The sequence below is a fragment of the Arachis hypogaea genome, chromosome 17 (assembly GCF_003086295.3).
Source record: "Arachis hypogaea cultivar Tifrunner chromosome 17, arahy.Tifrunner.gnm2.J5K5, whole genome shotgun sequence".
Classification (NCBI taxonomy): Eukaryota; Viridiplantae; Streptophyta; class Magnoliopsida; order Fabales; family Fabaceae; genus Arachis; species Arachis hypogaea.
The window spans coordinates 120,915,051-120,987,139 of record NC_092052.1 but is presented as its reverse complement, the minus strand read 5'-3'; the positions used below and the strand labels follow the sequence as shown (position 1 = coordinate 120,987,139).

The 72,089-nt window shown below is 34.7% G+C and overlaps 3 protein-coding genes, 3 long non-coding RNA genes and 1 pseudogene across 6 annotated transcripts; 3 read left to right on the top strand and 4 right to left on the bottom strand.

Moving 5' to 3' along the window:
* The first annotated feature begins 29,026 nt into the window (after positions 1-29,026).
* Positions 29,027-31,606, top strand: LOC112766723 (pentatricopeptide repeat-containing protein At3g49240, mitochondrial). Its single transcript, XM_025812615.3, has one exon. The coding sequence runs from the start codon at positions 29,325-29,327 to the stop codon at positions 31,230-31,232; it is 1,908 nt and encodes a 635-aa protein (XP_025668400.1). The 5' UTR covers positions 29,027-29,324; the 3' UTR covers positions 31,233-31,606.
* Positions 31,607-31,808: 202 nt separating this feature from the next.
* On the bottom strand, positions 31,809-34,475 carry LOC112766724 (E3 ubiquitin-protein ligase SINAT5). Its single transcript, XM_025812616.3, has 3 exons — positions 33,645-34,475; positions 32,623-33,009; positions 31,809-32,424 (listed from the first exon to the last, which is right to left on the bottom strand). The coding sequence occupies exons 1-3, from the start codon at positions 33,864-33,866 to the stop codon at positions 32,062-32,064; spliced, it is 972 nt and encodes a 323-aa protein (XP_025668401.1). The 5' UTR covers positions 33,867-34,475; the 3' UTR covers positions 31,809-32,061.
* A 2,077-nt stretch (positions 34,476-36,552) lies between these two features.
* Positions 36,553-37,599, top strand: LOC140180722 (uncharacterized). Its single transcript, XM_072222005.1, has 2 exons — positions 36,553-37,190; positions 37,296-37,599. Exons 1-2 carry the CDS (start codon positions 36,553-36,555, stop codon positions 37,597-37,599), a joined length of 942 nt encoding a protein of 313 aa, XP_072078106.1.
* A 2,042-nt stretch (positions 37,600-39,641) lies between these two features.
* On the bottom strand, positions 39,642-42,280 carry LOC112767264 (uncharacterized; annotated as a pseudogene).
* An 8,590-nt stretch (positions 42,281-50,870) lies between these two features.
* Positions 50,871-55,856, bottom strand: LOC112767265 (uncharacterized). Its single transcript, XR_003184820.3, has 4 exons — positions 55,333-55,856; positions 53,129-53,206; positions 51,826-52,697; positions 50,871-51,151 (listed from the first exon to the last, which is right to left on the bottom strand). It is a non-coding gene; the product is annotated as an uncharacterized lncRNA (long non-coding RNA).
* A 2,067-nt stretch (positions 55,857-57,923) lies between these two features.
* On the bottom strand, positions 57,924-59,635 carry LOC140181051 (uncharacterized). The gene is made up of 2 exons (XR_011875623.1): positions 59,354-59,635; positions 57,924-58,030 (listed from the first exon to the last, which is right to left on the bottom strand). It is a non-coding gene; the product is annotated as an uncharacterized lncRNA (long non-coding RNA).
* An 8,543-nt stretch (positions 59,636-68,178) lies between these two features.
* On the top strand, positions 68,179-70,063 carry LOC112765415 (uncharacterized). Its single transcript, XR_003183767.3, has 2 exons — positions 68,179-68,480; positions 69,797-70,063. It is a non-coding gene; the product is annotated as an uncharacterized lncRNA (long non-coding RNA).
* The last annotated feature ends 2,026 nt before the right edge of the window (positions 70,064-72,089 follow it).

Below are 72,089 nucleotides of genomic sequence, written 5' to 3'. Positions count from 1 at the left end.
TTCTAATTTCTTTTTTACATATTTTACAGGATATATATTCAAATTTTTATATAAAATAATCATGAAAAATCAAAGAATTGATGCATTTTTAAGAGGAAGGCTAATATTCAAGAAGGAGAACATATAATTTTTACAATAGGAAAAGTATAGGTAGACAATGAAAATACTAAACAATGTGAACAATGGATAGGTCGGATGTTCATTTCACTAGGTGTGCGGATGATTATTCTAATATTAAGATTTAGGTGGTTAATTTGGAGGTGTAGTGTGTTTTAATTTGATTGGTAGTTGTTCATATTGTTTAAAAAAATTATTGGTTACCTAGCATTACCCTTTACAATATCAACACCTGTGATAGTTTTTCTACTTTAATAAATCACGAAGAAAGTGAGATACAACCTTCAAAAGTTCAAAGATCTGATGAGTTTGACCTTAATTCTTTAGAACGAGACACTGAAAAACGGCTTTAAATTTAGCAATATCACCCAAATTAGAGAGATGAGATTAGGCGAGATTATCTTAAATAGGATCCATATCAAAAATATTTTAACAATTATCTTCTATCTAACCCTCCAAAATTTTATTTCAAGTTCCGTCACTATATACCAAAGCGACCAAAATACTTGTTTGCTTTATTGTTAATAAAAAATATTACCTGCATATCATCAAAAAATAAATACTAAATTAATTATTATATATTTATGTACAAATAAAAATATATATTATATAATTTATTTTTAATATATATTTTATAAGACTAATTGATTTAGTGATTAATTTTTTTTATATATAACTTGATTGATTATTCAAACAATGGCATACAATATTGTTATGAATAATCCAAACCGACATGATAATCGTTAGGTTGGATTACCTCACAAAAATAATAGGAAATATCGCATGAACTATATATTATTAATTATTAGTTAAATATTTTAAGTGTTTGTTTGAATATCATTAAATTGATAAAAAAAATTTAAATTTTTTTTTTATTTTATAATGTATTTAATAAATTTTTAATAGTAAAAATAAAAATACTAAAAAAATAAAAAATATATTTTTTTAAAAAATTATAATTTATATTATTTTTAATTTTTTTATATAAAACATTTAAATATAAAATTATTTTTATTTTTATAATTTTTTTTTTAAAAATTATCATTTAATTTTTTTTTCCGAAAATAATGTCCAAACAAACCCTACATATAAAATAAAAACATAGCAGAATAGGGGGCGGGGCGTAGAGCATTGTCTTATATCTTCGCGTCCTCAAATTTGTTTTGAAGCTATTAATTAATATTTTACATATATTATACTAATATTTTTTAAATATTATACAAAAATATGAAAAATGATTTTGACCCAAAAGATTTATGTCAAAGGCCACTCAAAATCTTACATTTTTTTATATATAATTTATATACGAATAATAATGCGAGTGTAATTAATTAGACATCTATATATCAGCACGACCAATGTCGACCATTATATTTAAGTGTTAAAACTTAAAAAGCAGATTGCATGGCTTATAACACTTATCACATGACAAAAAGCAGAGTCAATGACGAAAATGACCTTTCTGTTTTTTGCTTTAATTTGTGTCCCTCTAGTTTCATTTTGGGATAAAGAATATAGAATATAAGATACTCTTTTAATCAATCAAATATTTTGAATATTTCCCCACCACCATGTGCTCGTGTCAAGGAACTGACAATAAAAAAGCTAAAAATGACTTAACTTTTCAAAAAGAAAAAGCCTTCTATATATGAAATATGAATGGATGATGTGAAAAACCTCTATCATTGCAGTATATATATAGAAGGAGTTAAGACTCCTTTAATCAAGAAACCAAGACTAACATATAATAGAATCAACTTTTACCAACTTATATATCAGTAGTGTATAAATAGTTTTAAGTAACTACCCTTAATAGAGTTAAATAAAAGGAGAAATTATTTTAAAAAATAAAATAAAATATGATTGTTTTGTCGATTTAATTTTTAAGCGAAACCTATTCCTCTTTTGTAGGTACCAATTTTTTATAAATGCATCAAATTAGCTTCTTCGACTAGACTAGGAGTAAAATAACAAGTAAATAAAAGTTTTGTAAAAAGATAAAAAAAAGTTAAAAACAAGCAATTCGAAAGTTAAATTGACTGAAATCGAAAAGATTGCGTTAAAATTAAAGGAAAGCGGTAAAGATACCTTCGACTGGGTCAAAGGACTTTTGACATGAAAATTAAGCTTGAAACATAAATTTGACAAGAAAAGTAAAGTTTACAGAAAATGTAAATGGAATTTAAAGACAATGGAAGGAACCCTACAGAAATTAAAAAGTTCCAACATTTATTCCCTAAAATTTTCTAATATTTATAGTCTACTCGTTGTAACCGATTATTGATTACATGGTGTTGTCTTGAATGTGCACTACTTGGTAACCGTTCCCACTCTTTTGCTAATGAAACGTTACCCATCAATTCCTCACGTGACGAAAACCTCCAACTTCTCCACTCACGTAACTGTTCGATTTGCTATTCGAACCATTATTTGATTTCTCCTTTCGAATACTTATTCGACAGACCCGTTCGATTCGGCAAAGTGTTTGAAATCGAATCCGTGTCAGGTACCTTCAACCAATGCCTGCACGTACATCTTTTCGACAACAACCCACATCTCAATCGACCTTTTCACTACCTCGAACCACCTACCTTAATCAAAAATATTTTTCGATTAACAAATTGCCCCCTTAGATTAATGTGTTTGCCTTCGATAACATTATTGAAAGATGAAACACTTAATCCAAATTCAAATTTCAATATCTTAAATCAGTAATAATTACCATTTAACTTTCCCATTAATACTGATCCACTCGACACGTTTCTCGAGACATACGGTTTCTCTCTCCACTTCTTCGCCTTCTTCGAGAAGTTGCCTCTTTTTGCATTCCTTCTGCAATAACGGGCACAACAACACTTCCTTTAAATTCGACATTTTCACCCTTGTTCAACTTTTCTCGAACCCTTGCTCTCTGAATTCTACTCGCATCAGTCTTTCTTGCGTAACCCTTAACCTTTTAAACTTCCTTTTCTCTGTTCTGCAATGGCCACTTCATCATCTCATATCACCACTCAAGACAAAGGCAAAGGCCCCGCAATTGAACCATTGGCTCCACCAGTACTTCATGTATTGAATCAAGTCAATGATGAAGTCATTGGCGACCCCCAACTTCAAGTTGATGATAACAGAAACCTAATCCCTTTTACAGTGGGTGGAGATGTTCATTATTTCCTTGAGCCTATCGAAACCATGGAAAGGGCTAACAAAAAGCTACCTTTCTTCCCCAATACTCAAGGGGAGGATTTATTGATCAAACAAGCCCTAGACATCTCCTTCTTCATCAATCAAAAACCCTTCAGGAACAATCCAAAAATTAACCATCGAGGAGACGATTTACAGCCTGGCTTCAATGCCTCGCTCCTTCAAAGAATGCTGCTTGGGGAGCTCTGAGGATCCAGGAACTCCTAAGGCTTTCCCACTTCTCACCCTCGACACTCCCCTGGATGATTGGGGCTGTGACTTGTTTTTGGAACAGGACGACCAACAATTTCCATCTCCCCTGTGGAATGATTGGTATGTCTCTTTTAGATGTGGCCGCTATTACAAGGCTTCCCATAAATCCTCCAGATTGCACTCCTGACATGCAACCTAAACGCCACTACAACATTGCCCCTACTAATTCTTATAATGATTTCATTGCTCACCAGATGGGCAAAGAGGGCACTGCCGTCACAGATGACGAGCATGTAGCCTTTCTATTCTATTGGCTAAATGCCATTATTTTCTGTTCTCAAAGTGTCCAGATGTCAAAGTTTTTCCTTCCTTTGGCTGTTCTGCTTCATGAAGGAAATACCCTTAAGTTGGCTAAGCTTCTTTTAGGGCATGTTTTCGAAGAGCTTGAGCAATTTGTATATTGTCTCCGAAACAATTGTCTAATCAGTACCGGTGGCCCCCTCTGGCTTCTTCAACTATGGCTTAATGCCATTTTCGAAAAGTTTATGACAAAGCCTGGAGGTGGCGCTACTGACAAGCAACACATCGAAGGCTTCCGACTGGCTGACTACAAGCCAAACTTCCCAAATATACAATCGGATGAAGACCGATTTTGGGCAATTTTTTCTCTCTTTCATTCTTGTAAAGATTTTTATAATAAAAACCTCAATTTCGCCCCCTTTTTGCGTCGAAATTGTGGTCCTGCATGGCTCAACCACTTGCTTTTTTCACATGATACTGAGAAAAATGAACTGGCTAATCGAAATTGGACAAACTTGCTAGCTGTTCAAGTAATCCCTACAGGGCTACCTCAGAACAAAAAAGAAAAATTCAAGGTGACTCTGTATGCCCCTCACTTCACAGCTAGGCAAGTGGAATTCTCACAGGCCATTCCAACCCCTCTTCCTCAAAACAACAAACTATTTTGCCACATCACTCTGACTTCTCAAAGTGAACTTGATTTCTGTCTCTTAACAAATCAACAACAAAGGGAGCATTTCAATTTTCTTGTTTATGATCGCATCTCATATATCACCAAATCTTGTTTTGAATGGTGGACTGCTTACTACTCAAGGTACAGTCGTACTTTAGAGAAAATTCAGCAATCTGCTATTCGAATAGCCCCTGCTGTTAAAGGTTCTCCCAAAAAATCTAAAAAAAGAAAAGATGACACCACAGCCTCCTCACGACAACCACAACAAAAGAGTCGGAGGACTCCCACCAGGACTTCAAGAAGGGTAACTATTCCTACACATACCCATGCACTTTAGATCGAAATATTCTGAAAATCGCATTTATTTAACGACTCTTAACTTCGATTTTTCTATCAGTTACGATTGCAACCATCAAGTGAGAGCTCTGAGGGAAGCGAGCAGTCCATCCGGAACATCCTTGCTGCTTCTTCTCAATTAGAAGATACAGTTGACTCAGATCCTGATCCTCAATTAATTCGAAAGCCAAGACCCATTCTGGTAACACTATTATTTCTACATATACTTCATTTGAATTAGAATAAATCATAATTTATAACTGTGTACCTTTCATATCAGCCTACCACTGCTGCTTATTCAATTACATCTTCTGTGGCACCTGATCAGCCACTCTTACAACCACATCATGATCCAAGGCATTCCACATCTCATGATTCCATCCAGGCTACAGAGTCTGTTGAACCACTACATGTTGCTTTCCCACCTCCACCTGTAACACAAGTGGTTGATTTAACAAAAGACCATTCACAGCATTCTCCAACACAGACTCAAATCCTCGGACCAACCTCACCAAACAACCAGGCTACACTTTCTACTAAAAACCAAGTAGCCCCAGACTCTGACTCTATCTCTCGAGTTGCTGAAACTGCCAATTCAGATTCGTCTCGATCCAGAGTCTTAGAAACTCCCCAAGGATTCTCCAGTCCCCCTCAACAGACCGAATTCCAAACTCCTCCTGAACAAAGATCTGAGAATTTGGGAGTTTCTACCACACCTTCAAGCACTACATTGGTCAACCTGATCTCTGTTTTAAATCGAGTCATCCAAGAGGACGAAGTACCTGTTTCTGCACCAATACTTCCCGAACCTTCTATATCTAGCCCTCCATTCGAGTTAGATGTTGATACTCGAGAGCAACTTCGGTCACTTCTTAAACTCTTGGATCATCCACCTGCTACATGGATCAAGGATGCCTTTCTCAACTAACTTTTATCTGATCTTTTGAATTCTACCTTTGATTTTCTGGCTTCTACTCCATATTCTTCCATAATCCAACAATTCAGACAGTTTGCCAACAATAGTGTAGCTTTTCAAAATAAACTCCAAGAGATCGAAAACGAAGAAGCTAAGTTCAAAGTTAAAGTAGATAATTGTGCCTCTGCTCTTCAACCGAAAAAAGCTTCCTATAAAAAATTCGATCTGAGAATCTCTCAGGCTATTTCTATTCAAAGATTTTATGACAAGGAAGAGATAAGACTTGAAGCAGAATTGGCCCAGATCAATGAAAAGCTTGCCAAAGTACGCGAAAGACGGGCTGAAATAGCCGCACCTCTAACTACTGCCTAGCAAGAACAACAACAAATCATTCAAGAAATTGTTTCTATTGAGACCAGGCAAGAAGTGTATGGAAAATAACTTGACAAGGTCCAATATGAAAAGTTCAAGCATGCTGAGGCACTTTCAACTTTGGACAACAACAGGGCAAAGCTACGCTCAGACTTGGCAAGACTCCTGGCACCTTATACCTCTTAGATTTCAGTATTTGTAATAAGTTTATTTTCTTTTGAACTTATGCATCCTGACTTCAATTTGGCAAACAAAAATATTGTTTCAAGTATTTCCCATTAATTGAGTCAATTATATTTCCCGATTCGATATCTTTAATCTGATATGCATTTTCCGAATACAATCCTATAACTTGGAAGGGACCTTCCCAAGTATGGGACCATTTGCCAATAAATTTTGACTTCTTTTCTATTGGCAAAATAAATTTTAAAACCAATTCACCTATACTGAAATACTTTTCTCTTATTCGACGATTATAACTTCGAGCAACACTCTCTTTTTGTCGAATCATACTCTCAAGTGCCAGGATTCACTCTGAATCCAATTCATTCAACTCATCCAACATTGCATTCCAGTAATCATCGACTGGCAAATCATTCTGTTTCGATACTCTTAAAGTATTCAAATTAATCTTCAGTGGTAGTACTGCATCATGGCCATAAATAAATTTATAGGGTGAAGTACTTGTTGACCCTCTTGGTGAATTTTGATAAGCCCATAATACTTGGCTTAAAGTTTCATGCCACGTTCGGGGTCTATTCCCGATATGCTTCTTGATCAAATTTATCAAGATTTTATTTGCTGCCTCCACTTGCCCATTAGCCTGTGCATAATAAGGAGTTGAGGTAACCATATTGATATTCCTCGAGGTTGCAAAATTCTTAATTCACTGACCAGTAAACATAGTCCCTTGATCAGTGCTCAATGTTTGGGGAATTCCAAATCGATGGATAATATGTTCCTCAATATAGTCTATTATTTCATTTTGACAAACTTCTATTAGGGGAACTGCTTCAACCTATTTTGTAAAATAATCAATTGCTACTAAGATAAATTTATGCTGTTTTGATGAAGGAGGGTGAATTAAACCAATCAAATCCAAAGCCCAACCTCTAAATGGCCATGGTTTTATGATCGAATGCAACTCAAATGTTGGGATCTGTTGTATCGAACCATGCTTTTGACATTCCTGATATGCCTTTGCATATTCAATACAATCTTTGATCATAGGTGGCCAATACATATGATTGCGATATAACACCCATTTCATCTTTTTTCCAGCCTGATGGGCCCCACATATCCCTTTATGGACTTCGCCCAAAGCAATATTTTGATCATCTTGGCTTAAACATCTCGACAAACTTCCATCAATTCCTTTCTTATACAATTCATCAGCCATTAAGACAAAATTTATCGCCTGTAATTTTATCTTTCTTTCAACCAAAATGCTGGGATCTTTCAAATATTCAGCAATAGGCTTTCTCCAATCACTATCTTTCCATTCATCTATGCACAAAGCCTCTCTTTCATTTGCAGGCACCAATATTTGATGGATACTAGCCAATTTTTTAAGAGTTTTTAGACCGATTCTATATCTCGAAGCAATTTGAGCTAATTCATTAGCAATTTCATTGTGAATCCTTGGGATGTGAATCAAAGAAACTTTTCGAAAGGAGGTTAACAACTCTCAAGCAGTTGTTAAATACTTTTTCAACTTCTCATTATTGCATTTAAACTCCGTTGATAACTGCTTCAAAACCAACTGAGAATCCTCGAATATCTGGACTTCCAAAGCCCCTTTACTAATTAATATTTCGAGACCCAGAATCAAAGTTTCGTACTTCGCCACATTATTCGAGCAAGGATATTTTAATTCAAACAAGAATTCAGATGGAATCTCCTCTGGTGAAATAATAAGAATTCCAACCCCCTGCACCATCTTTATGCTTCGATCCATTAAAATATAACTTCCAACAATCGATTTCAATGTCGATTACATTTGCTCCCTGGTCATTCAGATTATTCAAATTATCGACAAGAAAATCTGCAATGACCTGACCTTTCACAGCTTTGGCCGGGATATATTGTAAATCAAACTCAGTCAAAGCTAGCATCCATTTCCCTAAATGTCCCCGTAACATTGAGAAATTTAACATATATTTGATGATATCAGTTTGTGCTATAACTTTCACCGATTTAGCCATCCTATAACATTTTAATTTCATACAGACATAGTATAAAGACAAGCATAGTATAATTTCATAGGAATATATTTTATCAATTTTTATATGTTAATTTTAATTTTAATTATTAAATATTAATTTTTACTATAAAATTTATTCATAAAATTTATTTAAATATTTAAATTAAACTAATAAACTAATATAAAATAATTTTAGTATATTATTTTCTCTTCAACAAAAAAATTGTATATTCCAAAAAGTGCGAAAAAAGAGAAATAAGTGACATACACTGGTCTAAGTGACATCACATAAATGTAAATAAATACATAAATAAATATAGATCCAAAATTTATCATATTATAACAAACAAATCAAAAAATTGGATAGAACGTTAACCTTGAAAATAAAGAATCCTCAAATATAAGAACAAATCCTCAAAAAGAGAAAAATTTAACCAAATCAGGTAAATGAAAAAGAGGAGATGAAATCGAACAAGAAAAAAAAAAAGGGAAAAAAAACACAAACACAAACAACGTTAACATATTTTAATAGAAACAAATTCAAAATGTAATAAAATCATCACATAAATAAAAATAAATACCGATCCAAAATCTATCACAACTTTAAATTTAAAAATAAAGAATTCTCAAAAACATATGAAAGATCCTCAAAAACAAGAAAAATTTAACAAAATCAAGTAAAAAAATTAATTGAAAGAAGGAGACTCTTCTTTTTTATGTTTAGATGCCTTTTTTATTCTAAAGTCAAAGTAATTTTAGTTCTCAACGTGTATTTACAAGAAGTTAGAAGTTATAATTTCTGCGTCTAAAAAATTCTGTTGTAATTGAATTTATTTTTCTTGTTAATTCTACCATTTATTTTTTTTTTATAGTCTCTTTAGTACTCAAATCTTTTAAATATATAATTATATTATTTTGTAAAATTTTTCTTTTTTGTTTTGTATAAAAAATATTTTTTGTTTGGCTCTGTTAAAATTTATAAATATAATTCTTGTATATTAGTTTATTATTATAATTTTGTTATAATATAAATTATTGATTCCATTAAAAATAAATAAATAAATAAATAATTAATTATAATTAATAATAAAATCATAAATAATTAAAATTTATAGTTTAAAATTATATTAAATATAAAAGTACTGATAGTATTAAAAAATTATAAATAATATAATTTAATAAAGCATATTTTGATATATTATTTATATATTACTTTTATTTTTGATATAAAATATATTTTGTTAATTTTTATATGTTATTTCTAATTTAATAATTAAATATTAATTTTTATTATAAAATTGATTCATAAAATTTATTTAAATATTTAAATTAAATTAATAAAATAATATAAAATAATTATTTAAATTTATATATTTTTAGTAAATTTTTACTTAAAAATAATTTTGAACCATGTGATCCAAACAACATTAACTTTATTACAATTCATTTGATATAAAGATGTAAAATATAAATCATATTTAACATTAATTCATTTTTAACCAAAATCAATTTTAAAAATTAATTTTATATAAATTCTCATTTACAACTTTAATCCAAAACACGCTTAGTTACACAAACTACAACTCTTTTTATACTAGAAGTACTTACCCCTAACAATTTTTTTATCATAATGAATTATTGGCTTATTCTAACTGCATGCAAACACCTTTTATACCAAGATGACATGAATTTATGATCTCTTAGCTTTCCATGAATGCTTGCTATGTTGTTAGTATAATATAATACTCTATAACATTTAGAAATAACATACACATCATGATTCACTATTATTGAAAGTTGAAAAAACTCTACACACGTACTTCACATTATTTATGGAAGTCAATTATTGTATGCTCATCATGCACATTCAACGTCTTCAATTCACACTACTGGATTTGATTGATACTAAAATAAAGTTAATGACATGAATCTCATTTTTGTTATCAGCGTCAAACAAGTTAATCAAAGCAGTATAGTAAACAAAAAAATCTAGAATTCAGTGGTGGATTTATTAGAAGAAAAAATACAACAACAACAACAAAGCCTTGTCCCACTAAGTGGGGTCGGCTACATGAATCAAACGACGCCATTGTGCTCTGTCATGTATCATGACTACAGAGAGACCATTTACATGTAGATCTCGTTTGACCACCTCATGGATGGTCTTCTTAGGTCTTCCTCTGCCTTTCGCCCTTTGTCCATCTTCCATCTCATCCACCCTCCTGACTGGATGTTCTATCGGTCTTCTTCCCACATGTCCAAACCACCTGAGACGCGATTCAACCATCTTTTCCACAATGGGTGCTACTCCAACTCTCTCCCTTATATCTTCATTCCTTATTTTATCCAATCGCGTATGACCACTCATCCATCTCAACATCTTCATCTCTGCCACACTCAACTTATGTTCGTGCTCCCCTTTAGCCGCCCAACACTCCGTACCATACAGCATAGCCGGTCTTATAGCGGTGCGATAGAATTTACCTTTAAGTTTTAAAGGCACTTTTTTGTCGCATATAAAACCAGATGCACTTCGCCATTTTGACCAACCTGCTTGGATCCTATGATTTACATCCTGTTCAATCTCTCCATTATCCTGTATGATGCACCCAAGATACTTAAAACTTTTAACTTTTCGCAGGATGTTTTCTCCAATCTTCACCTCTATATTGGAGTTTTCCCTTCTCAGATTGAACTTACATTCCATATATTCCGTCTTGCTACGGCTTATGCGCAGACCATACACTTCTAGGGCTTCTCTCCATAACTCCAACTTCTTATTTAGGTCTTCCCTTGACTCTCCCATAAGGACGATATCATCGGCAAAAAGCATGCACCATGGCACAGGCTCTTGGATGTGCTCTGTGAGTACTTCCAAGACTAATGTGAAAAGGTATGGACTTAAGGATGATCTCTGGTGTAATCCTATACCAATAGGGAATTCCTCTGTCACACCACCTTGAGTCTTCACACTAGTTGTGGCCCCATCATACATGTCTTTAATTGCCCGAATATATGCGATCCTTACTCTCCTCTTTTCTAAAACCTTCCATAAGACCTCCCTTGGTACCCTATCATACGCTTTTTCCAGATCAATAAACACCATGTGTAGATCCCTTTTATTACTACGATACCTCTCCATCATCCTTCTTAATAGGTATATCGCTTCAGTGGTAGATCTGCCTGGCATAAATCCAAATTGGTTCTCTGTTACTTGTGTCTCTTTTCTCAACCTCCGTTCTATCACCCTTTCCCATAACTTCATAGTATGACTCATAAGCTTAATCCCTCTATAGTTTCCGCAACTTTGTATATCCCCCTTATTCTTGTAGATAGGTACCAATGTGCTCTTTCTCCACTCATCAGGCATCTTCTTTGACCTTAAAATCTCATTAAAAAGCTTGGTTAACCAGTTGATGCCTTTTCCTCCAAGACCCTTCCAAACCTCAATCGGGATATTATCAGGTCCTACTGCCCTGCCATTTTTCATCTGCTTTAGAGCCTCTTTTACCTCGAAGTCTCGAATCCTTCGATAGTAGTTAAAGTTTTGATCTTCTTCCCTTGTGCATAATCGACCAAGGCTCGGAAGAGTCTTCTGTCCCTCATTAAATAACTCGTAGAAGTAGCTCTTCCACCTTTCATTAATCTTCTCCTCTTGAGCCAACACCTCTCCATCCTTATCCTTTATGCACTTAACCTGATCCAAATCTCTCGTTCTTCTTTCCCGACTCTTTGCGATTCTATATATACCTTTTTCTCCTTCTTTCGTGCCCAAAGACTGGTAGAGACCCTCATATGCTCTTGTTCTTGCTTTACTTACAGCCACTTTTGTCTCTTTCTTAGCCGCCTTATATTTTTCCCAGTTATCTGCATTGCGGCATAAAGACCACTCTTTAAAGCATTCCCTTTTTATCTTTATCTTTTCTTGTATACTCGCATTCCACCACCAGGACTCCTTGTCTCTTGGTCCTATTCCTTTAGATTCACCAAAACTTTCTTTTGCTGTTCTTCTAATAACTTCTGCCATCTCCCTCCACATCTCTTCCGCGCTTCCATTCCCATCCCACTTTGCCTCTTCTCCTACCCGTCTTAGGAAGCTTCTTTGTTCCTCCCCTTTCATCCGCCACCACCTCGTCCTTGGGTTCTTCGTATGATGTCTTTTCCTCAACTTTTGCTCAACGCGAAAATCCATGACGAGCACCCTATGTTGTGTTGTCAAACTCTCTCCCGGGATAATTTTACAGTTAATGCAAAATTTTCGGTCGACTCTCCTCAACAAGAAGAAGTCGATTTGAGAGCTTGTCATGCCACTCTTATAGGTTATAAGATGTTCGTCTCTCTTTTTAAAACATGTATTTGCGATGAGAAGATCAAAAGTTGAGGAAAAGTCCAAAATAGTTTTACCCTCGGCATTGATCACCCCGAAACCATGGCCTCCGTGAATACTCCCATATCCAGTCACTTCTCTCCCAACATGGCCATTTAAATCTCCTCCTAAGAAAATCTTATCTCCCAAAGGTATGCCTTGAACCAAACTCTCTAGATCCTCCCAAAACCTTATCTTGTGTTGTTCGTCCGAACCCACTTGCGGTGCATAGGCACTAATCACATGGAAAGCACCTCCCTCCACCACAAGTTTGATAGAGATGATCCGATCTCTCACCCTCTTGACATCCACTACGTCTTTCTTCCACTGCTTATCCACAATTATTCCAACCCCATTCCTATTCTTCACCTTTCCTGTATACCAAAGTTTGAAACCAGAAGTATCCAACTCCCTAGCCTTTGCACCAACCCATTTCGTTTCTTGTAGGCACATAATGTTAATCTTCCTCCTTGTCATGGTGTCCACCACCTCCATAGACTTTCCTGTTAGAGTGCCTATGTTCCATGTCCCAAATCTCAACCTTCTGTCGCTTCGACCTTTACCTTTTCCTTTGTGAACTAGCTTATTTACCCTCGTCCGTTCACGAAAACGCGAGAACCCTTGCTCATTTAACACTACATCCGGGCACCGATGCAGCGGCTCTTGCTTCGACACCGTACTCGAGCCATACGACGCGTTGCTTTCGGGCAACGACCTAACTTTAGCGCAATAATGTCTTTGATTCATGTCATGGGGGTTCGGCTATATTCTTACATTGCCATCGTGCGCTAAATTCAATAACGCATACGTAATCACAGTTTCAAATCTCACAAAGTTGATTCGATCCACTTTTCCAAAAGTAATAACTAATTAACTATTCCATCTAATATCGGTGCATGCATGGAGTTGGATCTATCGTTACTTTATGACACACATAAATACATAACAAAAAATTGGTGTTAACTTCGGTGTGATAATAAATGTATATGTATTCATATAATAAAAATATGAAACAATAAAAATAAGATACATAAATTATATTATCTACGTTAGTATTTAATTTTTTTATTTAAAAATGTACTATATCATTACTGATATTAAAATTAAGTAAAAAAAGGCAAACATATTCTTTTAATTATTTTTTTTAATTTAAGCATATTTTTTTATCTTTCATAAATGGAAATTATTCAGATAAAAATACTTAAAATATCTTTTTTTAAAAATATTTTTTAATAATTAAAATTTAATACATATAATTAATTAAACCGTATAATTTTTATTAAAATTAGATCAGACAAATTGATTTGGCCAAAAAATTGATGAACTATACTTTGAACCAATCTAAATTAATATTTTTTATATAAAATAACTACAATATTTCTATTATAAAAAATAACTAAAATATTATTATTATTATTATTATTATTATTATTATTATTATTATTATTATTATTATTATTATTATTATTATTATTATTATTATTATTATTATTATTATTATTATTATTATTATTATTATTATTATTATAACCCTAAATTCTAATCCTTCTCTTCTCTCAGTGTCGTTATAAGATTTAGAACTTTTAAAATTAAAAAAAGAATATATATAATAAGAGTATTTTAGTCATTTTCTATAATAGGGTTATTGTAGTTATTTTCTATAAAAAAGAATATTAATTTAGACCAGTTTAAGATTTAATTTACCGATTTTTCAACCAAATCAATTTGTCTGATTTAATTTTGACAAAAATAACATAATTTAATTAATTATATGTATTGAATTTGAATTACTAAAAAATATCTTAAAAAAAATATTTTAAGTATTTTTATCTAAATAATTTTCTTTACAAATATTATATACTTTTAAATTCAACAAATATTAAATTAAAATCAAATTAAAATTTTGAACTCTGAAATTTAAATAATTTAGAACAAAACAAAGAAACAAGGTCTCATAACAAAAAATACTCTTCATCTTCTTCCACTTTCTAATAACTTTTAGTATGCAACCACTGTGGCTTTAATTTAGCGGTGGCAAAAAACAAAAAAACTAGATCTCAGAAAAAACGAATGGCTTTGGCGGCGTCAAAAGGAGAACCTAACTATACATCTTCGTTTTTCTCTTCATTATTGGCAATCTCAAAGTCAATAATCGCGTGGCTGATCCTCATGTTTAATAAGTTCTTTTAAAAATAATAGTTTAAAGGATGTTGTTGTCTTTTTTAATTAATTATAAGAAAATTTTAGTATAAATAATGAATAATATACTTTTAAATAAAAAATTAAATATTGAAGTAGATAATATAATCCACATATCACATTTTATTTGTTAATATTTTTTATCATATCAAATTATCAAAACATATAAATTTATCATTATATTGTACTAAAGCAAACATCCATAAAATTAAATTTAGGGTAGTGCTAGGTAACCAAAAAGTAATTACAATATAAAAATGTTACGAAAAAATTTTCATTCTCTTGATAAGCAAGTGAGATACATCTCCTTATCACCCACTCTCCTTATCATTCACATTTATTCTGCGTGGTTAGAGTTATTAATGTTCTTTCTAAAATTAGTTTCAGTTTCTCTCAAATCAAATCCCTAACATCCCTCAATCACATTATTACTTATTAAAATGCAATTTCTCGACAGAAATTATGGAGGTTAAATTAAAAAATTTTAACTACTTTTACTATACAACTCATATTTTACATATAGACTATTAGAAAATAAAAAATAAAATATAAAATATAAACAAAAATTAAAAAATAAATTTTTAGAAATAATTATTAACTTGTTATATTAAAATCAATAAATAAGCATACATATGAATATTAAATAAAAAATATTAATAATTAAAATTATGACTTATTAGTGCACATGAGATAATTTGAAGAATACAATAAGACGCATAGTTTAAAATTTGGTAATATTAATTATAAAAATTTATTAATTATAGACATCATAAGTATGAAATTATGAATATTATGTGCACAAAATTATGGATGTTATTAATATGAAATTATGGATATTATGTGTATAAATTTATGGATGTTATGAGTAAATTTATCAATTAAATAAATTAATTTAAGAATTTGACATTTTTTAAATTCAATTATGATAAAATTTAAACATTTGTAGTAACTTGATAGTTACTTATGCAATAACTAAAAAATGATATGTGTATGGATGTAATATCTAATAAACATGAATTTAATTTTTAGATGTTAGTTGTATGTAATTATAGATGTTATGTATATGAACTTATGAATGTTATGTGTATGAACTTAGTTAGTACAGTATAATTATAAATGCACATAAAAACACAAAAAAAATTATATCAGTTTATTACCATACCTCATCAAAGTTAATGTAATATTTTCGAAAATTAGTTGACTGACAACAATTTCATTAAATGAGTCCGTCTGTTGTTCAAATTATTCTTCAGTTCCTTCTTACATAAGTACTGTGTTAAGGTCGATTTCAAATATCATACTATTTAAAATGATAAAAACGATTTTTTATAAATTTTCTTGACCTATTCCAATTATGCTTGTAATTAACTAGAATTGTGTTTGTTGACTTCTAACCTATACGACCTACAATTCATGATCCTTGTAATAATGATAAAGGTATTAAACAAGGTTTTCACGTTTTCTAATTTCTGAAATGGTAATAAATGAATTAAAGGAAATAAAAATTAAAGTGAATTACAATTATTTAATGTAATTGATATTATAATTACCATTCTTAAATATAATTATTATTAATTTTTATTGTATTTTTATATATAAAAATCAAATTATAAAAAGAAATATTAAGTATTGATTATAATAGTGCCTAATAAAAAAGGATATGATTTTATAATTAATATCATTAATAAGCAGATTTAATAAGAACGGTGATAAGTAAAATGATAAGAGAGTGGAGTAAAAAATAAAACTGTTATTAAGTGATATAAATGAAGTAAAATATAGAAAGTTTTGGCTAATTATGGCTGAAAAATTTTGGTTACCAAACTTTTTCCTTAAATTTATATACTACTGAAATGATGGATCAAATAGGATTTATAATAATAACTCAGTAAATATCACATGCTGATGTATATTATTGTTGTGATGATCTATAATAGTTTTGTTTAATATAATTTAAGATATTAGTTATTTATAAGTGATGAACATACAACTCAAATAATTAAATAATAGATGTCTATTATTTTATTATTAATAAAATATCAATTAATAACAATTTAATTAAAAAATAAATATTCTAATATTCTCTTATATCTCCCTTAAATTTAAGTGGCAATTTTAGTTTGCAAAAATACAAGTTATTTAAAATATAGTAGAATAAAAAAATTATATGAACTCAAAGAACAAATATAACATTCTATGAGTTTAAAATTTAAATCAAATATAATTTATTATATTAAATTTAAATTGTAATCACATTTACAATTTATCTAACTGATTATTTGTACTTTTGTAGTGTAAAATGATGATGGTGATGAGAGAAAATAAAAGAGAAAAAAAGCTTTTTAACAAAGTATTTTGTCTTGTATGAACTTTCTATACTTAAAACAAATAATCTAAGTTAAATATATGTGTAGTAATATTATCTAATATAATTTCCTTTTAAAGAAAATATGTCATATAATATTACGATGCTATATTGTTTTTTCGAATACATTTTTTATTTTTTAAAAATTAATCCTTCAAAATTATTCACAAAAAACCTCCTAGCCATACGTAAAATAAATCTATAAAAAAGAAATTCAATGTAATATCATGTCCACTTGTATTTTGAGTTTTGACTCGCATTGTGCTTGAAGACATATAGCCGCTAATGTATATTTCACATCAATTTAAAAAAATATGCTCAAAACCAAATTCAATGGCCATCAATAAATTGATTATATAACAAGATTGTTTCTAGCATGGGACGTGTTTGATATATGCCATTTTATGGAAATAGACACATATAGTTGGTTTGCAGTCAATTTTCATTACCCTGTCTCCTTATATAAATAAATAAACACTACAATTACGTTATCTGTTAATAGAGAGTCAATTATATAATAATATTACTAACATATATATATATATATATATATATATATATATATACCCTATTAAGCTGTGGAATTCAAATAATGAACGAAAGCTACGGAACAATATGTAGTTAAAAAAATAATTAAAAAAAGAGTATATATATTAGGCTCTATTTGCTGATGCCACTTTAGAGGATAAATGGTCCATGTTGGCAATGTGTGGTTACGATAATAATACAATTGAGTACACGTTAATTAATTAGCTAGCGCTGGACAGAAGGTAGGAGTTAGGTGGCACAACAATAGTATATAATTATAATTTGACAACATAGTTGAATTATTTTTGCAACGTTTTTAATTTCAATGTTTGAAAATTGACTTTACGATATTTAATTATGATAATAACGTATAATAATAATATGCTATGATAATAACATACGTTATTACGTTAATACGTTATAATATATGCAGAGTATTTATTTATTTTATTTTTGGCATTTGTTTTGGAGTATAGCTTGGTAAGTTGATAAGTTCCGGCGATTTGATAAGTCAGCTTCTCACAACTTGGTGAAGTTGAAAGAAGCATTTGTCGATTCCATCTCTTTCAATGAGATGGTGCATTGAAAAATAAGCATATGTCTTCAAGTTGCACGCACGCAGATCAGACCATTTCATGAGGAGACAAATATCATGTTTTAGGTACATATATTTAATAAAAAAAATTTGATGATAGCGTTTTCATGAATATACGGCACACGGTCGTAATTATCTCTTGATCTCGCGACCTCTTGATAAGTTTTATTTTGAGTTTGAAAAAGGATAGGTAAACAACTCTTAATTAATCAACTTTCAACAATTATAATTAATAACTATTAATTTTATATTTTTTTAAAAATAAAATTTAAATAATTTTTAATTAATGACAATTAATTAGTATGGAGTGTGTTCTAGACAAATAGTAACATAACGGAATGACGATTAAATGAGAATCCGATGCTACAATATAATACTAAACACGACACAACGGCAATGCGATTAAGTCTGATGTCAAATTTCGCCATTAAAGACGTAACTTAAAGGCACTAAATGTTGGAAAATAGCACAACTCAAATAGACAAAGATAAAAGAAAAAGACACTCAACAGATAAGACATGTTTCATATCACCTAAAAGACTAGTGACTTTACCATTAGAGTGTCTTGCTAGTTGTCCACCCGGCTTGGTTCTGTGCACGTCGAAGTTAGGATCTTCGATCTTCAACCTTTCAGTTCGTAAACTCACTTCAGGTACAAACATTTGGTGTCGTCTGTGGGGATCCTACTTTGCCAAGGATCATGGCCGAACATCAAATTCATTCTACAATCAATTTAGAGACTCCACTGAAGGATCAACATTGGGAGGATGGACACGAAACTGATGTTACCCCAAGTCGTGAAGAAACTTTCCCCGGGAATGAAAATCAAGGAGTCCCTAATCCGGAACCCCGCCACACGGAAGCTCGTCATTTCACTGGCCTAGGGGATGACTAGGGGTGGCAAGCGGGGAAGCCTACTTCGCCCCGCCCCACCCCACCAGAAACCCACCCATTTGGCGGGTTGGCCCGCCTCGCCCCGCCCCGCCTAGTGAGGCGGTCCTAAAATCCCACCCCGCCCCACCTAACTGCGGGTTGGCAGGCTAAGCCCGCCAAAACTTCTTTTTTTTACTATTAACTACTAAATAATATATATAATTTCACAATCATATTAATAAATTTATAATTTCTAAAGGCATAAAAAATTATATTTTTTATATTCATAAACATTAAAATCTTTGTAATTATAAATATCTAATAAACATAATTATAAACCAAGTTTTCATCCAAAACATAAGTATAAATATTCTCTCCAAAGCAAAATAAACATAATTTAAAACATAATTATAAATATTGTCTCCAAATTAACATAAACATAATCCAAACCACTCAAATTTTATCTTCATATTCTTGTAAGTTAGGTTGGGGGAAGTTAGATTTTGGCCAAAAAATTGTAAAAATACCCTCTCACTAAAAAACCACTAAGCCCGGCGAGGAAGTCCGCCCCGCCCCGCCAAAGCCCGCAGTTTAAGCGGTGCAGGTTAGACGGGGTTTTGCTATTTGGCGGTCCCAATTTTTCAGCCCAATCCGTCTTTTTTGGTGGGTTACGTGGGCCGGTCCGGTGGGTTTAGGCCCGTTTGCCACCCCTAGGGATGACTACCATCACACCATACAAGAAATGCGACATCGGATACAAGAGTTGGAATGCCACCATTTGGAACTTGAACGATGATTGGCTGAACGCTCGTTGTCTAGGCAATTGCGCTCCCGAAGTCACGTAGCCAAGGAACGTGAAGAGCGCAATCCTAGGAACCCTGAACAAAGGCGAGGCCTCAATTGACGGGATTCATGTTCACCCCAACGTCAAAGAGAGGAGAGGAGGTCACCTCGACGGTGTGGTGATTCTCAAGATGCAGATAGGCGAGCAAGGAAAGAGTTACAATCTGCCCAGTCTAAAAGGAGGTAAACTCCGCAGAGGAGTCCAAGCCCTAAAAGGCACAGGAAAATCCGAGAGCATGTGATAATGGGACAAATCTCATTTTCTTCCCACGTCCTTCAGGTACGTTTGCCAAAATATTTCGACAAGCCTACTGATTTGAAGTATGACGGAAAGACGGATCCTCAAGAGCACATTGATTCCTTTGAGGCGAGGATGAACTTAGAAGGAGTTGGAGACACAATCCAATGTAAAGCCTTCCTAGTGACTTTGTTGGGACTAGCTATGGCGAGGTTTAATACGTCACCTTCCGGATCAATCTCCTCCTTTGTTGATATTAAAGTGAAATTTTAAGCCCATTTTACCACTAGGAGAACCCAGGCTAAGCCCCCTATCTCTCTATTGGGGTGGAACAAAGACTAGGAGAAAGTATTTGAGATTATCTGAACCGCTTCAATAAAGCACTCCTAGAGGTAAACACGTGAACCCTAGAGGTCGTGTGCTTGTGCTTGATTGCTGAATTGTTGGAAGGAGACTTCCGTAGACATCTAACTTCCAAGAATGTGAAGTCAGTGGAGGAAATTCATCAGATCGCTCTAGAGTACATACGAAATAAAGACGTTTTAAGGTTCATTTCAACAAAAAGGAAAATTTTAGTGCCGTCACCAAATAAAGCCGGGAATTCGGCACAAACCTCATCCCCAAAGTAACCAACCCCATGAGTTGGAAAGTTTTCTTCCTACACCCCTATAGTGACCTCAATTACCGAAGTATATCAATGAGTCTGTCATCAAGGCATACTACCAAAAGCAAGACAGATTCGATCTAGAGCCTCGTTAAACAAGTCTCAATACTATGATTACCACAAATCCTATGGTCACAAGATCAAGGATTGTATTGCTTTAAAGGATGCTTTGGAATAAGCGATTCAAGATGGTAAGCTCCCTGAATTCGTCTAGCACGTAAGGCCGCCTAGCGGCACAACAAGGATGAAGATCGGGAAACCAGGAACCCAAGAAAATCCAAACATTTAGATAACATGGAAGACACAGCCCAAGTCGTAATTAATGTGGTTGTTGGAAGGAACGGATTGCCAAGATCCAACAATGCCGTTAAAAGGGATGGCAAAGCTGCAACCTTTGAGGTTCTCAAAGTAACTAGCATTCTAGCAATACAATTCTAGACAGAGGATTTTCAAGTTGCCACATCCGAAGATGATGAACCCCTGGTGATTACTGATAGGTTGGGTAATGGCATTGTGAAGAGAATCCTCATTGGCACAGGTGCAAACTCAAACCTTTTCTTCAGGAATGCATTCGATGCTCTAGGTTTAAAGGATCAACATTTGAAGCCCCATCTCCCAGAGGTTGTTGAGCTTGGAGATCATTATATCAAACCTAATGGGGCCGTTGACCTTCTCTTCACCATGGGAGAAGGTGTCACTATAAGGGCGGTACAGGCTGAGTTCGTCATCCTTCAAGATTTTACATGTTGTAATGTGATCTTAGGAAGGAAGACGTTCAATGATCTATGCACATTTATATCAACAAAATTTTTTGTCATGAAGTTCTTGATGGCAAAAGATAGGGTTGCAACCATCCGAGGAGATCAGGTACCTGCAGTTAAATGCAACAAGGCTAGCCTCATACTCCATGATAAAGCTAAAAAATCCATAGGGATGTTCCTTGTTGACCTAGACTCCCGACTACAGGGAAAACCAAAACCAGAGCCCAATGGACAGGTGGAGAAATTCCAAATCAGTAATGTGCCGGCAAAGTACACTATGATCATCAAGGAACTACCTTATCCCTTGAAGTTATAATTTCAGAATTTCTTGAGAGGTAATGTGAATTTATTTGCTTGAGAACTTGCTAACATGCCTGGGATTGATCCAACATTCATGTCCTATCAGCTAGCTATTAACCCAGAGTTCAAGTCGATTTCACAACAACGTCAAAAGATGTCGGTCGACTAAGCAGCCGAAATTAAAAGCTAAGTTCAGGGGTCATTGGATGTTGGGTTTATTCAGGAATTAACTTACTCAATATGGTTATCTAATGTGGTTATAGAAAAAAAGTCTAACGGAAAATGGCAAATGTGCGTAGACTATACGGATTTAAATACGGCCTACCCAAAAGACTGTTTTTCTCTACCTAACATTGACAACATGATTGACTCTTCTTTGGGATATCAGATACTAAGCTTCCTAGATGCTTATAGTGGTTATAAGCAGATTCTGATGCATAAAGCTGACGAAGATAAAACAACTTTTATCACCTCCGAGGGAATTTACTGCTACACTGTAATACCTTTTGGTTTGAAAAATATAGGGGCAATGTATCAAAGGTTAATGGAAAAAGTTTTCAAACAGTAGATCAGAAAGAATATGGAAGTCTACATCAACGATATGTTGATAAAGACAAAAGACAACTCCGACCTAATCGCTAACTTGCAGGAAGTTTTTAATTGCCTCTGATTTCACAATATGAGATTGAACCTGGCAAAATGTGCATTTGAAGTTTGGAGAAATAAATTTTTAGGGTTTATAGTCACCCAAAGAGGCATAGAAGCTAATCCAGAGAAATGCCGGGCAATTCTGGACATGTCGAGTCCTCGGAATCTTAAAGAGGTTCAAAGGCTCGCAGGTCGATTGGCCACATTGTCGAGATTTTTAAGGGCTTCTACAATAAAAGCCAAACCACTTTTTAAAATTGATGAGAATGGATGTGGAATTTGCCTGGACTGAGGAATGTGAGGTAGCTTTTCAATAGTTTAAAAACTTGCTCTCATCCCCTCCCGTCTTAACAAAGTCGAAACATGGGCAATCCTTGTTCTTATACCTATCCGTGACTGAAGAAACTCTGGCTTTAGCCTTGGTTATAGAGGATCAGGATAAGCGTCAACGTCTCGTGTATTTTGTTAGCAAGGTTTTTCAAGGACCCGAGTTACGATATTCAAAGATGGAAAAACTTGCATTTGTTCTACTCACATCGGCTCGTCAGTTGCGCCAAAACTTCCAAAGTTATTTGGTAATAGTGCGAATCGACTAACCAATCCAAAAATTTTTATAAAAGCTCGACCTGGCAGGTTAGATGATGAGTTGGTCTATTGAGCTATCTCAGTTCAATGTACATTATAAACCATGCTCCCCCATTAAGGCCCAAGCGATGGTAGATTTTCTAGTTGAAAAGACACACCTAGCCTCCGACATACCGATATAGGAGCTTCATGTGGATGGAGCTTTCAACATCAGCTATGGAGGGGCTGGCCTCATCCTAACCAAGGGTGAGGACTTGGTGATCGAGGCCTTCATTAAATGTAATCTCCTTATCTCAAATAATCAAGTTGAGTATGAGGCCTTGCTTGCAGGATTGGCGTTGGCTCGGGATGTCAAAGCTACAAAAGTGGTCGTGTTCAGCGATTCACAATTGGTGATATCCCAAGTTAACGGGGAATACCAGGCGCGCGATCCGCTATTGCAACAGTACTTGAAAAAAGTACAAGAAGAGGTGCAATCCTTTGATTATTTTTTTAATCAAGCATGTGCCTAGGGAACAAAATACATGAGCTGATGTGTTGTCCAAACTCGCAAGTACTAAGCCTGGAACAAGAAACTGTAGTTTGATACAGGAGGTGCTCACAAAACCTACTGTAAAAAAATCCGACGTCCTGATTTTCTATTCCTCCAATCTTAATACTTGGATGAACCCAACTTGTACATACCTAGAACACGGGACCTTACCCAGTGATCCTAAGGAAGCAAAGAAGTTACGACTTAAAGCGGCCAAATATATAATGATAAATAGATAATTGTACAAAAGGGGCATGTCCCAACCATTGTTAAAATGCTTAGATGACCAACAAACAATGTATGTGTTGTGGGATGTACGTGAGGGTTGCTGTGGACATCATTTGGGAGGAAAGTCGTTAGCTTAAAAGATCAACCGAGCCAGGTACTACTGGCCCACTCTCATTAAGGATGCCATGAAGTATGTGAAAAAATGTGACAAATGCCAGCTGCATGGCAACCTCCACCAAGTACCTCCTCACAAGCTTGTATCTGTCACCCGACAAGACCATTTGCTAAATGGGGCTTGGATTTATTGGGACCTTTCCCATAGGGACCATGCTAGGTAAAATATCTTATAGTTGTTATAGATTATTTTATCAAGTAGATTGAAGCCATGCTTCTGTCTAGTATCAGTTCTGCTCAACGTCGGAAGTTCGTTTGAAGAGAAATTATTGCAAGATTTGGAATCTCCAAATCTATTGTCATGGATAATGGGACTTAATTCATGGACTCGAAGTTTCAGAAACTATTTTTAGACTTAGAAATTCATCAAATATTTGCGTCGGTGGAGCACCCGCAGGCAAACGGACAAGCTGAAGCTGCTAATAAAATGATTTTGAATAAGATAAACAAAAGATTGGATGAGTGTCCAGGTTCTTGGGCTGACGAGGTATGGTCAGTACTATGGTCATATTGAACTACAGTACAATTCACCACCAACGAAACACCTTTCAGACTCACCTATGGTGAAGAGGCAATAATCCTGGTAGAGCTCATGGAGCCAAGTCCAAGAATGCTTTTGAAAACCTCGGTAACTTATGAAAGTTTGGACCTAATTGATGAAGTCAGAAATATGGCTAACTTAGCTGAGCAAGCTTTAAAGCAATGGGTGGCCAAAAGATACAACACCAAGGTTCGATCAAGAAGTTTTCAAGCTGGGGACCTAGGGTTAAAACAAGCTAATGCTAGAACCTCAGGAGCTCAAGGAAAGCTAGCTCCGAACTGGAGAGGACCCTTCAGGATAAAAGAAGTATTGGAAAAGGGAGTATACAAGCTTGAAGCACTGGATGGTTCCGAGGACCTGAGAACTTGGAATGTGACTCATTTGAAGAGGTATTACTCTTAGAAATCTTTTGGCTATGAATAGAATACGGGGAATCTTTTCCTAGGCATCTAGGTTTTTAATGAGGTCTTCTTTGTATTTAGCAAACAAGTTTTATTCGCAACTAGTTTTATTCGCAACTTTGTGTTATGTTTTGATAAAATATGGATTTCCAATATGAAATTTTATGTTATGAATAAGTTGTGTTGAGCTTCTTCACTAGTATAAAAATTGAATTTGGGTCGTAATTAAAAACTCAAAAACGGTTAAATAGAACCTAATATTTAATCAAAACGGTAAAACGTTAAGAGTCATAAGTTAGTCCCGAGCATAACAGTAACACATAAAAGTGGTCCCGACAACAAATGGGAAAAAGTGCTATCAAAAGTACGAAAGTTCGAACTACTAAGTTCACAACACTTATCAAAATAAGTTCAAAATTATAAAATAGAAATAACCTTCCCATCCACGACCTTTTGAAGGCATCGACTTCAAAGACGTCCTAGTCGGGAGCCCTCAATTTGATCTGGTCAAGGATATTTCGCTCTGCATCAAAAGCTCCATCCACGACAGCTTGCTCCGCCTTTCTGACTGAGAGCTCAAGCCCATTAATCCTTTCAATCAGCTCGAAAACTTGCTTCTTCAAGTTTTCTCCTCTCAAGTCAAAAGTAGTTTTGGCCTCCTTTAGAGTTTTTACCTCAGCCTCAAGGGAAGTTTGCTTCTCCAAGAGAGACGTAACTGTAGAATTCAATTTCTGAATTTGAGAGTTGGCATCAGTAATTACCTTATCCTTGGATAAGAAGTAAAAACAGAGGTTGCCAATTTCTATTTTGGCATCACGGACATATGCCGCTGAATGAAGAAGCATTCTTTGGACTCGGGAAAGGGTGCCCTCCAAGGACATCTTGGCATGCACTAACTTCATTTTTTCATTCGTGAAATGTTGGTCCACAAAGTCAGAAGCTCGGAATCCTTTGTCTAAAACGTGCTTGAGTGATGAAGGAGACGGAACATTGACATCCTCCTTACCAGTGCCTTTTAATCTTTTTCTTGAAGGAGAACGAACCAGGGAATCCCCCTCCAGGTCATGAACCTTGACCTCGGGACCCCTTACCTCCCCACTTTTCTCAACTCTACGAGGTTTTGGTTGGTGGCTGATGGTGGAGAAAGAGAAAACTTGATCCCCACTAACATTGATTGGGGGTTGACTTAAAAATCTCTTCTTCATTTCGGTGATAGCGGCAAGTCCCCCAGCCATATCAACTGAAATAGGAAATTGTTAGTAATATGAAGTCGTGAAGTATAAACTAAAGAGACTGTGAATATAAAACTTACTAATAGCGCTTCGAGCAGCTTATTCGTTTATGAGAATGTCCCTAGCTCATTCCACAACATTATTAACAATTTGATACTTAAAAGTTCGTTAACATTGACGCCAGAAATTCATATTTTCGGAGAAGAAATATTATAATTCCAATATAAGTTAAATCTTTTGGCACCCTCCAAAGTAAAAAAGAAGGGAGTCGTGCCTTCTACCCCTTCAATCTTAACGAACTTGTTTTTGAATCCATGATAGGATTCCTCAAATAAAATAAATATTTTCGTATTAGGAATGCCTCGAAAAGAGATGAAACCACGGCCCTGCAACCTAAAGGGGATGGTGAGAGTGAAGAAATGAAAGAAGACTCTAAGAGTAGGCTCAATATCTAGAAACAAGCACAAAATCTCGAAGTCTCGGAAAATGGCCCAAGAATTTGGGTGAAGTTGGGAAGGAGCACATCCAATATGCGTTAGTAAGCTTATCTAGAAATCAGAAAAAGGTAGGCGAACCCCAATCCGAAAAAACAAGGTCTCGTATATCCACAACCAATCTGGAACGGTACCGGCATGTTCGTTTATATGGAATAGTTGATCTCCAGACCTCGGAACAGAGAAGACGTAAAGATTGCTTAGGTCAGAATCAAAGATAACCCGAGCCTCCCCCAAATTATCAAGTTCTTCACGAGTAATCGTAGAAGGAGTATCATTGACTTTTTCGAAAACCCAAATGTATGTATCCACCTCTAGTTTAATGTTCGTTCCCGGAGTGGAGGCAGGACAGGGTCTCGGCAGATTAGCAGCACCTCCATGCCCTCGGTTCACAATAACCTTTTTTCTGGCCATCTTGTGAAAACCTACAGGGGTATCACCACTATGTTACAACCATTACATTGCCAGAAATAAAAAATCCTAAGAATATAAGTCCTATAGCTATAACTCGTTCAAAACATAGAATGAACTTGCAAAATGCAGGGAAACTACGAAGAGTAGGATAAACAATAATCATCAACTATTTGGGAACTAAAAATAGTAGTGCCCTTACTACAAAAAGCATATTTAGAGATAACAGGCGTAAAGAAAAAGCAAGAGAAATGCCAAACGAAAGGGATAGCATGCAGAATGAACAAGGATTCAAAGAAATTTCTCTAGTAAAAACACAAAATGGGGAGAAACAGAAGCTTCACTAACCTCAAATGACGATTGCTGCAGAAATTGCTAATAAATGTCACTAACCCTCCTTAGCATAGCAAAGGACACAACGGCGACAGGGAGCAAAGCAAACCCAACACGGGAGATTCGCAGAGAGAAAGAGAATAGACTGTTCGTATGGTTTTGAAAATGAAATGATTTGGAAAGTGGAAATGTAAAATAAAACCTATTTAAACTCAAGTTAAATGTTGCATTTAAACTTAAGTTAATGTTACATTTATCACAGGAGAGAAAATGTGAGAGACGGCTGACGGTTTGCAAAACGAGGGGACTATAGCCGCTCCAGTAAAACTAAAAAAAATTGTTCAGTTTCCTTAAAGAACCCTTTAGGGTCCCATCAAAAGACCAAACCCCAACATCATAAACTCTAATACCCGTGACAAGAATTGGGATCCAAGAATCTGAGTTGGGGGCACTGTTCTGGATAAATAGTAACTTAACGGAACGATGATTAAATGAGAATCCGACGTTACGATATAACACTAAACACGACACATCGGCAGCGCCATTAAGCCTGAAACCGTCAAATCTCACCATTAAAGACGTAACTTAAAGGCACTAAATACTGAGAAATGGCACAACTAAAAGAGACAAAGATAAAAAGGAAATGCACTGAGCAGGTAAGACACATGTTCCATATCATTTAAAACACTACTGACTTTAGTATCGGAATATTTTACAGGTTGTCCACCCGACTTAAATTCTGCGCACGCCAAAGTTAGAATCTCCAATCTTCTTCTCTTCAATTCGTAAACTCACTTCAGGTACGAATAAAATACATTTCAAAAATGCTTGTTAGTTTATTATTGGCTAGACCCTTATTGATTATCTAGCGGAATTATTCCAATTTTCTTTAACTGTTTGGGAATATATATTTTATTCAATTATGATACAAAATGCGTTTGCCTCTTTCTTGGAGGTATATCATTGCAGGGTATTTATACGATACATATAAATTTTATGTATAAACATTCAATAGTATATGGTTAAATCTGTAAAAATAATCAATTTTTGAAAAAAATTATCTAAATTTTCACACTCGTTATTTAAAAAATTAACTAAATACATAAATATAGTTAAAAAATCTAATAATACTTTTTATAATATTAATATATCAAAATTAAATTTTTAATATAATATATTTGGTATTTTAAATTTTTGTTAAATAAAATGGTGGAGTTTCAAAATAGATATATCATTATCACTATATTTGACAACTATTTATTTCTTAATGTATTCTTTTGTAATTTACATTAGTAAACAAGAGTTCAATTATAATCAAAATTTAAATGAAATGTATAAAAACCAGAAGTAATGTGCATGTAGGTGATGTAGTTAAAGATTGTTGCATCCACTGGTAAATAGACTGATAAGTAAACTATTAGATTAACTCAAGTTGGGTATGCGGTTCTGATATGAAAGTATAATCTCCTTTCTTTTTGTCTTTTAATTGTATGGGTTAACATCCTTTTTTTGGGGGTTACAAGAATGGAATTGCCTTTTCTTTTTTGTAGAATGTTAGAATCAAAAGTGATTATTGTAAGATTGGGCCTTCACAGCCCAACAAAAACGGTTATCCGAAATCTTGGAAATCCTCACACTCCATCCTCTAAACCCCTCTCTGAACCCTATCTATGTTCTGAAACCTTCCGATCAGCATTGCAACAATGGCTCTCTCAAAGGCTACGTTTTTTACCCACCTTAGAGCCGCCGTGATACAGCACAAGCACCGCCGTCCTCCATCCTCCACGGTATCCCTCCGCCTTCTCTCATTCTCCTCCCCAGAAGAAGCCGCTGCCGAGCGCCGCCGACGCAAGCGCCAGCTCCGCATCGAGCCCCCTCTCTCCGCCCTTAACCGTTCCCAACAGCAACAACAACAACAAACTCAGAAATCGCAATCCCCTCCGTACTACCTGAACCCTAACAATCCCAAACTACCCGAACACGTGTCAGCACTAAACGGCAACCGTCTCAACCTTCATAACAAAATCTTAACCCTAATTCGCGAGAACGATCTCGACGAGGCGGCGCTCTACACGCGCCACTCCATTTATTCCAACTGCCGCCCAACGATTTTCACCATCAACGCTGTACTCACCGCCCTCCTCCGCCAGTCACGCTACTCCGACCTCCTCTCTCTCCACCGCTTTATCACCCAGGCCGGCGTCGTTCCAAACATCATCACGCACAACCTTGTCTTCCAGACCTACCTTGATTGCCGGAAGCCTGATACTGCATTGGAGCATTACAAGCAGTTCCTCAATGATGCACCGATGAACCCTTCCCCAACGACGTACCGGATTCTGATCAAGGGTTTGGTGGATAATGGGAAGCTTGAGCGTGCCTTGGAGATCAAGGAAGAAATGGATTCTAAGGGTCTTGCAACTGACCCTCTCGTTTATCACTATTTGATGCTTGGTCATGCTAGGAATTCGGATTCGGATGGCGTGATTAGGTTGTATGAGGATTTAAAGGAGAAATTGGGCGGGGTTGTTGAGGACGGTGTCGTGTTTGGGTGCTTGATGAAAGGGTATTTCTTGAAGGGGATGGAGAAGGAGGCCATGGAGAGTTTTGTGGAGGCTGTTGGGGAAGGTTCTAAGAAAAAGATGAGTGCTATCGCTTTTAATTCTGTGCTGGATGCCTTGAACAAGAATGGGAAGTTCGACGAGGCATTGAAGCTGTTTGATAGGATGAGGAGCGAACACAATCCACCATGGAGGCTGTCTGTGAATTTGGGGAGCTTTAATGTCATGGTGGATGGGTATTGTGCTCAAGGAAGGTTTAAGGAGGCCATTGAAGTTTTTGGGAAGATGGGGGAGTATAGGTGCAGCCCCGATACACTGTCGTATAACAATTTGATTGAGCAGTTGTGTAACAATGGGATGCTTGTGGAAGCTGAGGAGGTTTATGGGGAAATGGAGGGGAAGGGAGTGAACCCTGATGAGTTCACTTATGGCTTGTTGATGGATACCTGCTTCAAAGAGAGTAGGCCTGATGATGCTGCTGGGTACTTTAGGAAGATGGTGGATTCAGGGCTCAGGCCTAACTTGGCCGTTTACAATAGGTTGGTTGATGGATTGGTGAAAATCGGAAAGATCGACGAGGCAAAGTCTTTCTTTGACTTAATGGTGAAGAAGCTCAAGATGGATGTTGCTAGCTATCAGTTCATGATGAAGGTGCTAAGTGATGAGGGAAGGTTGGATGAGGTGCTTCAGATTGTTGATACGTTGTTGGACGACAATGGGGTTGATTTCGACGAGGAGTTTCAGGAGTTTGTTAAGGGGTTGTTGAGGAAGGAAGGCAGAGAAGAGGAGTTGACGAAACTGATGGAGGAGAAGGAGCGGCAGAAAGCTGAAGCAAAGGCTAAGGAGATTGAGGCAGCTGAGGCTGCAAAAAGAAGTGCTAGAGCTGCAGTTGCTTCATTGCTTCCTTCCAAGTTGTTTGGGAATAAGGATGCTGATTCAGAGGCTAAAGAGAGCAATGATGCAAATGCTTCTGAGCCAGAGTTGGCAGAGAGAATAACTGAAACTGAGGGTTCAGTTGATGGAGAGACTAAAAATGAGGTAACCGCTTGAAGTTGCAACTTCATTAACCTTGATATGCTTAGATCAGGAAATGTAATGCATGTGTTTCTTCTTTATCAAAAATAGTTTTGAATCATAAACTTATGTTACCAAATTTTCGATTAATTTTATATGTAATTAAATTGTTGGGGAAAAAGGATTATGCAGTTATTGAGTTGATCAATTTCACATTGAAACTTCCTTTTCCTTTTCCCCTCTATAGTGCTGCAGCTACAAGATTATGGCTTTTGGATTGTGACTTATTTTATGCCTAGAAATGAGATAATGTTTCTCTGGAAATTATACTGAACTTTCTTAAATTGTAAGTGAAGCAACATTGATTTTGTTATTGACAAATAAAGACTAGACAACATGGTTAGAAGAAAGATGAAGCAAACTTTAGTTACCTCGCAATTGTGTAGTAAAAGTGAATACTATAGTACCTCCAAAGCTACTACTGCTAAAAGCAAATAATTTCGTACGCAAGTGAACTTTTATTTATAATTTTATATATAGTATTATTATTGGTGGCAGTTAAAGTAACACGATATAGTTGGCGGCAAGTGGTAGCAAAGTTAACATCAGATGTGAGGCCAATTATGATGACATCCAATCTCCATTGTAAAATTCTGATCAAGAATCAAGCAATTTTTAAAGTTAAAAAAAGCTCTTGTTCATTACAAAGCTTAGTAAAAGTTATAAAAAAATAAAAAAAAAAGCTTGAAAGCAACTTTAGTGCCTTAAGTAACCTATTACAACATGATAAAAGTTGGTATAAATACAGAGTTTTCAGAAGAGTATCCGAAACACAAAAGGGACAGAATACTCTTCAAGTAACATGTCAGCTACAAAGATTTGGTATGCACACTCCACCATCTGGATTCTGTTGTTCCTTCCATATTCTTCCAGTGACTCTGAGCTTCAGCTCCTTCCTATCCCCACCAGAGAAAAATAGGGCCATGTTTCGTTGAATAATGAGGCCATCATGACTATCCCTAACTTTCCGGTGGCTATCCCGAACACTTCTAGGCGTACCCTCCCAGATGAGTTTCCTGCCATTGGCCCCAACCTCTAGGCTATAGCTATAGTTCCGAGCCTCATTCTCATCACCCATAAAACGAAGGAATGCCATGTACACAGGAGCCATCCCAAGCTGGAAAGCTTCAAAGTGGAGGCAGAAGTACTGACCAAAACAATGAAACACCTATCACAAAAAATATTGACAAACAGAAAAATCAGAGACAGTGAGGAATGAGGGGAATATATGCTAGATTACACTACATTTGCAAACCAGAAAATGAATCAACATTAATTTGTACCTATACATCGCAATTCAACATTAAAAAGGGAAAAACAAAAGGAAATTGTGTTAACAGCAACGTATATTATCTGATATACTTACTGTGAGCATCCAGGTTGCGTTCTCTACTTCCCTGGGATTTGATTTCACATATCTATGGTTGAATGTGCATCCTGTGTGCATGTCCACTTTATGATCGTCCCTCAAATGAGCGACGAGGAAGGGAATATCCCCAACAACAGAACACTCTGATCCAGCATAAGGACAACTGTATGGCCTAAAATTGCATACAGTCTCATGCTTAAGCTTGCTGTAGTATGGAAATATTTCTGGACATCCAAGGGAATAGTACTTGCATGGTAACTCAAGTGATTCAGCCACCTTCTCCAAGGCTAGGCACCTGATATCTCCAAGCTCTTGTCTACAAGTGGGGCACCGGTTGTGTACCCTTGTTTTACATGTGGAACACAGCGTGTGCCCATTGTGGCACTGCAAATCAATCAACTTGTTACAACTTTTATACCCCATTTTGGCAAATACATACAAGTTTTGCAGCTTGAATAAAAACAATATCAACTTTTGCACACATCAAATGAGGTATAGCCAACGTTTTAAAGACAAGAACAAATTTTGGCATAGTAAGACAATACATGTAGACATGATATTTACATGGCATGTGTTCTGAACATATTACAGGTGTCCTGCAAATTGAACAAAATTTTGGTAACTTGCTAAAACCAAATTCATGACTCAATTCTTCAAATGCATAAAACAAAATAAAAACAAAAATTTCACAATATAATAAATTCCCTACTACAAATTGCAAGTATTGCCATAATTACACAATCATCATTCAAGAGTCACACCAATTCCAAATCTCCAATCAAAACAGACACAAGCAAAGGTTTTACAATTATAACCCCTTCCATCATGTAAGGAAAATCCAAACTCCAAAATCAAATCTGAGGTATCTTGCTCTCCCTCACCAATCCCCCATCGAATCTGTTTATGCAAATGGGATCAATCTAACCCCAGAAACAAAACTTACAAACAGAACTCATATGATACAATGCAAATAAGATTTAAGAGAACATAAAAAAACCTAAATTGGCAAAAGGACAAACCTGATGAATTGGGGGGTACATTGAATTTGTACATACGGGGCATTCCAGTAACTCATGGACGCTGGTTGCAGGAGTTATGGCATTGGGACCCACAGAATTGTTGTTATTGGCTCCTCCATTGCGAGGTTTTGTGGAAGGAAACTCAGAATGATGGTGAGGGTGGATCTCATCCTCGTCCATGCCATCCGAGGATGACACACACTCGATGCTTTCCAAGTCCATCACAACCCACCAAAACCCTCCACCTCTGAAGAAGGAACCAAAATAAAAGAGAAAGAAAAAGGAAAAAAGGAGAAATACCCGGTAATCAAAATCGGATTTTTAAGCCAAATTAATTACCTGGGTATTCCCCATTTTTTGGTTTCAATCTTCTATCCCCTCAATTCTCTCTCTCTTTTTGTTTTTTCTTTTGCTTTCCTGGAAAATTTTACCAGGGAAAAAAAGAAAGAAAGAGAAGGAGAACAGAGAAGAAAGATGATGGGAATGGAGAGAGATAAATGTGTCACAAACCAAAACAACTCCTTTCGGAGGAAGAACAGGTTCTTTTCTTCCGGGTCTATCTCTTTCTCTCTCTATGGAGGTTCAAGTTTTAGGTCGTGTATGAGAGAGAGACAGGGAAACGAGAACCGTTAAATTTCAGAAATTAGATAATGCGGGTATTAATCCAACGGTAACTAAGTTTAGTCTGATGTGTAATTTCTAATTTGTTTATCCTAAAAAATAATTAATATAAGGTAAAATTTCACGCCGTAGTTGATACCGAAAGTCATTAGATGAAAATTTAATCAAATCAGTTAAGTCATTTAACAACTTTCAAATACTAATTTTAAATAAAGTCGACTGCATTAAGTTTCCACCTTAATATAAATATTTCAATATTAATTCTTTTGAGGCGGAAGCTTTTATCTTTATTTTTTTCTAAATTAGGAAAAATTCTTTAATTCTAAGACTATATCCACGGCCCATACATATTTTTTTGATATTAAATCCATAAATAATCAAGGTAATAAAATTTAAATAGTTATCAACTATACTCATAACTCATGGCACTAATTTTAATTTTAAGGGATAAGTATTGTTTTGGTCCCTAACGTTGAGGGTCAAAATTGAAATCGTTCCATTGTAATTTTTGCATTAAAATCATCCTTAAAATTTTTTTCGTATTAAAATCGTCATTTTTAATAAAATTTTTAATTTTATTCCTAAACTACCCTTATTTTAATAAAAAATATAAAATTTAAAAAAAAAAAGAACACGTTTTGGGGGAGGGGGGAAGGAAGGAAACGCGTTTTTGTTGGGGGAGAGGGGGGAAGGAAACGTGAAGGAGGGAGGGGAGGAGGCCATCGCCTTCACCGCAGGTCTTCGCTTTCACTGCGGGTCTCCACCATCGCTTCTTGCCATCGCCGCCACCTTTGGGTCCTTCGCCACCGAGCACGAACAGCGAGAGAGGAGATCTGAGAAAGATCCGACACCTGCATCGTCGCCGGTCTGCCCACGAGCCGCCGCTAGAACTGCGAACAGAGAAAGATGTCGCCGCCGTTCATGCATGCTTCTGCCGCCGCCGTGGAGTGCGTCGCCGGGAAGGGGAGCCCGAGCTGCCGATCTACCTAGCTGTGGAGTGCGTCGCCGCTGTTCATGCATGCTCCTGCCACTGCCGATCTACCTAGCCGTCGTCGCTCCGTCGCCCACGAGCTACCGGTGGTCCCGCTTCGGCTTCTGCATCTGCTTCTTCTTCTGCGTCTGCATCTGCTTCTGCTTGTGTTGATTTTTTCTGCTTTCTACGTCTGCTTGTGTTGATTTAGTTATTGAATTTGTTGAATTTGTGTTGATTTGTTGAATTTCTGATTCCTTGATTTGTTGAATTTTTGTTGATTTCATTGATGTTGTTATTTTTTGTGGTGTTGGTGTTGTGCAGTGCTGGTGCTGGAGGTAAAGGTGCCTGTAGTGGTGGAGGATATTTGGTAGTGGTGAAGGGTATTTTTGTCCGAAAAAATTAAAAGGACGATTTTAATACGAAAAAAACGTTAAGGATGATTTTAATGCAAAAATTACGATGGGGACGATTTCTATCTTGACCCTCAACGTTAGGGACCAAAACAATACTTATCCCTAATTTTAATTATTTGCTCAAAACAATACAATCTATGTTACGAGGAAACAAAATGAGATAAAGTTTAATGCAGTAAAATATTCTAGGATAAAGTAAACTTTTTGTTTCTGAAGTTTGATAAAAGTTTTAAAAATATCTCTAAATTTTATTGTCTCAAAAGTTTTCGATTTGCATCAAATATACTCCTGACGGCTAATTTTTCAAAAAATTTAAAACCAATTCAACAATTTCATAAGAACAACTCTCAACACAAGCAAATCAAGCATATTTTCATGTATTATACTATTGTTGTTAGATTGGTCTTAAATTTTTTGAAAATGTAGCCATTGGGGATATATTTGATGCAAATCGAAAATTTTTTAGATAAAATTAAAACAAAATAAAACTTAGGAATATTTTTAAAATTTTTGCCAAATTTCAAAAACAAAAAAATACTTTACCCAAAATTTTAAAAATTATCAAATCATATCAGGTGATTATTTACCATAATATGGCAATTACTTGAAAGTTTATTAAATTAAGGGCAATTTACCCATTTAAATAAAGTAGGCTCCAATATTACCAGAATACACATTATGCAAATTGGATACTGAAATGCATTTTTTCCCTAAACTATGAAAACCGCGACAGGGGTATCGCGGTTTACAATTTGAACGTAATCCGCTACAGGGTGTCACGGACTATGTTGGCATTGAACCATAACATAAACCGCTATAATGCTTTGTAAAATTTGCCTATAAATACCAAGGAAGATAAGGAGCGAGTTATTTGAAGAGAGTCATTTTCACATTTTCACAAATGGATAGAGAGAAAAGCTTGATGGTTCTAGTCCACTGTTCTGGTAAAATTAAAAAAAGTAACAGGCATGGTGTTAAGTTCACGGATAAAGAACCGCTGAGCATTTTTATCCGATCGACTGATACTTTGTCTGATCTGAAGAGGAACATATTGCAGAAGGCAGGGTTAGCTGGGGCCAAGTTGATGAAGAAGGTGTTCTACAAGATTCTGATGGCGGTCGTGTCGAGTGGTGTGCAGTATGAAACATTTGTCATAAGGTCAGATGAAGAGATGGGGGTGTTGTTTCATTGTCGGCAGAGTTTTCTGGAGGCTGAGTTTGAGTACTGGTTTGATATTATGAGGATTGAGAATCCGGTCATGTGTGATTGGGCCAACCGGCTGGAGTACGATAAGTGGACCCAACACCAGGATGGAGGCAGACGGTTCGGCCACATGACGACGAACATATCCGAATGTGTTAACTCTGTACTGAAGGGGACACAGAATCTTCCGGTAACTGCACTTGTGAAATCCACATATGGGAGATTAGCAGAGCTTTTTATCGTCCGAGGGCAGATAGCAGAGGCGCAGTTGGAATCAGGCCAACGGTTTTGCCAGGCCCTGGTCAAGGCGATAGAGCGCAACCTAAAAGATGCGAGGTGCTTCACGGTTACTCTGTTCGACAGACATTAGTCTAAGTATACCGTGGCTGAGACGACTCCTACTGGGAACTTCTTGCTCGGGACGTATCGGGTTTCCCTCAGAGATCGCACTTGTGACTGCGGGTACTTTCAAGCTCTCCATTACCCTTGCTGCCATGCGATTGCATGCTGTGCTCAGTCCCGGTTAGACTGGGCTACGTACATCCATGAGGTTTATACCATGAGTAAGGTGTTCAACGTATATCGGATGGGATTTTTGCCACCTATTCTAGAGGGTCTCTGGCCAACATACGCCGGTCCTACTATCATCCCTGATCCTAACATGAGACGTGCCAGAGAAGGGCGACCAATGTTAACAAGAATCCGTAACACCATGGATGAGGCCGATACTGGTCGGCCGAAGTGATGTGGGCTATGCAGATAGACAGGACACACTCGCAGGACTTGCCCTCAGCGAGAATCCGCCCCCAGTGCCGAGGCATAGTTGTCTTTATGTCGTCAGGACCTCATGCATTTTTCTCTCCTTGTTTGTGTTCTTCTTTTTGTTTTAGTCGTGTTTACTATTAAGTGAACTTGTATTTGTTTATCGATTCTTTATGTACTAATGATTCTCTCTGGGTTCAAATTTTCTTGATAATTCTATGAGTACACAGGCTAATTTCAATTAAATCAAATCACCAACCTATGTTGCGCTATACAGAAGTTAAACTTTCATCCAAAAACTCATTTTCCATGAAAAATGACCTAACTTCACACTAATAGCGGTTTATGCACGTATCACAAACACGCATAAACCGCGACACCCCTGTAACAGATTACGTTTAAATTGTAAACCGCAATACCCTTATCGCGGTTTATATAGTTTAGCAAAAAAAGGCATTTCGGTATCTAATTTGCATAATGTGTATTCTAATAATATTGGAGTCCACTTTATTTAAATGGGTAAATTACCCTTAAATTAAAATGTAAGATCAGCATTACATTTTGTATTAATAGTGTATGAATTTTAATCTATACCTAATTACTTGAATTTGATACTCTCTCTCCCCGTTTTATTTTGCTTTTGTTAGAAGCAAGGTTTTTTCACTTAAGTTTTTATTGGAAGCAATGATCATTATTTTGGTGGTCTACTTTTGTGCATTCTTAATAATCTCCGCCAAGTAAACAAATAGTACTTAGTATGACTCTGCAAAAAATTCAAAATTTTAAACCCAATCTAAATCAGATCATTAAAAAAAAATCAATATGAAATAAAAAATTCCAAATCAAATAATATTCATTTCTCTTTTTTTTTTTTTTTTTTTTTTTTTTTCATCCTGTTGTTTCTGTTGTCCGCATTTATTGTCTCCACCGCAGACGGCGCTGGAGAAGGCAGCTGGCACCGCAATTTCGTAGCTGCCACCACCACCACAAATGCGTCGCTTCACTGGTCGTTCCTCCGCTTCTTCTGCCCTTGCTGCCGCCTCGTGTGCCTCTTTGGATCGTCGCCGCGCCGCCGCTTTGTTCTGCCGTCTACTGTTCCGCCGTCCACCATTCCTCGCTGTGACCCAGTTCTGTTCTTCTTCATTCTCTGAAAGCTCGCTTCGCGGTGCAAACTCTAGTGCTCTGATATTTCTCGTCTTCTGAACTTCCCAATCCAAACATGTTAGTTGAATTACATAATACAACAGTTATATTATAACACTTGCCTTTAAGTGGATTCTGTTCTGCTTTAGCAACAGATACATATGTCAATAGAACTCCTGTTTTATTTATGTACAGAGATTAGGCAGCTTAGGCCACATTTTTTATTGTTAAAAGATCTTTATAGTTTTTAGTTCATATAAGTGCAAAACCAAAAGAAATGCATTATTAACAAACAATTATCAAACCAAAGACCTATTTATTCAAGTTAAAAAGCAGTCGCTCACCTTGTACGATGTCCATGAATAAAATCACCATACTCTAAGAAATCTTTGCATCTTTAAAAGCGAAAACCAAAATGCTAAACACAGCCATGGATTCAGCATTACCATGTAACCTGAATCACACGTACAAACCAAAACACCAAATCATTGGTGAATCCAACAGATTAAAGTAACATATCCCTTTGTTCCAATAAGGTATATCAATAGAGACTAGCTAAGCCACAATGTGCTGATTACTAGAAAAAACAAAATGCCAAGTTTACGAGCTAAATTCATCAACATAATATTTCATATGAATTTCCCCTATAACAATTATTTTCCTTTGGTTGCAAGTTGCATTAGAACAAATTAACTCTAATTGTATCTATATCTCTCTTTATTTAGGGTCAGAATAGGTCAATTCATAACCTAGGATTATATTATATATGAAGCAGCAAAATAATAATACCAACAACAAATAGGAGATCGATTCATAACCTTAACCTATGCCACATGACAACACAGTGAATAAATATATAGAATAGTTAAAGGGGAGAAAAAGTTATATCAAGGCCCTGTATATATAATGTTGTATAAATAAACATATAGAATAGTTATTGGGGAGAAAATTGAAACATTAAGGGTATTTTAATCAAATTAAACGTGACAGTACCAAATTAACACATTGGGGACATACGCTATAAATAACATGAGATAACAGAAAAAGAAAGAGAGTCATGTTTGTTGCAACATCAACTACCACAGATCACTTATCCATATTCTCAGTAAGTCAACATACTTCCTTGAAGTAGATTCGTAGCAGAGTTGCAGCATCATAGCTTCTCAGTCAACCTGATCATGAATGAATTTACAGTGGAAGAATCAAGAAGAATCCATGATGACTCAAACAACTCATGGAAGAACTCTGCTCCAATCTCCTCAGCAGCGTTTCTAAATGCAATCCCAAATGCATTCCACTGAGTTCCGATCAGGCAAGGCCTCCCATAAACGCCTACAATCAAAATCCTATTGGGTTCTTGAGACAAGCAAGCACAAAGCAAAGGTTTCATCCTTGCCCCCTTCTCTCTCAAAGCATCCATAAGGAAATAACAGAACTTAGTCAAAGCCTGCGGATAACCAAGCAACTTGGTGTCAGCCGAATCCTCAAGCTTCACCCACCGAAACTTCCTCCCACTTCTTATGCACCCATTCTTCGTAATCGCAGTGCTACCTTGCCTTAGAATAGCTCTCTGAATCCTAATTGCGTGTTGCATCCTGGCCTTGAGCTTATCAAGATTGCTTAAAAGACAATGCATCGTAAGCCACCCCGAATTGCTTGGATGCACAAGAAACATCTGATTTCAAAAACGATTCAAGCAGGGCAGTCACTCAATACACCACATCCGCGGCAGACACCCTTGAGCTATACCCATGTATCAAGAAACTCCTATAATAGAAATCAGTGAGTCCATACTCTGGCAAAAACCGCTCAATTCATGTTTAATCTTCTTCTTTACCTCCATACTCATGTACTGGAACTTCTGCTGGCAATCCATGAGCGCAAACCCCATCCTAGCTAGCAGAAGGTTCAGCTTCTTGACCCCATTATCGCTCCAAGTCTTCAACTTGGTTGCAATGTAAATGAGCACAACATTGAATCAAACAAGCTCCACTCCTTCAACAACATAAGCCTAAGCTCATCCTCACAAGCAATCTTGCACGAATGTGGCGCCCGTATCTTAGTCCCATCCTTGAGAGTAACTGATGTAACCACATCCAAGTTCCCAGCACATCTAATTCGGTCCTCTAGCTCCGCCACACCGTCACGGTACCTCTCATCACTCAACCTCTCATGAACAAACTGGTCAGTAAGAGACACACAAGACAACCACAACACTTCATTGGTGTTCTTACGTAGTGAATTAGCCAGTTCATACATCAAACACCCGGAAGGCTTCCCGTGAAAAGTCCCCAACTTATAATACTTCTTAACCTGGTTCTTAAAAAGCTGAACCGGATCAGAATCCGAAACCCTTCTCCTCTTTCTCCTAGACCCCTGTTCATCTTCATCATTGTCGCTATTTTCGCTATCTTCCTCATCCGATTCATCCGAATCCTCTTCGGATTCTTCCAATTCATTGCCTTCCCTGCACATGTAGCTCGCATTGGCCAACTCAGCAAGGGTAATATCAAAACTGTAAACAAGATCCGCTATCTTCTCATCCTCATTAGTAAACAAAACAACTACCGATTCATTTTCTTGGCTGATATTGTTGAGATGGATGGGACGGTGGCTATCAACAAAGACACGGGAAGAGGGTGGCAAATTGAGAGTCTTCTGTAGGTCCCTGTGGTAGCCTCAGTTGATTAAGAGCATTGAGACATAGTCGCCAGTTTCAGCGGCAGAGGTATGCGTGGCGCCGGCGTAATTATGGATCTCGTTGAAGGAAGAGACCAGATAGCAGGCGTATTGGAAGCCGTCGGACTCGAGGATGTGGAAGATGATCTTGAGGGCGCAAAGTGAGTCGACATCGGAGGTTGAAGGGAAGATGAGGAGTGGCGTGGAGGATGACTTGGATGCCGACTCCCGCAGCTTGTTGTAGAAGGAAACGGCCGTTTGCTCTCTCACCATAATAATAACAACCTACAATCTCATCACATTATAATTAAAGAACGAAAGAAATATAATTTAAAATAAAGGCAGATGTACCAAGTACCAACACAATATATAGAACTGTATTATAGACATATTTTTGTAGACAGTACTATTTACAGTTAGCTTTTTGTTATCAACCATCAATGATTATAAAATATTTATCTAACCACAAAAAGATAAATGAAAAGGTTAAACTCAGTGGCCAGCTACTTTTCATTATTTTCCACATTAAGAACCAATATGATGCAGGATCCATGGATAACACCTACACCAAATGGTATTAATCTTGGATGTTGCTTATCCCAGATATAATCACCTCAAAATCATCAAGATTCAGAGCAAACAAGCACAAAGATGTAGGACAAACCCTTAAGTGCAACAGATTACAGAGAGGGAGAGAGTATTAAACCTGAAGTGAAGTGAAAGTTGAGGAGGAGGAGGAGGAGGGGCAACTGGGGCTGCAGCGGCGATACTGTTGACGGCAGACGGCGACTTCTTTTGAGCTGACGCGGTGGGGAGACACAACGCAAAGAACAGTGGACGAGGTGGGCGAACGCGACAGAAATAGCTACAACTTGTTTGTTGCCGGATAAAGTTCCAAGAGATTAGACCAAATGCACCAATATTCTATCTAGTAAGTTGATTTACCTATCATATAAAAAGAATATAAAATTTGAAAGAAAGCAATTATAATAACAATCATATAATTATTAGCTTCTTTTTGGACACTCATTTGTAATTGAAATTTGTTTCATATTCCGAAATTCAATTTAACAGTGAATCAATCATTAAAAGATGGATAATCAAAATGTCTTATTTGGAGCATTGAACTGAAATATTTAAAGGCAAAAAAATAATGAATGGTCCCACACTCCCACAAGGAAAAATAGTAATGAACGGACAAAACAACGCATTCTAATTGCTATAATAAAATAAAAATGAACAATCTTAAACTATAAATAGATTTTGTCTCAAGCTATATGATTCATTTAGTCTACTAAGTGCATTTCAGAAAACTAAACTTAATACCTTCATGAGTTTGAAAACTCTAATTTAAATTGATGATAATCAAACATTATTAACATAATTAATTACAAAATTATTAATTTGATTTTTGATCATATGTGCTAAACCAAATAATTTTGCTATGCAATTTATGCTTGATGGGCCAAAAAGAAAGAGAAAAATAAAACAAGCCCATTAAAATATCCTCAGCATTGATACAATTGTTTATTGTGGCTGAAACAATGATTTATATATTGGGCCAGATTCAATCATTATTAATTTGAGCCCAAGTTAATACTTCTACTAGAAATCAGCTTGCTTAGTTTGAAACCAATATTGAGAGAAAGCAAGGAATGCTTTCAACGGATCCCATTTTTCTTATCATGAGATGGAATTCAAATTTTATTAAGTGGAGTTAATGCAGACCTTGGAACCATAAGAGAGAAATTACAATTGATTAGATTGATGGCCTTAATGAGGCACGCTACTCAGCAAAAGGGAAGCAAAAGCAACTCATCTTTAATTAATTTGTTCAAATTCATTTGATTGCTTTTCTTTCTACTCTCTCTTCTTTCTCATCTCTCTTGAACTCTCGGTCACTTCTCAGAAAAACATGGAAGCTATGGCAAGCTGCCGTAGAGAAGAAAAAGCAAGCAACAAGACTATTGTAATGATGGCAAGAAAAAGAAAACAAAAAGTATGTTGTGGCTGATATCTTCACCAAAGGAAGTAAGATTTGGTGAAGTAAGCTCAACCTCTCCATACCAAAAATAGATGAAAAAGATTTCGGTCAGAGGAAGAAGATCTCAGAGGGATGACTCGTCTTTACTTTGTGTTCACTCATCACAGAAGGTAGCTAGGGAGGCTACGTGAAGGAGGAAGCAAAAGTGGAGCAGGAGGAGCTGTCATATATCAAGAAGCATCAAGGGTAAGGAGTCCTTCTTGAAGTGTAAGTCAAGTTGGATGGCTCGGATTGATGAAACTTGGTGTAAAGGGAAGACTCAGAGGTAATTGCATGTTGGTTTTAGCATTCGGTTATATCTCCTCTCTCTCTGGCCGAACCGGTTTTATATGAAGAAGAAGAAGTTTAGCTTGGTTCATTTGGTTTCAACCGTGGAGGTTTTCCCCTCTATATATAAAGGAGAACAGCCAGGGCTTAAAGCAAGGAGTGAGAGTGCAAGGCACAGGGTTCTCATAGCTACATAAGCTAACAGAAGTTCTTCTCCTTCAATGTTTTCTGTTTTACAAGTTTCTGTTTAATTTTGTCTGTCTTGAGTCTCATGAAAAAAGGCAAACAGTGAGGTTTGTAAGAAAAAGCCATAAAGCGGAAAAAGGCAGAGTGCGCAAAATTAAAAGAAAAAGCCATAGATGTCCTTAGAGGTCCTTTGTACATCTGTGTTGTGTTTCATGATTTTGAGGGAATCACCTTGCAAGTTGGGTTGGCACTTAGCAGTTGAAAGCTTGGCAGTGACCAAGTCAAGTTCAGGATTGGGGTATTAGATTCTGGACTTGTCCCGAATAGGAAGGGTAGTTCCTAGGGAGAATTGGTGTTTGTAATCAAGGATGATTATAGTGAAATTCCATCATCATTGTGATGGAGACTGGATGTAGGCTGCATTACACTTAGCAACTGAACCAGGATATATCTTGGTGTGATTCTCTCTCTTTCTTCTACTCCATTTCTGTTTCTGCTGCACAGGATATAAAACTAAAAATATCTCGTGCAAGGTTACGAGATAAAAAGAAAAAGTCTCATAGTTGGGTACGAGACAAAAATCAAAAAGTCTCCAGAAGTTGTTTTAAAGACCAGCAAGTGTTATTAAGTGAAAAAGGGCTAAGATTCAACCCCCTTCTCTTAGCCACTGAAAACCATCAATTGGTATCAGAGCTTGGTCTCAAAGAGATCAAGCTTTGCAGCTTGGAGAAAAGATCCAGATGACAGAAAATAGTGGCTCAAACCTGGTGTCTTACAACCTGACAGAAGGGCAGTCAAGCAACAGACCTCCTATTTTCAATGGGAAAAACTATACCTATTAGAAGGAGAGAATAAAGATCTTTGTACAAACAGTGGACTACAGACTCTGAAAGATTATCTTGGAGGGTTCCCAATTTCCAACCACTACAAGTGCTGAAGGAGTGATCTCTCTTAAACCCGAAGCAAGCTGGACCGAAGAAGACGGAAATAAGGTGGAGCTCAATGCCAAGGCTGTCAACTTGCTCAACTGTGCTATCAGTTTCGAGGAATACCGTCGGGTATCACGATGCACAACGGCAAAGGAAATCTGGGACAAACTTCAAATCACTCATGAAGGAACTACCATAGTAAAGAAGACTAGGATAGACATGTTGAACAGAGAATATGAAATGTTCTCAATGAAGGAAGGAGAATCAATAGATGAAATATTTGAAAGATTCAACATCATCATTGTTGGCTTGGATGCTATGGAAATTACGTATCCTGATTTTGTGCTTGTGAGGAGAGTTCTAAGATGTCTTACTAAAGAGTGGGAAACAAAAGCTTTAATCATATCTGAAAGTAGTGGTCTAGATTCCATGACATGTGATGACTTGAGAGGAAACCTACTTGCTTTTGAAAACACTTATTTGAAAAAAGATTCAAAAAAGAAAGGAATTGTTTTTACATCTGTTACTAATCCCCTGGATGATGAATCTAGGGATAATTCATCTGAAAATAAATTTGTGTTGTTTGCCAAAAAATTCAGGAAAATAGTGAAGTTCAAGGAGAGAAGCAAGGGAAGTAGCTCTAGGAAACAAAGGAAAGATCTCAGATAGGTGATATGTTACAACTACAAAGAATCTGGGCATTTCAAGTCAGATTGCCCTAAGTTGAAGAAAGAAGAGAAGCCAAAAAAGGGAAAGAAGAAAGGTCTGATGGCTTCTTGGGAGGACTTGGAAAACGATTCAGAAGATGATGAAGAATCCGAAACCAAGTCTCAACCATGCCTTATGGTAGATCACGTTAAACAGGTAGTCATTCATAACCCTGACACTGAAGTTCTTCATCTTATGATAGACCACCTTTCTGAAAAAATTATATGCTTCTTGCTTGATAACTAAGATCTTGAACAACAAATCACCATTCTTAAAGTAGAAAATTGTTTTATTAAAGAAAAATTAAGGGAGGCTGAAACTGCTGTTGACCTCGTTGAAGAAAACAAGCAATAAAGAGCCTAACTTAAGAGCTGTGAAAGTGATCATTCTGTTGTTGCATATGTAAATTGTTTTAAAGAAAATGAAGGGTTGCTTAAAGAGGTCAAAAGGCTTAAAGAAGACTTAGCCAAGTTCACTCAAAGTTCTGAAAATCTAAATCAAATCTTAGCTAGTCAAAAACTTATTTATGATAAAGCTGGCTTGGATTTCTTTAAATTTGTTGAGAAACCTTATTTTGAAAACATTGTCTCATCTTCTAATGATACAAGGTTTCAAAACCCAACAAGCTTTAACAAAACAGCAACTCCAAGGTTTTGTAGACTATGTAACCGAAATGAACATTTTCCCATTCAATGCTTCTTTGGTGAAAGGATGATTGGTGATAAAGTTTACAAAGTTGTTTTTTATTATAATGGATTGGGATATAAGAGATGGTTTAACGTGAAAGGATCCAAGAAGTTTTGGATACCTAAGGTCACTTGAGCTTGTTTTGTAGGTTTGTTTAGCATCCAAGCGAAAGGACAACATGTGGTACATGGATAGCGGATGCTCTAGGCATATGACCGGAAAGACAATATTCTTCATAAAGCTTGATGAGTATGATGGAGGATTTGTCACTTTCGGTGATGATGGTAAAGGAAAGATAGTGGCCATTGGAAAAGTTGGTAAAAGCTTTTCATCTTGTATAAATGATGTTCTTCTTGTAAATGGTTTGAAACACAATTTACTTAGTGTAAGCCAATTGTGTGATCTAGGATATGAAGTTATTTTTAGAAAGTTTGTGTGTTTAGTTATTTGTGAAAAAACTGGGAATATATTGTTTGAAGCTAAGAGATGCAATAATGTGTATGGATTGACTCTTGAGGACTTGAAAGATAAAAAAGTGACATGTTTTGCTTCTCTTGAATCTGAAAAATGGCTATGGGATAGAAAATTGGGTCATGCTAGTATGTACCAAATTTCTAAGCTAGTCAAGAAAAATTTGGTTAGAGGAATTCCAAATATCAAATTTGATAAGGATCTTACTTGTGATGCTTGCCAATTAGGCAAACAAATAAAATCTTCTTTTAAACCAAAAGATGAAATTTCAACCAAAAGGCCATTAGAGATATTACACATTGATCTTTTTGGTCCAACAAGAACTCAAAGTTTAGGAGGTAAACACTATGGTCTAGTAGTGGTAGATGATTACTCTAGATTTGGTTGGGTACTTTTTCTTGCTCATAAAAATGATGCTTTCCATGCTTTCTCAACCCTTTGCAAAAAAATTTAGAATGAAAAGGATTTAAAAATTGTCCATTTGAGAATTGATCACGGAAAAGAATTTGAAAACCAAGACTTTGAAAAATCCTGTGATGATTTTGGAATTGCTCATAACTTTTCATGCCCAAGAACCCTTCAACAAAATGGGGTGGTTGAGAGAAAGAATAGAAGCCTTCAAGAGATTACTAGGGCCTTGCTATGTGAGAATGAAATTCCAAAATTTCTATGGCCTGAAGCTGTAAATACAGCTTGTTACATTTTGAGTAGGACCATTATTAGAAAAAGGTTGAAGAAAACTCCTTATGGGCTATGGAAAGTAACCCCTCCAAATCTTAAGTATTTTCATGTTTTTGGATGCAAATGCTTTGTACTTAACAATAAAGAAAACCTTGGTAAATTTGATCCAAAATCCTATGAGGGGATGTTTGTTGGATACTCCACCACTTGCAAGGCCTATAGAATTTACCTCAAAGAACATGAGACCATAGAGAAATCCATACATGTCTCTTTTTGTTATTCTAATTCAATTCCCAGTGCTGTGATAGAAGATGATACAGATTGTGAAGATGCTGTCAATAAGAAAACCTGTGAAGAAAATTCCAAGTCTGCTCAAAATGAAGAATCTGTCAGTCCAGTTTTGTCTCGTCAGAATGGAGGAGACATTTCCATTTTGTCTCCTGAGCCAGCAAGAGAATCTGAAACAATAAGACCCACTGAAGCTATCAAAGCTCAACATCACTCCGGAAGCCAAGAGAATGGAAGTTCATGAGGGGTTATCCTCATGACTTTATCATTGGTGATCCCTCTCAAGGTGTAATAACAAGATCCTCAATCAAAAAGTAATCTGAACCTAGCAATTTTGCCCTCTTGTCACAAATGGAACCCAACAATGTAAAACAAGCTCTTGAAGATCCATCATGGGTCAAAGTCATGCAAGAAGAACTTGCTCAATTTGACAAGAATGAAGTTTGGACACTAGTGCCTCATCCGGATGGTAAAAAGGTTACGGGTACTAAGTGGGTTTTCAAAAATAAATTAGGTGAGGATGGAAAAGTTGTTCGTAACAAGGCTATATTAGTAGCCCAAGGTTACGATCAAGAAGGGGGTATAGATTTTGATGAGTCTTTTGCTCCGGTAGCAAGAATGAAAGCAATTAGATTGCTTCTTGCCTATGCTGTCCATAAGGGTTTTAAAATGTTTCAAATGGATATCAAATGTGCTTTCCTTAATGGCTTTATTGATAGAGAAGTGTTTGTGGCACAACCCCCGGTTTTGAAGATAAAGAATTTCCAAACCATGTTTTCAAACTCTCAAAGGCTCTTTATGGTCTTAGACAAGCTCCAAGAGCTTGGTATGAAAGGCTTATTGCCTTCTTATTGGAAAATCAATTTCAAAGGGATACCACCGACACTACTTTATTTATTAAAGCATCTAATGATGATATTATCCTAGTTCAAGTTTATGTGGATGACATTGTGTTTGGGTCGGCCAATGAGTCCTTAGTTTGAAAAACTCATGACTAGTGAGTTTGAAATGAGTTTAATGGGAGAACTAACATTCTTTCTTGGCCTCCAAATTAAACAAACTCATAGTGACACTTTCATTCACCAAGTAAAATATGCAAAAGAACTTATAAAAAAATTTGGCATAAAAGTTCCAAACCAATGGGAACACCAATGCATCCAAACACTAAACTTGAAAAGGACGATGAAGGCAAAGATGTGGATGAAACACGATATAGATGAATGATAAGATCTCTCATGTACCTTACTTCCTCTAAATCGGATATTGTTCAAAGTGTGAGTGTATGCTCAAGATTTCATCTAGGGTTTGGGTGAGATTAAAATTGATTTTCCAACAAGAAGGCACTAAACTTTTCAAACCAAGTTCTTGGAACTTGTCTAAGGCCATAAAGAGCCTTTGAGAGTTTGAAAACATGGTTTGAAAATTCTTTATCTTCAAAACTGGGGGGTTGTGCCACAAACACTTCTCTATCAATAAAGCCATTAAGGAAAGTACATTTGACATCCATTTGAAACATTTTAAAACCCTTATGGGCAGCATAGGCAAAAAGCAATCTAATTGCTTCCATTCTTACTACCGGAGCAAAAGACTCATCAAAATCTATACCATCTTCTTGATCGTAACATTGGGCCACTAATCTAGCCTTGTTACGAACAACTTTTCCATCCTCACCTAATTTATTTTTGAAAACCCATTTAGTACCCGTAACCTTCTTACCATTCGGATGAGGTACTAGTGTCCAAACCTCATTTTTGTCAAATTGAGCAAACTCTTCTTACATGGCTTTGACCCATGAGGGATCTTCAAGAGCTTGTTTTACATTGTTGGATTCCATTTGTGACATGAGGGCAAAATTGCTAGGTTCGGATTGCTTTTTGGTTGAGGATCTTGTTGTTACACCTTGAGAATAACCCCTCATGGACTTCCATTCTCTTGGCTTCCGGAGTGATGTTGAGCTTTGATGAGCTTCAGTGAGTCTTACTGTTTCAAATTCTCTTGCTAGCTCAGGAGACAAAATGAAAATGTCTCCTCTATTCTAACGAGACAAAACTGGACTGACAGATTCTTCATTTTGAGCAGAATTGAAATTTTCTTCACAGGTTTTCTTGTTGATAGCATTTTCACAATCTGTATCATCTTCTATCACAGCACTGAGAATTGAATTAGAATCACAAAAAAAGACATGTATGGATTCCTCTATGGTCCTATGTTTTTTAAGGTAAATTCTATAGGCCTTGCTAGTAGTGGAGTATCCAACAAACATCATCTCATACGATTTTGGATCAAATTTACCAAGGTTTTCTTTATTGTTAAGTACAAAGCATTTGCATCCAAAAACATGGAAATACTTAAGATTTGGAGAGATTCCTTTCCATAGCTCAGAAGGAGTTTTCTTCAACCTTTTTCTAATAATAGTCTTATTCAAAATGTAACAAGTTATATTTACAACTTCAGGGCCAGAGAAATTTTAGAATTTCATTTTCACATAGCATGACCCTAAACATCTCTTGAAGGCTTCTATTCCTTCTCTCAACCACCCAATTTTGTTGAGGGGTTCTAGGACATGAAAAGTTATGAACAATTCCAAAATCATCACAGAATTTTTCAAAGTCTTGATTTTCAAATTCTTTTCCGTGATCACTTCTCAAATGGGCAATTTTTAAATCCTTTTTATTCTGAATTTTTTTGCAAAGGGTTGAGAAAGCATGAAAAACATCATTTTTATGAGCAAGAAAAACTATCCAACCAAATATAGAGTAATCATCTACCACTACTAGACCATAGTGTTTACTTCCTAAACTTTGAGTTCTTGTTGGACCAAAAAAATCAATGTGTAACATCTCTAATGACCTTTTGGTTGAAATTCCATCTTTTGGTTTAAAAGAAGATTTTACTTGTTTGCCTAATTAGCAAGCATCAAAAGTAAGATCCTTATCAAATTTGATATTTGGAATTCCTCTAACCAAATTTTTCTTGACTAGCTTAGAAATTTGGTACATACTAGCATGACCTAATTTTCTATGCCATAGCCATTTTTCAGATTCAATAGAAACAAAACATGTCACTTTTTGATCTTTCAAGTCCTCAAGAGTCAATCCATACACATTATTGCATCTCTTAGCTTCAAACAATATATCCCCAATTTTTTCACAAATAACTAAACACACAAACTTTCTAAAAATAATTTCATATCCTAAATCACACAATTGACTTACACTAAGTAAATTGTGTTTTAAACCATTTACAAGAAGAACATCATTTATACAAAATGAAAAGTTTTTACCAACTTTTCCAATGGCCACTATCTTTCCCTTACCATCATCACCGAAAGTGATAAATCCTCCATCATACTCATCAAGTTTTATGAAAAAGGTTGTCTTTTCGGTCATATGCCTAGAGCATTCGCTGTCCATGTACCACATGTTTTCTTTCTGCTTGGATGCTAGACATACCTACAAAACAAGCTCAAGTGACCTTAAATATCCAAATCTTCTTGGATCCTTTCACGTTAAACTATCTCTTATGTCCTAATCCATTATAATAAAAAACTTTATAAATTTTATCATCAATCATCCTTTCACCAAATAAGCATTGAATGAAAAAATGTTCATTTCGATTACATAGTCTACAAAATCTTGGAGTTGCTGTTTTGTTAAAATTTGCCGAGTTTTGAAATTTTGTATCATTAGAAGATGAGGCAATGTTTTCAAAATAAGGTTTCTCAACAGATTTAAAGAAACCCAAGCCAACTTTATTATAAAGAAGTTTTTGACTAGCTAAGATTTGATTTAGATTTTCAAAACTTTGAGTGAACTTGACTAAGTCTTCTTTAAGTCTTTTGACCTCTTTAAACAACTTCATTTTCTTTAAAACAATTTATATATACAACAACAGAATGATCACTTTCACAACTCTTAAGTTGGACTCTTAGTTGCTTGTTTTCTTCAACAAGATCAACAACAGCTTCAGCCTCCCTTAATTTTTCTTTGAGAAAACCATTTTCTGCTTTAAGAATGGTAATTTGTTGTTCAAAATCTTGGTTATCAAGCAAGAAGCATCTAATTTTTTTAGAAAGGTGATCTATCATAAAATAAAGAGTTTCAGTGTCAGGGTTATGAATGACTACCTGTTCAACGTAATCTGCCATAAAGCATGGTTGAGACTTGGTTTCGGATTCTTCATCATTTTTCTGAATCGTTTTCCAAGTTCTCTCAAAAAGCCATCAGACCTTTCTTCTTTCCCTTTTTTGGCTTCTCTTCTTTCTTTAACTTAGGACAATCTGACTTGAAATGCTCAGATTCTTTGCAGTTGTAACATATCATCTTGCTGAGATCTTTCCTTTATTTTCTAGAGCTGTTTCCCTTGCTTCTCTCCTTGAACTTCACCATTTTTTTTGAATTTTTTAGCAAACAACACAAATGCATTTTCAAAAGAATTATCACTGGATTCATCATCCAGGGGGTTAGTAACAGATGTAAAAGCAATTCCTTTCTTTTTTGAATCTTTTTTCAAATAAGTGTTTTCAAAAGCAAGTAGATTTCCTCTCAAGTCATCACATGTCATGGAATCTAGACCACTACTCTCAGATATGATTAAAGCTTTTGTTTCCTACTCTTTAGTAAGACATCTTAGAACTCTCCTCACAAGCACAGAATCAAAATACGTAATTCTCATAGCATCCAAGCAAACAATGATGATGTTGAATCTTTCAAACATTTCATCTATTGATTCTCCTTTCTTCATTGAGAATATTTCATATTCTCTGTTCAACATATCTATCCTGATCTTCTTTACTATGGTGGTTCCTTCATGAGTGATTTGAAATTTGTCCCAGATTTTCTTTCTCGTTGTGCATCGTGATACCCGACGGTATTCCTCGAAGCTGATAGCACAGTTGAACAAGTTGACAGCCTTGGCATTGAGCTCCACCTTCTTTCTGTCTTTTTCGGTCCCGCTTGCTTCGGGTTTAAGAGAGATCACTCCTTCAGCATTTGTGTGCTGTTTTGAAATTCCAACATACATGTACAAGTTACTTCTTCAATTTAGAGGCATCAGTAAGAACATTCCATTTTTTCCTTTATTAAGTCTCACATTTAAGTAAATAGTTACTTTTTTCACACGGTTATTTATTTAAAAAATCCATAACTATTCAATAAAGTTTTCCTCCACAGTTATACAGCATCAATCAAGAGTCAAGACCTACACTACTCAAAAATTCATTATTGACACCTTAAAAAATAACATTAAAACACACCTCTTTAATTTAAGCTCAACTCAAACCTCAATCCAGATAACACCATAACATTTAGTGTGACTTTGAAATGTTCTTTAAGTGCTGCTAATGCCATCAATTAATTCAAATAAAGGAAATTCATTAAAGATATTCCTAATTGCAAGCATCAGAGGGTAATGAACTAATGATATCATACCTCAAGAAGAGACCCTCCAGTCAAAACTGTTGCACCTTCACTCTTGGTAGTTGAAATAAACGTGAGAACTTTATGATACTGAAACAACCATACAATTCAAAATTTAGATTTCTGCTAAATGCTTCAATCATTTATATAGATTTTCAAGTTACAAAACAAGAAAGAAATCTGATCCAAGCAATTAAAGATATAGCCAACCAAGTTACAGGACACATTTGGCATAATATTTCTTACTTGAAAACTCTATGTGGATTTTATCCTCATTGATTAATAGTTATGTATACATACTGTTTTAATTTATTTAATAAACTAAAAGAATGGTCAATCATCCATTCATAGGAGACAGGTATTGAATAATATATATTCTATGCTTAGCAATTGTTTCTCTTCTACTGACATGTAAATAGATAGAGAACTATTATGTATATTCTGATTTATCTGCCCCCTCTCTATCTCTCTCTGATCTCTTTTCTTTTATAATAATATATAGCAGAAAGCAAAGCCTTGCAGCTTGTATTATGGCATAACAATAGACAAAAATGAGACAGCATAAAACATGCAGGGTGAAACCAGCAGCCATGTCTGTGTATGTGAATCAATGACTGACATAACACATATTTTTATAGACCACAGCTAGATAAAGCTTAGCTCGTTCAATAAATTAATATAATTCCTTCATAAGCTTAGCTCGTTCAATAAATTAATATAATTCCTTCATTATGAAACACTAATACACAACGCTTAATTTGTCAAAGACCATTATGAAACCTTATACCTCCTTTTCTTTATAGTTTGCCAAAATTTGTATACAGTAGTAGACACGGCCGAGAACAAGGGAAAATGCATGGAAAAATTCTATCACTTTCACCGTTGTTACAATAATAGTTGGAATAAACACTGAATTTTAACATGCATATTTGAAAAAGTTTCATGCGACCAATCTGTCTCAAAAAGATTTAAAATAATAAAAATCTAGACTAAAATTGTTAAAAAAAATTAGAGACTAATCTATTTTTGGTGGTGCTAAATGCGGCGGTGGAGAATGCAGGGTTTTAATGGTGTGGCAGAACCTATAACCTTAAAAATCAGAAACAATCAAGGTTGCGAGAATCGAACCGGTCAATGAACTGGTCGAATGACTGGTTCAACGGTCCAACGAAGGTCGAACCGTGATTGAACCGGTTTAATTATATATAAAATACCATTATTAAAAATTCTATATATAATTTCAAAATGCATAATGTTTCATCTTCAAAATAAAAAATTTCTAATTAGTTTCTAATTAACAAGCCAACAACTAAGAAATTAACTCAGAATCAGAACAATAGTACAAAATAACTAAAAAAATTAGGAACAATCAACAATAATTGGAGCAGAAGAAAAACAACAATCAACAATCAACCCCTGGTTTTTTCCAATAGTTACATATAGTGATACAAATGCATGTATATTGAAAAACTCTCTTCATTGTTCCAGTAACAGAAAAGCTTAAGGAAGCTAGAACTGAACAAATATATCTGAGGTTTGAGGTGTTAAACAACCCAATCAAAAGAGTGAGTTCAGAAATGAAAACACTTCTATTCTATCACTAGCATAAATATCTTCATCAAGGCACACTCACATTCAATTAAATAAAACATAGCTTCTGCTACAGCCTACAGGACCTGTAGATTTAATAAATAAAATATATCTCATGTATGCATTGTGGCAATTCAGAAATGGAATAAACATTTAGAAGGATAATATATTAATATTAGCCTCAACTAATATGAAAGAGCAAAAGCTAACTTCCAAAACGTAATATTCCATGATAGTTTTTACAAAGTCAAAATGCTGGAGCCTTAAAATGAAAGATTTGTTGTGCTTCAGAAAAAAAAAAAAGGAATACAAATAAAATTTCATCTCAGTGAATCACAAGTTCAACAAAGTTAAGAAGCAACGATCTCAAATTCCCAATCGTTGTGTATCAGTCGAGTATCAAGAAAAGTTCAACAGAATCATTCAAACCATTATTTCAGAAAATCGGCAACTCAGAACAAGCAAAAATTAACAAAATCAGTATTAACTATTATTAACTCAGCAACTCAGAATCAGACCATCAGTAAACCCAGTATTATTAACAAAGGTATTAACAAAATCAGCAGCTCAGTATTATTAACAAAAGTACAAAACAAGCAAAAATAATTTCAAGCAGCAGTGCTTACCAGCGGCGAGCGAGGAAGGGAAGTGACAGCGACGGAGGAACCGAAGTGAGCTCGGACAGAGAGCGAGAGAGAGCTCGAAGAGACGATGACCGACCAACCCTTGGCGACGGCGAGGCCACGAGCTCACGCAAACCTTCCTGCGACGACGAGGAGAGGAGAGGAGGAACGATGAGAAGCGGGCCGAGCAGAGCTTCCACACGCGACGCGGAACCCACAGTATGTCCCCGCCGGCGGCGACAGCACCCTCTACCGGAGGAGAAGAGTTCGGCGATGACGTTGAAGATGCATGGTGGCTGCGGGCTGCGTTCGAACTTCGAAGGAGGTTCGGGAACTAGGGTTCTTCAATCTTCATTCTTCAGGGTTCAGAGAGAAAGAGAGAACTACGCCGTTTTGAGGGTATACTACCGAACCAGTAACCCTAAAAGAATCGAGTCGGTTTAGCGCGGAAACGAAAGAAAACCCTTGGAAGCTAAGACCATCTCCAACAAGAACTCATCCCGATCCCTATTTATGGCCTATCTATCATAAAAAGTAACTCTACATCAATTTTTATTAAAAAGTAATTCAAAGAATCTCTCTTTTCTATTAGAAAGAACTAATTTTATTATTTGTTGTAATTTCACTTAATTAATTAATTAATTAAAATACTTACAATTAATGTAATTAATTTTTTTAATAATATTTTAAATTTATAAATTTAAAAATAATTCGCTATTAAAAAATATTAATATTAAATAAATTCATACATAATATATAATTCGAAATTACACTAATTTGTAAAATTATTTAATACAAAGAAAAACATAATTAAGCTCTATAGTTGACGACAAGCATTGTGAAATTGTAACGGCTAGTTTTGCAACAATTTAAAATAAAAATTATTTAATAAATTAATTATAATTTAATTTTTTTTACCAAAGATATGAGACTCAAACCCGCAACCTCTTATATGAGTATGGAGAGACTATACCATTTGAGCTATAACTCATTGGCATTATAATTTAATTATTTAATTATGTAAGTATTAGCATTTTAATTATTTAATCTAATTAATTATTATAATTATTAATAAATTAATTATAATTTAATTATTTAATTTATTATTATTTAATTATTTAATTATTTCAAATTTTATATAATTATTTTTTTAATAAATAACTTACAAGTTACAATGAGTTCTTCTAAGCAGGAACTCTTTCTTCTTAAATAATGTGCTAGGACTCCATAATAATATGTTTCAACGGTAAATTTTTTGAAAGTGTCAGAAAAAGTTGAATAGAACCAGCCATTAGAGGTGTTCTAAGAAAAAGACAGTTTACCGCAAAAACGAAGAACAAATTCGTTTAGTGTTTTAGTTTGATATCAAAAAAACACACCCAAAACATAAAAATTAGATTACCCTCGAAAAACATGGTTTTTTATGAGAAAAAGCATAGCTATCATAATAAAGTGTTACTGTGCTAAATCATAATTAATAATAGAACAAGTGTCGATAATGATTTCATTTTGTTGATATTTATTAATTGATTTTGAAACGTAACAAACCGTCCAATTCATGTTAAAAAATATCTTTTATCACATAGATGGAAACTCCAACTCAATCCACCATATAGAAACTGACCCAAAGATCTTTTATTATTGCTTCTTTTAAAACCCTGATCAGCATTGTATTAAATACTACTTACTAACATCATCACAGACAAGGACCTATGTTGTTTTTATTCTATTTTCACTCTTTCACCGCTTCTCTTTTAGGTATGTACAGGTGGGTTGGCCTTGCTTAGCTACCATAGTCCATACCATATTTGTTAATTGAGAGAATTCTCAATTTATTTTAACAATGGAAGGAATAAAATATAATTTTTTATTATTAATTTTTGTAAGTGGGATAAAAAAAAATAAAAGAGAGAGTATTAGAAGATTATAGATTATATTTTATTTGTTCAATATTTTTTAACAATTGAGAAAATTCATTTTCTTGCAATAACACCAAATTCTAATATAATTATGTAACGTATATACTAAAATCAGTTATCAAAGTCAGTCACCAATATAAAATATTAGAAGTAGACACGGTTTGAATTTCAAAAATCCAAACTGCATTTACTTTAGAACCAATTTTATGGTTCATGAAATCAAACTGAAACCAAATAAAAAAGAGAAACCAATTCTAAACCGGTTTGGAAAAAATAAAAGACAATTTCAAACGGATTTTAATATTTAAATTCAGTTTTATATATAAACCGATTTTAAATTAAGTTTTTAATATCCAAATTTAAAATTCGGGTTTTTCTAGAAAATTCAGTTTTAAAACCAATTTTTAGAAATCTAATGTCCAAAAACTAGACTTTTTAACCAAAAATTTAATTTTAAAACCAATTTTAGAAATCTAATTTTCAAAATTATAACCATAATTTTTTTAAAAGTAAAATTAATACTAAAATTTTTTTATACAATATAGGTTCATTACAACTAGGATTTGGTTCTTTATAAATTTAATGACAATAGCTAATTTATATAACATTTAATCATTTTTAAAACATCAAAAGAATACTATTGAAAAATTTTCCTAAAATAACCGCCTTAAACTATCAAAAGATGCCAACAAAATCATCAAACAACCACAATCTTGGAGGAAAATATATCTGCATATAAAGCAAGGTACATCACTCAAATATAGTCTTCTGTATGAGGCACTCTGCATCACAAAAAATAAAAAACAAGATTAAAAATGAAAAACATAACCAAAAAAAGAAGAAAAAAATGCAAGAAAAATAATGCTTAAAAATAATTGCAACTTAATATTACTCCAAGTACTTGGTAGACTCAAATGTAATCCGAATTCAGTCAAATGAACAAACTAACAAAAATCCAAACCCAAGGAACACAAATAAGGCATCACTTATTTCGGCGAAACAAAGTTAATGTATCACTATGATCCTAACACCTTTGTCATTTTGTTAACTGCAAAGCCAAAAATTTGTGAACTATGAAACACTCCCAAGGAAATAAAAGGGTTTCAGCAATGCAAATAAATCTGGAGTTGAGAAAAGATTAAATTAGAAAGAAAAAAGCCAAAAAAAGGTGGGTGCCCAAATAAAGTAATTAAGAAAAGAAGTTGAGATCTTTATTGTGAGATATGATTGCTTGATGATTGATTACATCTGAAGGGGATGTTGCAAGTCAAATATGGGTCTCCAAGAGAAGATTGTGACAACGTTAGTACTCCTCACTGTCAAAACACAACCTCAACAACCTTAAAAACAAGTATTTAACATATATCATACCTAAGATCCCCTACAAACCATAAATGACACTTATATAGAACCATCGCCTTTCTAACCGAATCCTAAAATCTTAACCCATCATACTCTCATTTTACCACAAAATATCATAAACTACGCTACCAAAACAATCTTATCTATCTCACATACTAAAATTTGGTGCTAATTTATATGAAATAAACTAGAAATAGCAGCCAATGCTATAAATAGTAGAATAGAAATAATTCAAAGCAAAATACCAGAAACAACAATACTACTAACAACAGAATAGAAACAAAAGCCAATGCAAATCTCAAAAAACCTTTCTGCATTTGGGTAATTTCAATCTCAAATACCACAGTTACAAGAAAAATTTCAAAGTGCATTGCATTCTAGATTCATAGAATTCATCCAGAGACAGAAATTAATGTACATTCTAGTTTCACAAATCAAGTTCATATTAATAGTGAATGCGTGAATTGAAGCTCATTGTTTGTTGGATAGTTACTTATCATCAAAGATTAACTATCGCCAAATGGCTTCTTTTACATCAGATTCTTTCCCGTGAGAATCAATCAATCAAATATGTATGAGATTAGTTACCAGCACCAATCAACTTATTAAGTAATTATCAACTAATTGTAAAGCAATTATCTAACGTATTAAAAAAATTAAATACGAAAGAAGCACGAGCACGACCCAGAGACAAAAAGCACGAGCAGAGGCGAATGGAAAGCAAAAGAACCAGAAACCCACACCTGTGACGACGAGTCGGCGACGGTGAAACCAAAGGATGACGACGGCGAACGAGAAAGGAGAAGACCAAAGGCAGAAGAAGAGAAACAGAGGTGAGGCCGTTGGACGGTTGAAGGAGACAACACGGTGCCGGTGCCAGTTGCCTACTCCGGTGCCGGCTGAGGCGGATTCTACACGGTTGAAGGAGAAGAACCGAAAGAGAAGAGGACTGGATTTGTGCGTGTGAAGTGTGAATTGGTTCTGTGGTTCACCGAATCAGATTTAGGGTTTTTTTTTTGTTAATTTGGATATGGATCTAGATCCATATTTAAAATTGTTTAAATGATTTTGATTAAAAAACCAAACCATAAAATCAATTCAATTTGATTTGGATTTTTTTATTTAAAATTGTTTTTTTTAATGATTTGGTGTGAATTTAGTTTAAAATCCAAAATATGAATTTTTTTGCACACTCCTACTAAAAATATATTTTTTATAAAGATTCTTTGTATAAGTTAACGAGCTATAATTCAAATATCATAGTCTTCTGATACTCACTTAGAGGTCAGGAATTCGAGTCTCACTCCTAATTTTGGTAAAAAAAAAATTTGTATAAAAGTGTGATTTATTTATTTGGCCACACTTTAAATAAAAATAGTATTTTTATAATATACCAAAATCTAACTATACAATTCATCATCAAAGGATTAAAAAGAATAATTTTCACATGAAGACAATTATAAAATTTTCATTTGGAGCACCACCTATAAAATAATTGCTATTGAAATTTCCAACTTACAAATATTTCTAGTGCACAAGAGCCGATCAATCGTTTCTGGAATCAGACTACTATAACGAAATCTACATTTCTTTGGTCCTGGTTCTAACCAACAAGCCGGCCCAAACCTCAAAGAAGGTGGATTGGTTTCCGTATCCGTGCAACCGTTCTTGCTCGTGGCCCTAATCTGCTCCGACAGCCCCACCCCAGTCTCTCACTGTCAAACATATTTCTTTCTCTAGCATCACTCCTATCTTTTCACTGCGGCTGCTGCTATGTCTTTTCTCTCTCGCCGCCTTTGTAAGTTCTCTCCACCTATCTGCTCTCTCCATATCTTGCTTTCTTATTCAATACTGATGACTTGATCTCTTAAGAATATGCATTAGTTCAAGTTTTTATATTTTTATTTTATTGGATTGGTTCTGGTTTTTCCTCTTTATTAGGTGACAATACAGTGTGTGAGTAAGCTTCATTAAATTCAGGGAGAGCTCTTTAATAGCTGTAATTTGCTTGTGTATGATTAAACCTTGTTACTTTATGAAAAAATGAACAATTAACATTTTGGACCGCTAATTTGCTTTTGTTATGCTTGTGATTTGAATTTAATTAAAGACAAATGGAAGGAGATAGGACGTAGTTTGCTTCTGTTTTGCTTGCCATTTAGGTTCACTAATCCATCTTTATCAAACACAATATAGTAAGTGCCTTACATTTGATTGTTCAAAGTTAAATTTCAATGACTAACACCACCTACTGCTACTGAAAATTTAAACTAAAAAAGAAATTAGAGTAATTCCAGGCCTATGAAAGCATGGATTAGGGAACTTGAAATTAATGTGAGTTGAATTTTCTGATAAAGAATAATGAGAGTTGAAATTGTTTACAGCAGAGCTACTGTAGATTAATTGTAAGCACATGAAAGCTTGGATTAGGGAACATGGTTGAATTCAATGTTCTAGATGAATTCAAACCATAAAGTCTGAAACTTATATTTTTGCAAACCTCAACTTCCTATGGATGAGCTTGAGGTTTTCATGCCTTTTTGGTCACTGACATATACGGTGGAGCTTATATCATGATAAACTTGATGACTTAACATCTGGTCTTGTGTAGGAAAAATAAAGATTGGTAACTGCATGAGAAAAGACTGGCCAAATGAAATAGTAAGACGTATTTAAAGTTGACTCCGTGGACAGACCCTAAGGTAAATTATATAATTTCTAATAATATTTGTGCTCTCATTGAATTTGTTGTAGTTGGAACTGTAATTATTGGTTTATATGGAGTTCCCTTCTCTATTAATAGACACATTTTAGTTCCCTAAGCTAATTCTTAGCATTGGTTTAAGCCTTTAGATAGTAATGCTATTGGCTTTAGATATTATTATTACATTTCTTCTGAGTCATCCTTGTTAAACTTTTTGAGACAATCTTTAAAGTTAGTGGTTCCTTTGACATTCATGGTTTTTTTTTTTGAAAAATGAACAAATAACAAATAAATAAAGGAAAAGAAGGGAATGTGCTGCATTGTTATTTTGGACAATTGTAGTCGGATTGTTCTGTTTTAGTCATACTTGCACAACCCAAGTAAGAAAAAACATATATCAAAGGGTATGCATGCTCTTGGTTTTAGTTTAAGTCGCATATATATCACCAACAACTTGGGGAGAGAGAGTTTGATAATGAGACGAATGAGGGCTTCTCACACAAAGAGGGAGAGCGCAGGAAGATGGACAGAGGAGACTGGGGAGACAGAGGAAAGGTGGCTCCATGAAGACTTGCCACCACCATGGTTCGTTCATTTAGATCTTTTAGCGACTCACCAACGATAGTAGACAGCAACCTCATGTCCGGTGGCGGCTCAGATGAAGTAGCCATTGGTGAAGCTGTGCCCCCTTCACTTCCCTTCTCTCTGCTCCTATTCTCTCTTTCCACTATCTTTTCAGTTTTCTTCTTTCTTCTTTCTTCTTGTTTTTAAGATGATGTGATATTGTGCAAGTCACACAGAATTGATTTTCAATTCTCTCACATTGTATTTATTTTCTGTAATGTTTGTGAATTGAAACGTTGTAGAGACGACTTTGTGTATACCCAATATATGTTGTGACTGTGTAAATGACAATGGAGTGTTTTGTGTGATAATTGTGATGGTTGGGTAAATGGAAGTGTGTAAATGACAATGAAGTGTTTGCATGTGATAATGGTGATGCTTGGGTACATGTAAAATATTTGATGTAGAAAAAATAGTTAACAATAAAGAACGAGTGAATTGGATTCTTTTCCTCAAAAGAATGTTTTGCTCTTCTGTTGAGTGATCACTGTTTTTTATAGGTAAAGTTTGCATCAATGATGCACATGTAGGAGAGAAGATTTTCAACTATAGATTGTCCAAATTTCAAACACACTTCTTAATTATTTGAATTTACATTTATTCTCTTTTAATTAATAGGTGCTTTAATTAACTTTTGAAATTTCCATATGTCACCAGCACGTGGTAAGACTTTGGAGACTTTCACCTTTTATCACATTTGGTGATTTTTTAATGCCAATATTTGAAGCACATGTAGACAAATGAGACCAATTCCTATCGCTTTAAGAAAGCAAACAAAAGCATTAGGAAGAAGGCTATCGTGACATATGGAGCTATATGCTGAATTTAAAGGAAAATAAAAATGATAAAAAAAGAAAAAGAAAAGTGAAACTAGATAGACCAAACAATGGGAACTTTTGGGCCAGATACTATTAGTTTTCTAATCCAACTCTGCTTCCACTTGTTCTTTGTCTCACCCCACCGGAGATCTCATCACAATTCCATCTCTCAGCCTTGAGCAATTGAGCCTTCAGGCTTTCACCATTGCTGTTGTCGTTAGTTCTGCAGGTGGCATTCGTCCCTCAACCATCACAACCTCACTTCCTTCCTGTATATTTTATTTTCTTTTGTTTTTGGCATTATGAGGCTTAGTTGCCTAATTCTAATTGTGTATAATGAGAATAATGGATTATGTAATTGTTGCTTCTAAAATTGTTTTTTATTTAATTGATAATATCTCTTTTATTTTGTAACTTCTTACTCTCTTAGGACTGCAGTCGTGTATGCGTCAAGCTCATTAGGTACAGGCATCTTGGAATGGCTCATTAGGTACAGGCAATTGGTGCTTGCTTTCACTTTGGATGGCTTGAATTTGCTCATGACATTTTGGATCATGCAGAGGCTACTGGATATCCAATGGACTGGGATACATATATGTTACTCTTGTCAGCATATTGTAGGCGCAGAATGCAAAGAATAGCAAATGCACTACTAAAACAAATGACAAGGGTTCATTTGGATAATGAATTGGCTAATGATACTATCGACAAACACTTTCACTGTTTGGAAACATCAGATTCACTTGGTAAATCGAATTTGGTCGTCACCTTGGTTCAAATATTGAAGGATGAAGATCAAATTTTTCCTTTGGTGTATGAGTTTAATTCTTCCATCCACTTCTTTTGCATGGCGAGAATGATGGAAGATGCACTAAAGGTGTATAGAAGGATGGTTGAAATGAACATTCAGCCCACTATTAATACTTTTGCTTATCTGCTATGTGGATATTCATCTCTTGGTATGTATTGCAAGATCACAATCTTGTGGGGGGAGATTAAGAGATTCATGAAGGGTTGTGGTTTTCCGGCAAATAGAGATCTATACGAGTTACTACGAATAAACTTTTTTCGCGATGGATACTAAGACATGGCTGAGGCCAATGGTGGGTGGAAGCTCTTAATTTTATGTGCGTGATAGGCGTTATGATAAGTGTTATGATATTGTAATTTCTAAGATTGAGTACGGTCTAATCCACCGTGACAAAAGAAGCTTAGGATTCTGGTTAGCATATAAAGACCACTAAAAAATTTTCATTGGTACTTCCCATGATATAGTTACATAATTAAATCAATTTACATGCATTAAATTACTAAAGTTCTAATGCATGTGTTCATAAATCCCTTCGATATAAGCTTTACTGTCAAGGAAAATCCCCAACAGTACTACAATAATAGTTTAAAAATCATCAACCATAAAAATGATTTCATCTACAAAGGTTGAAATTCGCAACCTCTATGATCAATGAGCAAAGATCAAATGTTGGATCCATTTGATGTTGATAGGATTAATGAATAATACTACAAAAAGTACACCATGACAGATGGATAGTTATTTGAAAACTCAAACTATACCCACCCATTTCCTGAACTAATGAACATGCTCAAGCCTTTTGAGTTGTGCTTCTGTTCTTGCATCTTAAACTCTCATAAAGATCTTTGTGAAGGCTTAAGAATTGAACTTTGTACATCAACTTATCAGAATACATGTTTTGGTCTCTCATATGGCCACTGACTTCCATTACTCGCTCAAAGTATCCACCGTGAAGAAAGTTTATTAGTAGTAACTCATATAGATCTCTATTTGCTGGAAAACCACAACCTTTCATAAATCCCTTAATCTCTCCCCAAAAGATTGTGATTTGCCGATACATACCAAGAGATGAATATCCATGTAGCAGATAAGCAAAAGTATGAATAGTGGGCTGAATGTTCTTTTCAACCATTCTTCTATACACCTTTAGTGCATCTTCCATCATTCTTGCCATGCAAAAGAAGTGGATGGAAGAATTAAACTCATATACCAAAGGAAAAATCTGATCTTCGTCTTTCAATATTTGAACCAATGTGACGACCAAATTCGATTTACCAAGTGAATATGATGTTTACACACAGTAAAAGCGTTTGTCCATAGTATCATCAGCCAATTCATTATCCAAATAAACCCTTGTCATTTATTTTAGCAGTGCATTTGCTACTCTTTCCATTTTGTGCCTACAATATGCTGACAAGAGTAACACATATGTATCCCAGTCCATTGGAGATCCAGTAGCCTTTACATTATCCAAAATGTCATGAGAAGATTCAAGCCATCCAAAGTGAATGCAAGCAACAATTGCATCAGAACACAAACTAGATCCTGCTATTGAATACAGTTCCTCTTGAACGCTAAGTAAAAGCTTTGAAAGTTCACTAATCCTCGCATCTTTCTTGTAACCAGAAATGAATTTTGCTAGTGCTCTATTGCTGAGAATAAGTTTTTGACCCCTATAAAAGATCAGGTCTTGTCTACCTTCAGGTTTAACGATAGAATAATTATACAGCACCTGTTAGTTCAAAGAGAATAAATGTAAATTCAAAGAATCAATAAGTGTGTTTGAAATTTGGACATTCTATTGTTGAAAATCTTCTCTCTTACATATGAATCACTAATATAAACTTTACCTATAAAAAACAGTAATCACTCAACAGAAGAGCAAAACTTTCTTTTGAGAAAAAGAATCCAATTCACTCCTTCTTTACTGTTACCTATTTTTTCTACATCAAATATTTTACATGTACCCAAGCATCACCATTATCACATGCAAATACTTCATTGTCATTTACACACTTCCATTTACCCAACCCTAATAATTATCATACATAAACACTCCATTGTCAATCACAGAGTCACAACATATATTGGGTATACACAAAGTCGTCTCTACAACATTTCAATTCACAAACATCATAGAAAATAAATACAATATGAGAGAATTGAAAACCGATTCTGTGTGACTTGCACAATAAGACATCATCTTAAAAACAAGAATAAAGAAGAAATAAGAAAACTAAAAGAAAAAACAGTGAAAAGAGAGAATAGGAGCAAAGAGAAGGGAAGAGAAGGGGGCACAACTTCACCAATGGCTACTTCATTTGAGCCACCACCGGACATGAGGTTGCTGTCTTCTATCGTTGGTGAGTCGCCGAAAGATCTAAATGAACAAACCGTAATGGTGGCAAGTCTTCATGGTGCCACCTTTCCTCTCTCTCCCCAGTCTCCTATCTCCATCTCTCTTCGCTCTCCCTCTTTGTGTGAGAAGCCCTCATTCGTCTTATTATCAAACTCTCTCTCCCAAAGTTATTAGTGATATATATGTAACTTAAACTAAAACCAAGAGCATGCATACCCTTTGATATATGTTTTTTCTTACTTGGGTTGGACAAGTATAACTAAAACAGAACAAGCCGACTACAATAGTCTGAAACAACATTGCAGCACATTCCTTTCTTTTCCTTTATTTATTTGTAATTTGTTTACTTTTAAAAAAAAAATCAAGAATGTCAAAGGAACCACTAACTTCAAAGATTGTGTCAAAATTTTTAACAAGGATAACTCAGAAAAAATGTAATAACAATATCCAAAGCCAATAACATTACTATTTAAAGGCTTAAAGTAATGCTAAAAATTAGCTTAGGGAATTAAAATGTGTCTATAATAAAGAAAGGAGCTCCATATAAACCAATTATAAAATGTGTCTATAATTTACCTTAGGGTCTGTCCGCAGAGTCAACTTTAAACACGCCTTACTATTTCATTTGGCCAGTCTTTTCTCATGCAGTTACCAATATTTATTTTTCCTGCACAAAATCAGATGTTAACTCATCAAGTTCATCATGATATAAGCTCCATCGTATTTTTCAGTGATGAAAAAGGCATGAAAACCTCAAGCTCATCCATAGGAAGTTGAGGTTTGCAAAATATAAGTTTCAGACTTTATGGTTTGAATTCATCTAGAACATTAAATTCAACCATGCTCCCTAATCCATGCTTTCATGTGCCTACAATTAATCTACAGTAGCTCTGCTGTTAACAATTTCAACTCTTATTATATATTCTTTATCAGAAAATTCAACTCACATTAATTCCAAGTTCCCTAATCCATGCTTTCATGGGTCTATAATTACTCTAATTCCTTTCTTGATTTGAATTTCTAGTAGCAGTAGGTGTGTTAGTCATTGCAATTTAACTTTGAAAAATCATATGCAAGGCACTTACTACATTGTGTTTGATGGGGATAGATTAGTGAACGTAAATCGCAAGCAAAACCGAAGCAAACTAAGTCTTGTCTCCTTCCATTTGTCTTTAATTAAATTCAACTCACAAGCAAAACAAAAGCAAATTAGCGGTCCAGAATATTAATTGGTTCATTTTTTCATAAAGTAACATGGTTTAATCATAATCAAGAAAATTACGGCTATTAAAGTGCTCTCCCTGAATTTAATAAAGCTTACTCACATATTGTATTGTTACCTCGTAAAGAGGAAAAATCAAAACCAATCTAATAAAATAAAAATATAAAAACTTGAACTAATGGATATTCTTAAGAGATCAAGTTATCAGTATTGAATAAGAAAGCAAGATATGGAGAGAGCAGATAGGTGGAGAGAACTGACAAAGGCAGCGAGAGAGAGAAGACATAACACCAGCTGCAGTGAAGAGATCGGAGAGATGCTGGAGAAAGAAATGTATTTGACAATGAGAGACTGGGTTGGGGCTGGCGGAGCAGATTAGTGCCACGAGCAAGAACGGCTACATGGATACGGGAATCAATCCACCTTCTTTGAAGTTTGGGTCAGCTTGCCGGTTAGAACCAGGACGAAAGAAATGTAGATTTTGTTATAGTTGTCCGATTCCATAAATGATTGTTCGGCTCTTGTGCACTAAAAATATTTGTAAGTTGAAAATTTCATTAGTAATTATTTTATAGGTAGTCCTCCAAATGATGATTTTATAAATTGTCTTCATGTGAAAATTATTCTTTTTGATCCTTAGATGATGAATTGTATAGTTATATTTTGATATATTATAAAAATATTATTTTTATTTAAAGTGTGGCCAAAAAAATAAATCACACTTTTATACAAAGTATTTTTTTTTACCAAAATTAGGAGTGAGACTTGAACTCGCGACTTCTAGGTGAGTCTGGAGAGGCTATGCTATTTAAAGCATAATTCGTTGATTTATACAAAGTATTTTTATAAAAAAAAAAAATATTTTTAGTAGGAGTGTGAAAAAAATCTAGATTTTGGATTTAAAACTAAATCCAAACCAAATCATTAAAAAAAATAGTTTTAAATAAAAAAAATTCAAACCAAATTGAATTGATTTTAAAGTTTAATTTTTTAATCCAAACTATTTAAATAGTTTTAAATTTGGATCCATATCTAGATCCAAATTAACATCCAAATTAAAAAAAAACCCTAAATCTGATTTGGTGAACCACAGAACCAGTTCACAGTTCACACTTTGCAAATCCAGTCCTTTTCTCCTTCGGTTCTTCTCCTTCAACCATGTAGTATCCGCCGCAACTGGCACCGGAGCAGGCAACTGGCACTAGCATTGTGTTGTCTCTTTCAACCGTCCAACGGCCTCACCTCTGTTTCTCTTCTTCTGCCTTTGGTCTTCTCCTTTCTCGTTTGCTGTCGTCATCCTTTGGTTTTTCCGTCGCCGACTCGTCGTCACAGGTGTGGGCTTCCGATTCTTTTGCTTTCCATTTGCCTCTACTTGTGCTTCTTGCCTCTGGGTCGTGCTCGTACTTCTTTCATATTTAATTTTTTTAATCAGTTAGATAATTGCTTTACAATTAGTTGATAATTACTTAATAAGTTGATTGGTGCTGGTAAATAATCTCATACATATTTGATTGATTGATTCTCACGGGAAAGAATCTGATGTAAAAGAAGTCATTTGGTGATAGTTAATCTTTGATGATACGTAACTATCCAACAAACAAATGAGCTTCAGTTCACGCATTCACTATTAATATGAACTTGATTTGTGAAACTAGAATGCAGATTGATTTCTGCCTCTTGATGAATTCTACGAATCTAGAATGCAATGCACTTTGAAATTAACTGTGGTATTTGAGATTGAAATTACCCAAATGCAGAACAGTTTTTGGAGATTTGCATTGGCTTTTGTTTCTATTATGCTGTTAATAGTATTACTGTTTTTAATTTTTTACTTTGAATTATTTCTATTCTACTGTTCATAGCATTGGCTGTTGTTTTTAGTTTATCTCATAGTAATTAGCACCAAAATTTAGTATGTGAGATAGATAAGGCTGTTTTGGTAGGGTAGTTTAAGATATTTTGTGGTAAAATGAGAGTATGGTGGGTTAAGATTTTAGGATTCGGTTAGAAAGGTGATGATTCTATATAAGTGTCATTTATGGTTTGTAGGGATCTTGGGTATGATATAGGTTAAATACATGTTTTTAAGGTTGTTGAGGTCATGTTTTGATAGTGAGAAGTACTAACGTTGTCATAATCTTCTCTTGGAGACCCATCTTTGACTTGCAACATCCTCTTCAAATGTAATCAATCATCAAGCAATCATATCTCACAATAAAGATCTCAACTTCTTTTCTTAATTACCTTATTTGGGCACCCACCTTTTTTGGCTTTTTCCTTTCTAATTTAATTTTTTTTCAACCCCATATTTATTTGCATTGCTGAGACCCTTTTATGTCCTTGGGAGTGTTTCATAGTTCACAAATTTTTTGTTCTGCACTTAACGAAATGACAAAGGTGTTGGGGTCATAGTCATACATTAACTTTGTTTTTCCGAAATAAGTGATGCCTTGTTTGTGTTCCTTGGCTTTGGCTCTTTGTTAGTTTGTTCATTTGACTGAATTCGGATTACATTTGAGTCTACCAAGTACTTGGAGTAATATTAAGTTGCAATTATTTTTAAGCATTACTTTTTCTGCATTTTTTTCCTTCTTTTTTCGGTTATGTTTTTCATTTTTAATCTTGTTTTCTATTTTTTTGTGATGCAGAGTGCCTCATATAGAAGACTATGTTTGAGTGATATACCTTGCTTTATATGCAGATATATTTTTCTCCAAAGTTGTGGTTGTTTGATGATTTTGTTGGCATATTTTGATATTTTAGGGTGGTTGTTTTAGGAAGAATTTTCAGTAGTATTCTTTTGATGTTTTAAGAATGATTAAATATTATATAGATTAGCTATTGTCATTAGATTTATAAAGAACCAAATTCTAGTTGTAATAAACCTATATAGTTTAAAAAGACTTTAGTATTAATTTTACTTTTAAAAAAAATTGGTTTGAAAATTAGATTTCTAAAAACTGGTTTTAAAATTGGATTTTTGGTTAAAAAGTGTAGTTTTTGGACATTGAATTTTTAAAAACTAGTTTTAAAACTAGATTTTCTAAAAAACCCCGAATTTTAAATTTGGATATTAAAAGACTGAATTTAAAACTGGTTTATATATAAACTGGATTTAAATATTAAAATTCGTTTGAAATTATTTTTTATTTTTCGAAATCGGTTTAGAACTAATTTTTCTTTTTAATTCGGATTCAGTTTGGTTTCATGAACCATAAAACCTGTTCTAAAGTGGATATAATTTGGATTTTTGAAATTCAAACCGTGTCTACTTCTAATATTTTATATTGATAGCTGATTTTAATGACTGATTTTAGTGTATAAGTAGTATAGTTGTATTAGAATTTAGTGTTATTGCAATATCAATTAACAAATATCAAAACAACATTAAAGTGAAAAAGTGAAAATAGAAGCGGTGAAAAAGTGAAAATAGAATCAAAACAACATAGGTCCGTGTCTGTGATGATGTTAGTCAGTAATATTTAATACAATGCTAATAAGGGTTTTAAAAGAAGCAATAATAAAAGATCTTTGGGTCAGTTTCTAAATGGTGGATTGAGTTGGAGTTTCCATCTACGTGATAAAAGATATTTTTTAACATGAATTGGACGGTTTGTTACTTTTCAAAATCAATTAATAAATATCAACAAAATGAAATCATTATCGACACTTGTTCTATTATTAATTATGATTTAGCACAGTACCACTTTATTTAGATGTAACTTAACGATACAATTAGCTCTATAAGCACCCCTCTCTTGTGATGATGTCATTACCTCTTCTTCTCTGATTAATGACCAATTTTATAGATCCAGTATCTGTTATTAGTAAGACATAAACTCAGACACATGAAATGCATTATAATGCAGATTTCAAACTCAAATCTTAACGAAATAGTAACAACAATTTTCTTTAGATTATTAATCAAATATGAAGTCAGTGGCGGAGCTTAGTTCAGACAAGGGGAGTCATGATCCCCTCAAACTTTTTATAAAAAATTTAGTAGTATTTTTTTAAAAGATAAAAAATAGTTTAATTGACTTAAATACTTTACTATAACTTAAAGTATCTAATAAGTTCAATAAACAACATTTTCTCTATCTTTAAGTTCAAATATAAAAAATTAGATATTTTTTATTTATTTAATTTAATATTATTTTATATTTTAATATTTATTTAATTTAATTTTTTATATGATAAAAAATAATAAAATATTCAATAAGTATTAATATTATTGTATTTATATAAATTGATAAAAAAATTCAATAAATATTATAAATTTTAATATTTGTCCTTCTAACTTCTTTTTTATATATTTTATAGGATATATATTCAAATTTTTATATAAAATAATAATGAAAAATCAAAGAATTGATACATTTTTTAAGAGGAAAGCTAATATTTAAGAAGGAGAACATATAACTTTTACAATATCAACACCTGTAAATAGTTCTTCTACTTTAATGAATCACGAAAAAAGTGAGATATAACCTTCAAAAGTTCAAAAAGTTACATCTGATGACTTTAACCTTAATTTTTTGGAACGAGATATTGAAAAACGATTTTAAAAATTTGACAATATCACCCAAATCAGAGAGATAAGATTAGACGAACTTATCTTAAATGGAGTCCATATCAAAAATATTTTGACAATTATTTTTTATCTGTCCTTCCAAATTTTATTTCAAGTTCCGCCACTGTATGAAGTCAACCAGTAAGGGACGAATGAATCGGTTAACGAAACAAAAATAGAATGATCTAGTTTGATCCTGATGACAGCAAATCGAGAATTCAACGAAGGCATTCCTTTTCAAAAAGAAGAATTAAGTTTCAATAAATAATAACTATCAGTTTATCATCACATTATGTAGTAAGGAGAAACAAAGGAAATAATATATAGGCAATGCAGGAGTAATACGACAAACTTTTTGGTGCTACTAC

Bases quoted from the DNA above. Each gene is read 5' to 3' on its own strand.
- LOC112766724 (XM_025812616.3), bottom strand. From the start codon at position 33,866: ATGGACTTGGAAAGCATCGAGTGTGTGTCATCCTCGGATGGCATGGAC. The intron at 33,010-33,644 runs GTTTGTCCTTTT...ATTGATTTGCAG, and splicing joins TGTACCCCCCAATTCATCAG to TGCCACAATGGGCACACGCT. The intron at 32,425-32,622 runs GTAAGTATATCA...TTTTTGTGATAG, and splicing joins ACGCAACCTGGATGCTCACA to GTGTTTCATTGTTTTGGTCA.
- LOC140180722 (XM_072222005.1), top strand. From the start codon at position 36,553: ATGGATAGAGAGAAAAGCTTGATGGTTCTAGTCCACTGTTCTGGTAAA. The intron at 37,191-37,295 runs GTGCTTCACGGT...GGTTTCCCTCAG, and splicing joins CGCAACCTAAAAGATGCGAG to AGATCGCACTTGTGACTGCG.
- LOC112766723 (XM_025812615.3), top strand. From the start codon at position 29,325: ATGGCTCTCTCAAAGGCTACGTTTTTTACCCACCTTAGAGCCGCCGTG.